Genomic DNA, 72,089 nt, shown 5'->3' with positions numbered 1-72,089 from the left:
CACTAAATCATGGTACCTTTCACTGTACATTTGCAATAAAAAAAAATAAGAGGAAAAAATACTGTATTTTTAGCACATAAGCTTTAGTCAAATAATAAATGTTCTTGTTTATCTTGAATTTTGGTACTTGAAAAAGGAAATTAAAGATGAGTGAATAGGTAGATGGAGCTACTGTGAAAATTCCAAAATATCTCTAGGCATTTTTTAAAAAGTGTTTTATTTATGCTTTTTTCCCTTAACCTTGAGACCACTTCCCAATTAGTTTGTTCCCAGAAGTAATCTGGATAATAGTTGATTTGTTTCTATCAATATGAATCTCCTCTTAATGTATGAAGTTTATCGTTTAATAGTTTTACTCCCATATGTAAGAGAATTTTTTGAAAGTTCTAGAGACTGAGACAAATTTGAGGTCTTCTCAAACATGCCATATCTTGCTGTACTCTATCATCCTCAGATACTTCTAATTTTTTTTGGTAGGTTCATTGGAGGAACTATCTCCATCAACATCTCTATGCCTTTTCTTCCACAGCTTTTTGTAAGAGAAATCCCTTCTAAATGAGAGGAACAAACTTCTATTCCTTACACATTCTTAGCTTGCATATTAAACCTGACATCTTGTTGATAACAGAAAATTGATGAACAGCTTCTAGAACCAGTTCTCCAGGAGACCAAAAGGTTCAGCACAGGAGGAAAGAAGTTAAAGAGAGGAAGTATAATAGTGCAACAGGATTTAAGGTGAGATGGAAAGGGGAGCTGGAAGGAAGTACTGAAATTGAATAAAGTCAGTGGTGTTTGCTTCTCTGAACCTCCTCATGTCTGGTAAGAGAGAGAATAGCCTGGAGGAGCTGGCAAGAACTCCAAAGTCCAGCAGTCCATCTCCCATTTCCATGCCTTTGCACAGGTTTCCTGGAATGCATTCTCTTCTCACATCTGTCTTAGAATCCCTAGTACACTTCGAGGTTCAGCTCAAGAAGCACCTTTCTTGACAAATTCCAGTTCCAAAAAACCAACCAAACAAAAACAAACAAACAAACAAAAAAAAACGTTGCATTTACTTGTATCACGAGATTTTTTTTTAAAATAGCTCCTTGAGAACAAGACTTGTTTTCTTTTTTTTTTAGTATCCCCAGTAGTAGGCACTTTAGTAAATATCTGTTGGTTGACTTGAAGTCCTTTTTTGGTTTATAAATGGAAAAAAAAAAAACCATTGTTTTCACTTAAAAGCTCCAAACATGTGCTAAGATAAATTTTTACATACCCAACCTGAAAATGATATGCCCATTTTCCAATAGCTTATTGGCATGTACAAATATAACAAAATCACATTATGATTTACTTCATTAGTGCACATTATACTAGACTACATAAAATCTTGCCCTCTAAAATTTAGCTTCATATAGGGAGATGAATGGACATTGGACTTGTGATTTCATTAATCTAGGGAACACTCAGATAAAGAAACTCCCCCTACCAATGCAGGTTGGCCCCTTCTCTCCACCTTATAATCTTAAAATAGCTATCTAGAGCACATAAAGACTCTAAGTGTCTGCCCAGGCTCATAAAGGGCCAAGACATACCACAAAACTCCCTACAGACCTCTGGTGAGCATACAACACTGAACCATTTATGACTATTTTTTGAGTCTGGTCATTTAACCAGTTCTGAATCTAATTTTGTGATCACCTAGTCCATATCTTGTCATCTTTTCCAAAGGAAAAGCATAAGACTATAAAAATGATTTTGCTGAAAATCAAATGCTTTATAAACTATACCTACAGCATTCTCTTCATATTTCAATTTTATGTAATGTATAAAATTGAAATATGAAGAGAATTATATATGTACATATATAATTGAAATATGAAGAGAATGCTGTAGAAATGTGTATATATAAGGGTCAAGCTCTGTCTTTCTTCTCCCTCAAATGATCTTTGGCCAGAAAAGACAGAGCCATGTGTCCATGCTATTGTCAATTTCTACAGCTGCTTCACCATTTCCCTTCTAGGGTATCTTTGCTCCAATACCCTCTTTCCAGTACTCCTTTATACCTTTATATGTTGCCTTCCCCTTTCAGAATGTAAGCTCCTTAGCATTAGAGACTATGTTGTTTACTTTTATGTGTATTCTCAGTACTTAGCACATAGACAGGCTTCAATCCCTTTATCTATCTTTGTGGCCTCAGGCAAATCATTTAACCTCTCTGGGCTTCAATTTCCTCATTTGTAAAATAGAGTAGATAGCATTTAAAGCCTCTTCTCAACCTAGAACTAGCCAAGGTTGTCTTTGTACCCTATCATGAACTACTGAGACATGTTTATTCCTACATGACATCCTCCCATACTATTTTTTGAACTATTTGCTTTTTCACAGTATTGACTTGCCTTTTCATTTGATGCTCTAGTTCTCACTTCTTCCTGATAGCAAAATGTGCCTTCCTATACCAGGCCTTCTCACAACTTCTAATCTGCTGAGGACTTAGAAACTAGATAACCTAGCTTGTTACTATGGTGTATGCAAATTGTCTCTAAATAATAGTTGAGGGGATTTCCAGAACATAAAGTGAACAGGCTTTAGTGAAAAGCCTTTGTGACAGTTATTCTGACTAGTCAGAATCCCCTAGGATAACAACCCCTGTGGAGAAGGGACCCATCATCTCCACCTCAACCATCAACAGCCAACTGTCACAAGTGCCCCATCAAATCAAAGTACCCTAGGCATAGCACCACCCTGCTTCAAGACTGGCCAATGCTGCCATTTTCCATGAAAGCAATCATAATACAAATTCTACCTGGCAATCACCTCTACAGCAAGGTTTTTGAAGGTCTAGAAAAAAAGAAAGTTCTTGTCACTGTCAAATGGTTCAATATCAGAAAAAAGTATGTTTTATCAATGAAAATGACATTAAAGAGATGGATTATTACCTGCTTTGCTGCTAGACCCCAAGAACCACTTTTTCATTTGACTTGAAAATTCCTATATACTAGGCAGCTGTTTCTTGGTGGATAGAGATCCAGACCTGGAGAGGGGAGGTCCTGGGTTCAAATCTGAATTCAGACACTTCCTAGCTCTGTGACCCTAAGCAAGTCACTTAACCTCCACTGCCTAACCCTTACCATTTTTCTGCCTTGGAACCCATACCAATTCTAAGACAGAAGATATGGGTTTTAAAAAAGGAAAAAGAAAACTATATGTGTCATCTCCATATTTTAAATTGTGAACTTATTAAAAGCAAGGACTTACTTGCTTTTCTATTTGTATGCTCAGATCTTTGTATGCACATAGTACCCATTTAATAAATGTTCCCTTCATTCACTGGTTTTTTTGGCTTGCCAGCTGGATATCAACTATATTTTGGAAAGGTAAGATGGGTAGCAATTCTTTAAAAGTGGTATATACTTCTCTTAAAAGGATAGAGAACTGGACCTATGGTTTCACTAGCAAAGGAAATGAGGAAAACTTCCTCTGGTCAGCACCTTCTCTGAAACTTAGTCTTTGAGAGATGCCAACAGTAAAGAGAGGTTAAGCGGTTTACTCATATTCATAAAGCCATTATATGTGAGAGATGGTACCTGAACCTATATCTTCTTGACTCTGAAACCAGGTTTCTATTCTACATTGGGCTGCCTCTTTTAAAAGACAAAACTTTATGCTATAATCTTCCAATTGCCATCCTTCCTCAAATTTTACAGTTAAAAGTGTGACTTACTGCATTTCAAATAATCATTTGTATCTCTTTAAATTTCAAACTATTCTGGAGACCCCAAAAGTGAATCACGATTTTCCAATTTTAGGATTAACTACTCATTTAGGTTTTGCCAGAGCTGTTGGAAAAAGTCAGGCGGAAAATGAGGTTAAGAAAGTCATACACAAGGTTATTTGTGGACTACAATTATCAAATTTTCCCTGAACACAGATAAGAATACGAGCAGGAAAAGTTTTTCTCCTTTTAAATATATTGCCACAGGCTCACTTCAAAAAAAGTCATTTATTTTCTAATACAAAAAAGAATCATTGAAATCCGTAAAGACCTCACAATGTTCTCCCAGTAATAAATCCTAACTCCAGCAAATCTGAATGACATCTGCCAAGCTAATTGTTGTTCCAGATAAATGACTAGATTTGGGGACACACACACGAAACTTCCATACACCGGAAACTGACAGAGAAAGAGCAAGAATTCAGGATAAGCAACACTGATATGTGGATAGGGGGGGAAAAACCTACATTACTGATGTTCCAATTTCCTATTAAAAAAAAAAAAATGACAGCTGCCCTATTCTAACTCTCCAGTATCAAAAAGAAACAAGAGCCACCAGTCATTCAGAAGGCTTCATTCATGGGGCTTGTACAAGGGTCTGCTCCCCCTGCCTCCGAGCCCGGGAAGGAAGCCCTCCGCCCCGCCTGCGCTCGCCCTCTCCTGGGGAGCCTTTGAGGTCAGCTCTACCCAGCGGCTTCTCCGCTCCGCCGGTCCCGGGCCGGAGCTCGGGCGCTGTCACACTACGGGGCCCCAGAGAGGGCGCCGATCCCAGGGGAAGCTCGAGGAGGGCGGTGCAGAGCCCGCCGGACCAGAAGAAAAGATTGCCAGGGGAGGCAGGCGGGAAGGAGCTCCCGGAGTCCGGGGGAAGTCAAGGAGAGGAACCGGGAAAGGAGCCGGGAAAAGAAGGACGTCCTGGGGACACTGGCGGCCACCCCTCGAGGTATGACTCCCCTCCCCCGCCGCTGTTCCTCCTCGCCCCCCCCAATCAATAAACCCAACCCCAAGACAGACAGGGACAGTAGGGGTTGGGGGTGGGGGTACAGGTGGCACTCACCGAAGTCTTCTTCCTCCATGTTGACGCTTTGGCAGAACTGGATCCAATGACGAGCCGGCTCGGCCCCGGCGACAGCTCCTGTCCCGCCGGCAGTGGCGGTCCCGGCTCGGGTTTGTGAACCCCGCCCCTCCTTCGAGGTGCCCGCCTGCCAGCCTGCCTGCTCGCTGGCTCACTCGCTCCCGGAGACGGCTGGCATGCGCGCACGCGCGCCCACTGCCTTCACGTCCCCTCCCTCTGGCCCCCGCCCCTCCCCTTCTCCCCAGCCGGGCCTTCCTCTCTTTGGGCCGTCCTGCTTACTAGCGCCAGAACGAAAGGAGGTGCGCGCGATAGTCAGCGAGGGCGCGCGCGCGGACCTACAAACGGGAGGGGGAGCGCGCCTCCCGAGAGGCCCCGCCTCTCTGGTTCATGGGGGCTTCCCCCCTCATTCCTTGACGCTATAAAAAGAATAATTTTGTGGGGGGGGGGGGTGGAAATTCCCTGCCGGCAGCAGTGTTTCGCAAAACGAATACAAGGTTGCGGAGGGCTGCCTGCCTGGATCCACCGTGTCCAGGGCTGCTGTGAGTAGGTGGTGATGCGGCCAGGCCTAGTGATGCTTCCTGACGTCAGGCTAAAAGGTTAGGTTTATCCCTGCTACACTGAAGAGCGAATTCTGACACGCGATGTCGCCTGGAGCCGAAGAATGAATGGCACCTTAGAGTGCTAGACTCACTGGCACTGCCTCGCCCCGCCCCCATTTGACACGAATCTCGGAAGAGACTTCATAATTTAAGTCCCTGTGTGGGAATCCCCTCCACCGTTGCAAATGGCAACCCATCTCTGACTCAGTCATAAGTCCTAAGGAGTTAACTGAGAGAGCTTCAGGTACTTACCCAAGTTCACATAGCTAGTAGGAACACAGGTAGAATTTGAATTCACATCTTTCTTACTCCAACCCCATCGATATACCCATTATGGCATGTTGACCCATTTGTAAATGAGAAAAGAGACTGTGAAAAAAAAAATAAATGATTTGCCCAAAGACACAGAGCTAGTAGTCCATAAAAATGTATTAATCACCTACTGTGCTAAACCCTGAGCATACAAAAAAGGGACAAAAGACAGCCCCTGCTCTCAAAGAGCTCACAATTTAATGAAGACAATCAGCAAACAAATATTACGTACAAACAAGCTATGCACAGAATAAAAAATAATAATAATTAACTGTGGGAAGGTAGAAGTAAGGAGGATTGGGAAAGGCTTCCTATAGAAGATAGAATTTTAGTTGGGACTTAAAGGAAGCTAGGGAAACCAGTAGGTAGAGATGAGGAAAGAGAGGTATACAAGACAAACAGAGAAAATACCTGGAGCTAAGAAATGGAATGTCTTGTTCCTGGAACAGGTGGGAGGCCAGTGTCACTGAATCAAAGTAAGGTATAAGAAGACTGGGAAGGTTAGAAGGGACTGAGTTATGAAAACCCCAAACAGAGGCAATAGGAAGCCACTTAATTTCCAGTAAGAGAGGAGCATGGTCAGACCTGTGCTTTAGCAAAATTATTATGGTAGCTTAATGGAGGATAGATTAGAGTGGGAAGAGATGAGGGTGGCAGACCTACCAGCAGCAGATTTGCAATAATCAAGGCCTGGGGTGATAAGGACCTATACTAGAGTAGTGGCAGTGTCAGAGGAAAGAAGGGGATATACTTGATGTTGCAATGGTAGGCCTTAACAACAGCTTGGGGGGGGTGGGGTGTCAGGGTGAGAGATAGTGAGGAATCAGGGATAACTCCTAGGTTGTGGATCTGAGTTTTTGACTTATGTTTAAGATATCTACTGGACATCCAGTTCAAGAAATCTGAAAGGAAATTGAAGATATGAGATTGAAAGTTAGCAGAAAGGTTAGGGCAGATTAGGGAGGTTTGAGAATCCTCAACAAAAGAGATGATAATTAAATCTATATGAATTTATATCACCAAGTGAAGTACTTATTATTGAGGAAGAAGAGAGCCAAGGACAGAACCCCCGAGTATACTTATGGCTAGAGACTGAAGTGGTCAGATAGATAGGAGGAGAACTAGAAGAAAGCAGTCTTGAAAACCTAGAGACAAGAATATATCAAGGACGAGTGAGTGATCACAGTGTCAAAGGCTGCCTAGAGGTCAAGAAAGATTAGGATTGAGAAAACTATTAGATTTGACAGTGAAAAGAGGTCATTGGTCATTTTGGAGAAAGTATGAATAATTTAGAACCTGGATTTTAAGGGGTTAAGAAGAGAGAAAGTATAGGAACCAATTTTAGGCAGCCTTTTCAAGAGTTTAGCCCCTTGATGGCAAACCTATGATACATGTGTCAGCACTGACACGGATAGCCATTTTCCATGACACATGGCCACATGCCAAGTTATGCTATTTTTTTTCTCGAAGTGACACACCACCCAAGCTATGCTCGTTTTTTTGGCAAATTTTGACACACCAAGCTCAAAAGGTTGCTCATCACTGGTTTAGCCACACATACCAGATATTTATTGGAGATGGAAGGATCAAGTAAATATTAAGAACGGAGGATACATGTGCATGTTTGTAAGCATTAGATAGGATCCAGTTGAGAGAGAGTAAAAATAAGTGAAAAAGTTTGGATGTCAGAGGGGGCAATCTGTTAGAGACAGAATGGAATGGGAATGCTTGAACAGGTAGAAAAGATAGTCTTTCTAAGTAGTGAAGCCACGTCATCATGTGAGACAGGAATAAAGGAGAAGAAAGTGGCAGAAGGTATGAGTGCATAAGAGGGAGAGAGGAGTAAAGGGAGCCCCCCAATAAATATCCTCAATTTTTTCTGTAAAATAGGAGGCAAGGTTCTCAGTTGTTAGGGAGGGACCATAGGAGGCTTGAATAGGGATGAATAGGTTTGAAAGGATCTCTGTGGAGAGTAAGATAGTGAGTTGATGACAGAAGTATAATAGGATTGCCTAACAAGCCAGGGCCCAGGTGAGTTTGTGTAAGAAATTTGTAGTGGACTCAATCAAAATGTATTTCATGATTTTCTCCACTGGAGAAAGCTGGACCTCTAACCTAGGACTTAGTGATTCCTCTAGATTGGGATGCTTGGTTTAGTCTACCAGTGGTGACATAGAAAATCACATATTAATATTATCTGTGTTGTATTACATTTCTCTTTATTTTGTTAAATATTTTCCAATTGCATTTTAATCTGGTTTGCAAGGCACTGGAAAGAAAGTAATGGAGCAGCAGTACAAGCAGTTTGATACCTCTGCACTATATCAGTGACCACTGGTATACCAAACCTTTTGAAATCCATGTTTCCCACCTTTTTAACGTCTTCAGTATATCAACAAGCCATTTATTAAGTGCTTATAGTGTGACTGCCTAGTCCAAGGAACTGTGAATATAATAAATACAAGTAGAAAGATAGCCCTTGCCTCCAAAGAGATTACATTTTAAGGGAGTAGGGGAAGGGGGTCAGGTCCAGTAGGGGAGGGAGATGGTAGAAGAAACTCAAGTGAAGCCTTGGAGAAGAATGAGATAAACCTGACCCAAATGCCCTAATTAAATAATTGGAAGTGGAAGGGAAAGGATTAAGCATTTATATAGCTGTTACTCTGTGTCAGACACTATGCCAAATAGTCTACAAATATTATCTCATTTGATTCTCACAATCCATCAGGATAGGGGGTATTATTATCTCCATTTCACAGATAAGGAAACTGAAGCTGACAGTGGGTGAGTGAATTGCCCTGGGTCACATAGCTAGTAAGTGTTCTGTGTCTAGATTTGAATTTAGATCTTTTTTACTCCAAGTCCCACACTCTATCAACTGCACTATCTATTGGCAGGTGTTTCCAATGGGTTAATTCCGGGGTTTCTGTGAGGCTTCTGGATGAAAAGCTGAGGCATGGTAGGAAAAAAAAATCTTAAGGGTCATGAATTGTTTACTTAAGTGTCCTGCCCTATGGCAGTTTCTGTACTTTAGCAATTCAACAACAAACATTTTTTTAAGCAACAGCATTTATTATTCAATTTGCTGGGCATTGGACCCAGTCGAAAGGAAGAGACTTGAAGAGATATATTAATACTTCTCCAACCAGAGATTTATTCCTCTCCTTCCAATCATTAGTTTCCTGCCTCTGAAGCAGTTCCTTATCCATGATAGTTTCCTTCAATCAATTAAACATTTTTAAGCTCCTACTACGATCCCTACACTATAGCTATCATCAAGTAGATATCAACTGGGCAGGTAGGTGGCTTAATGAAGAAAAAGCCAGGCTTGGAAATGGGAGGTCCTAGGTTCAAACTTCCTTTCTCTGTGATCCTGGGCAAGTCACTTAACCCTAGTTGCCTAGCCCTTACCATTCTTTTGCCCTGGAACCAATACTTTGAATTCATTCAAAAACAGAAGGTAAAGGTTTTAAAAAAATTACAACTTAAACATAAATATTACATACAAAATTAGCATATACCAAAGTACATGTAAAGTTTATACAAGGTAATTTGAGGAGGGAGACAGGAATAGTTGAAGGGAATCAGGAAAGGCCTCATGTAGGAGGTGATGTTAAGAGTTGGGCTGGGAAGGAAACTAAGGATTCCAAAAGGTAGAGATGAGGAGAGAATGCATTCCAGTTGGAGAGGACAGTCTGTGTAAAGGTGATGGAATACTGCATATAAAGAATAATAAACCAGTTTGTCTGAACCAAAGAGATCATCAAGGATAGTAATGTTTTAATGTGGCTGGAAAGATGAGTTTGACCTAGGTTTTGGAAGATTTTCAATACCAAAAAAAAATAAAAGTTTTCTGATCCTTGAAGTAATAGGAAGCCATTGGTCTTTACTGAGCATGGGACTGACATGGTCAAACCTATGCCTTAGGAATATTATTTTGGCATCTATGTAGCAGATTGCAGAGGGAAGAGATATAAGGCAGGGAGATCAATTAAAAGGCCTTTATGGTAAGTATAAGCAAGAGTTAATGAGGTCTTGAACTAAGGTGGGTGCCTTGTGAGAGGTAACAATTTTTGTTTTTCAGTAGCTTTTGGTCTAAAACCTTAGCCAACACTTTTTGAAAGTCTAAATAGATTATATCTACTGTTTCTCCTTTACCTACATCCCTATTTACACCAACTCATATAATTCCAACAAATTAGTCAGGCACAATTTTCTCTTTCAAAAATCAATATGGCTTGTATTTTAAATCAAAAGAAGCCTCAATTCAAATCCTGCCTCTGACATTTATTATTTGTGTAGGGGAGACAATTCCAGAAAGGATTTGAGTATGGGCTTGTGTCCCTTTCAATGAATTCTATATGCTCTAGTCCCTTTTAAAGGATTTTCTTAATCAGTGACTCTTAGCTGTTCCTTTGCCCCCTTTAAGTGGAATGAGAGGAAAAGAGAAGCCTGTATCAAAAAGGATTAACTAGGAAGCTTCTAAGGTAGGTGCCAAAGCTGGAACCATCCATCTCTCAGAATTGCTGAGATCCCAGTGATCTTTTCCCAGGTTTCTTCTTAAGCATTTCATTTAAATGGAATTCTGGCCCATTTACTAGAATTTTCCCTGACTTCTTTGGTGTGAATCCTTTCTCTGCGTCTCCTTGCTGCCTTTTTTGTGCTGCTTTGGACTGAAGGAGCTAACTTCTATTTCTTTTTAATATTCTTCATTGTTGTAGTCTCATGGCCCTAATTCAGATATTTGGGGATGAAGAGGTTATATGGGAGAGCTGGGCTTCTTTATGATTTTTCATATAGCCATCTTAATGGGAAATCCAACCAATGAGTGGCCATTTCTAAGGAATTTATTTCGTTAGAGTTCTTTGATTTTCATCCTAAGTCCTCAAAAGGATGCCATCTAGTTTCAGTGATTTAAAATTTATATCTCTATGTGTACATAAAACAAACATGTATGCATATAAAAATGTGTTTATATATGATCATCCATGTATATGTCTAAGGCAGTTGCATATAGACATTTACATATTTATATGTGTATGTGTGTGTGTGTAAATATATATATGTGGGCATATATAACTCTATCAATTCTAAGTGTTGTCTACTACTACTCTTAACCCAGGACCTTCAGCCTATCCATTATAGAGGAAAGCCTGTGAAAAGGAACTCTTCTATTATCTTCCTCAGTAAAGAAGTTAAGAATTGTGGAATTTAGGGGGCAGCTGGGTAGCTCAGTGGAGTGAGAGTCAGGCCTAGAGTCAAGGAGGTCCTAGGTTCAAACCCGGCCTCAGCCACTTCCCAGCTGTGTGACCCTGGGCAAGTCACTTGACCCCCATTGCCCACCCTTACCAATCTTCCACCTATGAGACAATACACCGAAGTACAAGGGTTTAAAAAAAAAAAAAAGAATTGTGGAATTTGAACATTCTTTTCTTCATAACCATCAAGGGAAGCCAAGCTCTTTACTACATCATACCAGATTGTTGTACAGGGAAAATCCACCTGGATCTCCTAGTCTCCTTTATTTTATGATCACCCATGCACCCTATGTGTGAATGTACTCCAAGGTGTTATCCTAGGCCCTTTCTTCTCCTCTCTCATCTTACCACCTCCCAAGGATTCAATATTCAATATTTAGATCTCAAATCCTTGTATCTAAGTATAATCTATACTTATTCATTACCAGTTGCCTGTGGGCAATTCAAGCTATGTATCCCAGGTCTTCCTGTTTTGGCTTCCCAAGCTGACATGAGCATAAAATTCTAATCCAAGAATAGAGATTGAAAAACTTAGTAAGAATAGAAGAAAATACTTAATGCAATTAAGAAAAAACTATAGAATAAGAGAAGCCCCAAAATTATATATACATAAGAGTCATATCACAACTCAAAGGGGGGGGAAATGGCTTGGCCAAAAAAATGACTAGAACAAATGAAGCAAGCGATAAAAAATGAAAATAATTTGGAAGGGAAAAATTGAAAGGAGAATTAACAGAAAAGATAGTGGAAAATTTACTCAAGCAATGAACTCCCTAAAAATAGAATGGAAAAAGAAGTTAATGACTCAATTAGAAGACAAGAAATTTTTGAAAAATGAGATATTTGTAAAGCACTTAGTACAGTGCCTGGCATATAGTGGGTGCCTAATAAATGCATGTTCCCTACCCTCTCCCTCAATAGACCAGACACATGATCACTTTTCAGGAATCAGATCATAGATCTAGATCACTGGATCCAGATCATATATGACCCATCTCTCAAGGTTTTTTTACATGCCAGTCATTCAGTCCACACCTCAGTCCACTGGAAGATAAGGGCTTGATAAGACCTGGTTACGTGATAAATGAGCAATGATGTACAGTTTCAGGAGAAAGTAACTTTTTTGAGAAGTAGGAGAGGTAGTGATAATATAAATAAAAGAAAGAAAAGAGAATCAATGAAATAATAAAAAGAGAAGTTCAGAAGGGCACACAGACGAGCAGAGCAGTGCAAAAACTAATCCGTTAAATATAATATAAACTTTTTAAAATTCTGAATTTAAACACCAAAAAAGAACATTCCCATATATGCCAGTGATTCCCAAAGTGGGTACCACTGCCCCCTTGTGGGTGCTGCAGCGATCCAGGAGAGTGGCGATGGCCACAGGTGCATTTATCTTTCCTATTAATTGCTATTAAAATTTTTTTAAATTTAATTTCCAGGGGGCTAAGTAATATTTTTTTCTGGAAAGGGGGCGGTAGGCCAAAAAAGTTTGGGAATCACTGACATATGCTATAATGCCAAAAGATCCTATATGAACTCATGACTTTCCATTTCATACTGCTTGTGTCAAGTATATAAGAAATTCTACATATTAGCTTTCAAAACTGTCCTACTATCTACTTCCTGAGTAAAGCACCCTGAAGGAAAGACTGAAGCAACTTGTACCAGGCAGGTCAAACCACCACCTTCACCATGACCACCATCTCCCCTCAGATCCTGAGGGAGACAGCCTAGGACCCTTACTTAGCTCAAGAAATTTTGGAATAGCAGTGTCATACAAACCAGCCCAGCTTCAATAGTTATTATTGAAGAGAGAAATTATTGTGGAGTGGTCCCACCTCATTACCACCAGCAACAACTGTTGACTACTATCAAAATAGGCAAATATGCAGAGGAAACAAGAGTGGCAGTACCTCCTCCGGATCTACAATCTACCCTTTCCTAGCTCCAGTCCTGCTTTTGTCTTAGCCCTCACAACTGTCGACCAATACAAGGCAGACAAATCATATTAAACGAAGCATCAGGGCACCAAGGAGAGACAGGAAGTAGCATGTACCAGGCAAGTCTTATCACTGCCACCACCACTTCAGACTCTGATGGAGACAGCCCAGAACTCTGAGCCCAAGAAACTTGGGAGTAATTGGCTTCCAGCCCAATATCCTCAGCCATCATCCTAGAAAGTCATACTTGTAGAGATGTGCCTTGGTAAATGTTCCTGCAGGTACTACAACCACAGCTACTGAAGACTCAAAAAAGAAAGGTCTATCCACCAAAGTCTTTTGCACTATAAATCTTATCAGTGGGAATATTTAGAATTAAGGTATTAAATCTGCTTTGCTGCTATTCCAAAAAGGCCATCTGACTTCTGAAAGTTTCCATATGAGTTGTCTTTATTAGAATATGAGCTCCTTGAGAGCCAGGACAATCTTGCTTTTCTATTTGTATCCCCAGTACTGAGTATATGGCAAGTGCCTAATAAATACTTCATTTATTTATTCCTTCTGAATTTCATTGTTCTTTTCTGTGCATTTTTAAAAAGCTGCAATCTCTCTGCATTACTATTGCTAACTCTCATTGTCTTCTTTCCAATTAAAAAGCAGGAGGGAAAAAAACACCTTTGTACTAAAAAAGAAAAGTCAAGGAAAATTAATCAAACACCATTGCCACATCCAGAAATGTATATTTCTGCAAGTCATGTCTATCACCTGTCTGTTAGGAAAGGGTAAAACACCCTTCATCATGGGTCCTCCGGAGACATAGGTTGTTCCAATTCCATTGATCAATGTTCTTAAGTCTTTTAAAATTGCTTTTCTTTACAGTATTGTTGTCCTCAATGTTCTCCTGGCTCTGCTAACTGCATTCTATATCAGTTCATTCTACCCCCAAATTCTCTGAAATGGTCTCTCTTGAATTTCTTACAGCACAATAATATTCCAATATTCATATACCACAAATTGTTCAGCCAATTTACGAAATGTCTTTGAGGCAATCCAAATTGGCCCCTTAGATTCCAGATTTTTTTTTCTCCCTTTTAATCCTCCATTCAAGATCAGGAATTTTGTTTTGTTTGGAATTATTTCCATCTCTTTATTATCCTTCTTAGTCTATCCTCCTAACCCATGCCCACTTGTTTCTAAGTTTGATATATTTTTACCTCAAAAATATCCTTGGTCCATTTGAGAATAGTGAAATTATCTGATACCATCTTCTATAGCAGGGGTCGGCAACATATGGCTCTGGAGCCATATCTGGCTCTTTTGAGGGCCAGATATGGCTCTTTCTGCAGGAGCCATAAAGTCAATTTTTTTTCAGGCGCTGTTACAGGAGCATGTACTGTAAGCACTGTACGGCTCTCATGGAATTACATTTTTAAAAATGTGGCATTTATGGCTCTCACGGCCAAAAAGGTTGCCAACCCGTTCTATAGTCTCCATTATTTGCATACTCTTCTTCTCATATATACAATTTATGAAAAATCATATAGCCCTCTACAATTGATCAAATAAATTTACCTTTCTAAATTTCTCTGAACTCGTGTTTGTATTTCAAGGTTCCTAATCTTCTTTGGTCTTTTAATCAGAAATGTTTGTTCCTTTTCTTTTCTCAAAAGCTTTTTTTTTTAATTTCTTGATTTCTTCTGGGTATTTATTCATATAGTCCTTGTAGAAAATCCATTTTTTCCCTGTGAGTTCTCTTCTTGCAGTTATTATGGAGTTATTCCCAACTTTATCAAACATTTTTCTTTTTCAGTCACTTTTGATACTAGTCAGTGTTTTCTCTGATTTGTGCCAGAGCCAGAGCACCTGGGCCTAGGTTGTCCTGGTCTAAACACTGGAGAACAAAGCTATTGGCATTCCACTAGTACCCGATTTATTGCCCATAGATGCTCTTCAAGACTTCCAAGATCCCTGATGTAGAGCTTTCTCAGGGAATGGAGGAACCCCTCCACTCCTTCTGCCACTGTATACAGGGCCTTGCAGAATTAACTTATCCCATCACTTGGATCTTGTTTGGCAGAAGGAATATCTTTTTCCCTAATGCCTGTGGGCTTCTGCTAACTTTTTGTGAATCCTAGGACAGAAGTCACTTAGCATAGTTTCTCACTGGACTTCTTAATCTTCATTTGGTCTCGTGATAACTTCAGAATTTTTGTTAGAATATGTATGTGGGGGGCAGCTGGGTGGCTCAGTAGATGGAGAGCTGGGCCTAGGAGATGAGAAGTCCTAGATTCAAATCTGGCCTTAGACAATTCCTAGCTGTGTGACCCTGGGCAAGTCACTTAATCCCCATTGCCTAAGCCCTAACTACTCTTTGATTCTAAGACAGAAGGTAAGGGTTTAAAAAAAAAAATAGGTATGTGGATGCTGGATAGTCTGCCTCTCAGTCAGCCATCTTGTCAGGAAGTTAATATATCCTTTAAAAAAAACATACTATACAGAATGGAAGTTTGGGTTATGTCTAATCATCTTTTTCTGCTCTACACAGATGGAAATATTCATTTGTCATTCATAAAAAAGAATAATTTAGAAACACAAAGATAGTTATATGGGCCAGATTAGAATTCCAAGTCATCAAGTGCAGTTAGGTACTTTCTTATCTTGGGAATCCATTCCCATATTAGCCATGATAAACATTTTCAGGAATGTGCCGGAGTCAGTTTTGGAGAGCTCATAGTTAAATTTTCAGTGTAAGCATTCACACCTCAGAAATCCCAGATTCAAATCAGGGCTTTATTTATGGTTTTGTTGATAGTCTAGACTTTAGAAAGTGTCAGTGATTCAAATAACACTTAAAAGTATGTATTCATACACTCTCACCTTCACCCCTAGTCTTATTGTTAAACATTTACCAGCAGATCTCTGTATTGCTCTATAAACTTGAGCCCAACAGGAGTATGATACAAGGTTCAAGGAATAAAGTCATTATCAGACTGGAGGCCAGATGAATATAGGATAATTATTATTACTGGCATTTGTATAGTCCTTTACAGTTTGTTAAATGCTTTCTGTCCATTTGAGCTTCATAATGCTACAGTTACTCCTTAGGAAAGCAAGCAAAGTAACAATTAAGCAACTTTGCCTTCTGTTATTTATTATTGTCCTGAATGCTCTGAGCACAAGTACTGTACCTGCTTTGATCCTCTTCTTTCCTCTTCTAATTTGTTTAAAGCCCCTTTCTTAACCTCTGAAATTTAGTATTCCTAACACGGTTCTTACAGTACCGTGACACTTTTGTATTCATCTTCTTTGACCTGCTCTTACTTCATCTTATATATCTTTAAAAAATCCAAGTTGGATAATAATTAAAACTTAATGTCACCAGGGGCTGCTCAGCGGATTGAGTCAGGCCAAAAGATGGGGGGGTCCTTGGTTCAAATCTGGCCTCAGACACTTCCCAGCTGTGTGACCCTGGGCAAGTCACTTGACCCCCATTGCCTAGCCCTTACCACTCTTCTGCCTTGAAGCTAATACACAGTATTGGCTCCAAGACAGAAGGTAAGGGTTTTAAAAAAACAACAAAAAAAACTTAACGTCACCAAATAACGATGACCAAGCTAAAAAAGAGATGTAAGATGGCACCCTTCCCCTGGTTTCAGATTGAATCTGCCCAGAATTGTAAATCACAGCCCAATAAGAGTATCACAAATAAAGCCATGCCATTTCCTGTTGAATGGGTCAGAGGTAAAGACAGTCCAAAGAACTGGGAAATGGTTTAGACTTATCTGTATGTGAAATAAGACAAAACAAAAAACTGGTACTATAGTAGGTTTAGCCAAAACCCCCAAATACTTTTTTTTTAAAATCCTTACCTTCTTAGTATCAGTTCTAAGACAGAAGAGTGGCAAGGGCTATACAATTCTGGTGACTTACCCATACAGCTAAGAAGTATCTAAGGTAACATTTGAACTCTCGTCCTCCCAACTCCAGGCCTGAAGCTCTACAGACTATCTATCCCTATGCCTAATTTCTTGAGAGGAATTTGAAAATGGGCAGGGAAGAGAATGCTTTCAAGACAATAGGAAGAAACTGTTCTATGTTGAAAATAGAATGAAGGTAACACTAGAGTAGTATTACTGCATCCATTGGGTCCTAAAATAGAAATGGCAGCCAGCAGCTCAGCCTAAAAGCAATACATGCATGGATGGGCAATAAGTAAATCTGAAACAGATTTATGTCAAGGCTTGGGCATCATCACCTTGCTTTGAAAGTCATCAATTCTCACTGGATTCAAGTAAAGGGAGTTGAACTAGATCAGTGGTTCCCAAACTTTTTTGGCCTACCACCCCCTTTCCAGAAAAAAATATTACTTAGTGCCCCATCACATACTATCACCACCCCGCCCTGGATCGCTGCAGCACCCACCAGGGGGCAGTGGCACCCACTTTGGTAATCACTGAACTAGACGATTTCCAAGTTTCTTTTAGAAGATTTTTAACTTTCCTCTTTTAATATCTCACTTATGGTAGTATACAAATTATTTGGGACAAGCAATAATTTTGACCCGATTTCATTATGTGATAGTAATTGTTGTATGTGCATATGCTACAGCTGACATCAGACAAAGATAAAACCAGATTTCTCTATCCTAAGATAGTTTTCGGTCAGTTGGGCGTCAGATTTTTAATCCTGTGGTTAAATCTTCAAGAGCTATAGTTCTTCAGGGCACACTTCAGTGCCTCTTAGAGAAATGGCAATGGCTATTTTATAATCAGGTATAGGAAGGTTCAAGAAGTGAAAGGGAAAGCTTAGTTGAAAATGAAAAACTAAAAATATTGCTGAAAACAGCCCAAGTAATCTTTATAAAACAAGAAAAGTCCTTCAGATAGACCTAGCATGTAGAAAAATTGTTACTGACTCCTCTACAGAGGATAAGCTTCTTGAAGTTGGAAGACGGCAAGATGACAGAGAAAAAAATAAAACACTGGCTGTTGATATGAAGAAAAATATGCTTGTCGTGGGCAAGATAACACAAAGACTGAAGTAATGAAGATTGATAAAAGGTAATGTTTGCTGATGAAACTCATTGTTTCATACAATGCTATGCCAAAACCATCAGAAGTTGTCCAGGTGAGCCTGTAAGATTTGGGCATCTTCATCAAACTGCAAAATATACCCCCCCAAAAGAAAACAAAACAAAAAAAAAAGTTGAGGATTTTTAATTCCAATGTTCCTCAATAGGAATTTTGATTTCTGATAAATGGAAATTGAATACTGCACATGCTCTTATAAAATGCCACAAATAAAAGGTTAAGAAATTTATCTATGAGAGAGAAACTGCTTCAGTGGTCTTAGAACTGAATGGATTTAAATCCCTTGGAAAATCTGCAGTCTATTTTCAAAATTAAACATGTAAAAATGGACAGTATGTCAAATTACACTTAATGTCCAAAATGATAAAAGTGTGGTTTCATAATGAATAATGTATCAAAATCTTGTGAGTTCAAAACAAAATTGCATAAACCAAGTGATTATAGCAAAAAGACATTCTGATTATTAAATGTTTGTTAAAGGATATAGAGCTTTAAGGTTTATTGTATGAATCAATAAATTATTTTACTTTGTTCCACTTAAATTTGAATACCATTGCAAGACTAGAATGGAACCTGATTATATCCAGCTGTCACCAACTGTTCTTCTGCCAACCAGCTGGTCTCTTGCCATGGTTCAAGTTCTTATTTCAAATAGGGTAGTTATTGTGTTAGCTTATGCTCCAATTCTCTCAAATGGCTTCCTTTGGTGAAAAAAAAAAATCATTCTGGCTTAGAGAAGGTAGTAAGGAGAGCAACTGGTATATATAATGAAGGTCCTCCATTTTCAAGGCATGCTGATCTCTTTGAGAAAATAGTTAAGATACATTAAATTGGTTACAGACCAGAAACTTCATGTAGATTTTCAAGATTTACCGAAAAGTGCTATCTTAGTGGAAGCATCAAGCCATAGCCATATGCCAGAGGAAATGTACACACACACAAATATAATAGAAAATGAAAAGGGCAACTTTGTACATTATCAATTTCTAAAAATTTCAATCTTGAAAAATAGTTATGGGGGCCCCTAGATGGACAGAGTGCCAAGACTGAAGTTAGGAGGACCTGAACTCAAATCTTTTCTCAGAAACTTCCTAGCGTGATCCTGGGCAAGTCACTTAACCCCAATTGCCTAGCCTTTGCCCTTTTAAGAATTGTTACCAAGTCAGAAAGATTTTTAAAAAGTTGTGAGATTAATTTTATGAGTTTCAGCATCCAGGATATGGTAACCAAAGCTGAAATGTTAAATAGAGCTAAACAATTAAATATTAACTAAATTAAAAGTATAATCAGACTTTGGACTTACTCTTTCCTAGTCCATACATATTATAGAAGAGCCTATATTCATAGATGTGGATGTCTCTAACATAAAACTGTCCTGAGTGTGGCAAAGACATGCTCTTGACTTGACCTACTCTTTCTCTAAGAAAGACTATAATTTCTGCCTCTGTGGACTATTCTCAAGAAGGGTGTTATATCTACCACATGTTAAATCCTGGTAAAAATAAAAGCCACTTTCCATAATCACTCTCAAAGAAAGGGTAACAGTTTGTTCTCACCAGGTTGGCTGATCTCAACAAACACTTGGCACATAAAAAATAATCATAAATGGCTAGAAAACTTCTTTATCATAGTAAGCAGCAAGTGGAAAACTAGGAAATTATCCAGATTAGAGTAGGTGAAAGAATATGTTAAGTAGATGAGCTCTTCACTGGGAGATAAAAATCTTCGCTCAATTAGAGAATGATCTCACCTGGGAGGTATACCCTTGGTAATCTCTAGGGTTGCAGGCACTGGGAATCCAGGGACATGTTGCCGTTTCTCTATATGCTTGTGGCTCCAGGAAGATCTTTTGCTTACCATTCCAAAAGTACTCAGTATTACAGGCTCACCAGTCCTTCATATCTCCTTCCCTACACCCTCACTGCAGTGCCATACATTGTGGTCCCTCAGGAAACTGCCCCAAGCTTAGGTAGAAGAGGGGTTACATCAGTATCCTGGGTTTGAGAAAAAAGAATATGGCTTTTCTATTCCGTCTTGGCAAGTATTTATTATGAACCAAGATCTATCCTTTAGATCTAAAAAAAAAAAAAAAGAATTAGATCTAAATTGAGTTTACAAATATATTCTCCTAATTGCCAGGAGCACCTCAAAAGAAAGGCAGTACTATGACAACGTTAATACAATGTATAATTGAGGAAAATATTAAAGGGAAAAGAAATCCTACATTCAATGCATACTAGGTTACAGGTCTTTTTTTTTTCTCTTTCTCTGAGAAACCATGACAATTGAGATGGTAAATCACAGGAGAAAAAAATCATCCAAGTACTTAATTCAACTCCCTTAAGCTCAAGAAAGGCAGAACTAGAACACAGGTCTCCTAATTTCTGTCTATTCAGTCATGATTAAAAAAACAAAACACCACTACCCTTAAATAAAACATTATACAAGAGTTCAAGCCAACAAAGGACCCTAGTTTGTTTGCCACTTACTGTGTTACATAATTCTACAACTATGCTAGCAACTCAGTAGATGGGAAAAATTGGATTGAATGGAAGAATAACCTAAAACTCAAGAGACCTGAGAGAATCCCATTTCCCAATCTGATAAAGACATTAGATAAGGCAAAAGTGAGTAAAATTGCAGATTTGAAAGTTGGAAGAAAACTTGGGATGCTGTTTATGATTCAACTTAACATATAATACAAAACTCTTTCCTTAAAGTATTCCTGAAAAATGGTCATCTATCCTTTTCACTTTACCACTTGTCATTCATTTTTGTTATTTTATAAAGTTGCATTGGTATTTAATTTTCTACATATATGTGCTATCTCTCCAAATTTTAAGCTCCTTCTAAATCCTACAAAAAAATCAAGCCATTCCCCAATTAAGAAATGGGCAATGGACATGAATAGGCAGTTTTCAGATAAATAAAAACAATCAGCACATGAAAGTGTTCTAAATCTCTCATAATTAGAGAAATGTAAATCAAAACAACTCTTGAGGTACCACCTCACACCTAGCAGATTGGCCAATATGACAGCAAAGGAAAGTGATAAAAAATGTTGGAGGGGATGTTGCAAAATTGGGACACTAATACACTGCTGGAGTTGTGAATTGATCCAACCATTCTGGATGGCAATTTGGAACTATGCCCAAGGGGCTTTAAAAGACAGCCTGCCCTTTGATCTAGCCATACCACTGCTGGGTTTATACTCCAAAGAGATAAGGAAAAACACATGCACAAAAATATTTATAGCCATGCTCTTTGTGGTGGCAAAAAAGTAGAAAATGAGGGGGTGTCCATTGATTGGGGAATGACTGAACAAATTGTGGCATCTTATGGATATGGAATACTACTGTGCTGAAAGGCATGATGAACTGGAAGAATTCTGTGTAAACTGGAATTTTAGTCCAGGAATTGATGCAGAGTGAAAGGAGCAGAACCAGAGGAACATTGTACACAGAGACTGATATACTGTGGCACAATCGAACATAATGGACTTCTCTACTAGCAGCAATGCAATGATCCAGGACAATTCTGAGGGACTTATGAGAAAGAACGCTATTCACATCCAAAGAAAGTACTGTGGGAGTAGAAATGCAGAAGAAAAACATATGATTGATCACATGGTTCGATGGGGATATGATTGGGAATACTGACTTTAAATTTGTTGCAAATATTAATATGGAAATAGGTTTTGAGCAATGATATATGTAAAATGCAGTGGAATTGCTCATCAGCTCTAGGAGGGGGAAGGGAGAGAGGAAGGAAAGAACATGAATCATGTAACCATGGAAAAATATTATAAATTATTAAATAAATAAAAGTTTAAGCTCCTTGAAGAAATATCTTAAACTGTATCACAGGGTCAAGGGTCCATAATAGGAGCTCAATAGTTATAGAGTGGTCTTGATTCACATTCATCAACACACAAGGAAATGCCAAGTGACTATAAGAACAAAAGCCATGTCAAATTTAGGTTTATATACTTACAAAGATGGACAAGAAATTTTAATCTTAGTAAAAAAAAATCATTATGAGAAAAAGGTTAAGTCTATCTGTGAGCACCTCTACCCCTGACTCCATTCAGGTAGTTTACCAACAGTCCACTAACTTCCCTCTGGATACAATGAACACCTGTAGGCTCAGAGCCATCTAGGCTAAGGAAGTGCTATTCCTTTGCCCAACTTTTATCTCTGACAGTGATAATGTGCACTATTAACATAGTTGGTAGTAAAAATACTGTTTATGTAACATAGTCTAAGTACTCTTCAAAGATGGGGATGTGACCTGACCCCAAAGTCTTTGCAAATAACTCTTTCCACAGTAACATGAGGCTTGTCTTCAGTATCACCAATACCTATCCTTTGCTCCAAACATTATGCCCAAATTCTGTCCTTCCAACCTCCCCTTCTGAGTCCAGCATCCTAGAAGCAACTTTCCAAGTACCATTGGGAAAATCTTCCTCTTTCCCCCAGCATATCTGACCTCCCAAGATCCCATGGTTATAGCAGGCAAACCCAGGGGAAAGCTCTGGACTCCTAACCAGAAAAAGCCTCACCTCTGACTGGTAATTTTGAGTGGGGCAAAGAAAAGCAAACAAGATGAGTAGGCATGGATGAGTTGTGAGACTACATATCTCCTCTCTTACCCTCCAAATCCATCTTTACTAAATTTCCCTCATTTACCCCTTTCAGATTAAACTCTTGATTCCTTAACCTTAATTCACATATCCAGATTTTTTTTCATGTCTGTCCCCTTCTCTACACTCACATAGCTACCTGTCATAACTTCATTACTTCTTACCTGGTCTTCTGAAATAGCCTAATTGGTCTCTCCTCTCTTCAATACCATCACAAAGGTGTCAGTTTTTTCCTAATGCATAGCTCTGACCATGTCATTCCCTTATTCAATAAGTCCAGTGCTTCATCAAGGATTAAATATTTTAAATCTTTATCTCATAATTTAAACATTTCTATTTTTTTGTTTCATAATGTATTAGTGTTAGTATAGAAATTATTTTAGAAATAAGTAAATAAAAACAATGAGCTCAAATATTTTTTTACTGATAAGGGTATGTGGTCAAAAATGTTTGGAAACCAGTAGCTTAGTGGACAGAGAGATAACCTCAAGTTAGTTAGACCCAAACTCAAGTCTGATTTCTAGGACATAACTGGTTGTGTAACCCAGGACAAGCACTTAAAATCTGATTGCCTCAGACAGCTCTAATCTGAACTGATTAATCGAGTCTTCTGGAAAACCATTTATCAATAAAATCTCAGACTTGGTTAAAAAAAAAAATGCCCCTTTACTCCTTACCTTGGTGAATTTATTCTGATAGCTTCAATCATCACCTCTAGATGGATAACTGCCAAATCTGTCAGCTCCAACTCCTCTAGAAACTCTAGTCTACATGTCTGACTACTTACTGATTTCAATCTGGAAGTCCTAGCAAAGTCTAAAACTAATAATATAATTTCACCTTACCCCTGACAATTTTTGCTTTCCTGTAACTTCTCCATTTCAGTTCATGGTACCACTGTTCTCTCAAATACTAAGATGTTAAATTGTAAGCCTCTATGACTTTTTCTTCTCCATTATCTGATCATTTATTTTTTCAACAGTTTTAAATGGTGTCTTGCCTCAAATTTCTAGGACTTTGATTTTTCTCTTAACATTTTACAAGTGATTTAGATTATATATTATGTATTTCTCCTGCCCCATGGAATTACCTCTTTTGTAGTTCATCTTGAAATGGAGGTGACTATATGCCAACACAGTTTAAGATCTGACAGATCTTACACTAGGCTAGAATAGACCCAAGAACCTACCTTGTAAATCAGGTTGGACACTAAAGGATAATAATTATTGTTATAAGACACTATGGCACAGAGGGGATTACAACCTGTTTTGGTGACACAAAGATGAAATCATGAATATTTTCTAACTTTTTTTTATGTCATTATCTCCCCCCCATTATATATTGTTTTAATGCCATATTCCTTCTTTATTTTACCAGCATATTGTACTCAATTTCTGTTGAATACTGTTAACTTTTTGAGTACATATGTACTAATTTTGAAATTTGAAAAAGTCTAGTTAATTCAGTCTATAAAAAAAGTGATGATTTCTCATTTGTTGTCAATATACTAATTCTAATTTGATACATACTTTTATTTTCAAATTCTTTAGTGTAGCACTCATTAAATCTACCACTATAAGAAGTTTGTCTTCCCCAAGCTATCAAGAGTTTCTATTTAGTGGGCAGCTGGGTAGCTCAGTGGATTGAGAGCCAGACCTAGAGACAGGAAGTCCTAGGTTCAAATCTGGCCTCAGACACTTCCAGATTGTGTGACCCTGGGCAAGTCACTTTGACCCCCATTGTAAGGGTTTAAAAAAAAAAAATCCTAAAAAAAAAAAAAAAGTTTCTATTTACCACTCTTTTAAAAAAAAACAACTTTACCTTTCCTCTTAGAATCCATACTCTGTTATTGGTTCCAAGGCAAAAGAGGTAGGGGGTAGGCAATGACAGTCAAGTGACTTGCCGAGGGTCACATTGCTAGGAAGTGTCAAGAGACCAAATTTGAACCCAGGACCTCCTGATTTTAGGTCTGGCTTTCAATCTACTAAGCTACCTACCTGCCCCCATACCTCTCATTTTTAAAGAGGTAGATCACCTTGAGGCCTGTTCTAAATTATTCAAGAAAATATAAAACCATATCAATGGCCACTAAATGAATTACTACACTAGTGTTTTTTTTTTAATTACCATGACACTGACAAAACTCAAAAAAATTCATTTTTTTATTGCACCATGATCTTGGCAATATTTGAGGCTACCGAGCACCCTTCAGCAGGAAGTGCATAATATAAGATGTCATCTCTATCCACACACATACATTAGAGAGATTATACAACTGTTAAACATGAGACTTTAAAAACTGTCAAAATGAAGTCCAGGTTAATACGCTGATCAATGCTGATTCATTTGTGAGTGATATTGTACCTTATCACTCAAAGGGGTAGTCTTTATGGTACAGATCACACTCTACCTCAAGTTACCTCCTAAATGCAAAGTTAAATAAAATTCATATTCTAAGTCAGCTGAATGACTGCTATTATAAAAGCTTTATTTATATACATATAAATATATATACACATGTATATATCTGCATGTATAGATATTTTTATGTGTGTATATGTGTATATGTGTGTATATATATGTATATGTGTGTGTATATATATGTCACCCTGGAGTTCATATGAAATTATTTCTGGGCACTATCCCTTCCTTCCCTCTCCCAGTTTGGTTAATCATCTTTTAGAAAAGGAAATGGCTAGTCTATATTTGGACAATGATAAAATAATTTGGAAAGTTATATATATATATCTTCAAACACTGTATGGGGAAAAGATGACATAATTGTAGTATGGAAAGGTTATATATGAAGGGTCTGGAGATAAAAAGAATAGAGGTGAGAGAGAAAAAATAGAAGAGGCTATATTATGCCAATAAAACACATTTTTTTCAACTATAGGACATTACAAAAAATGGCTTGGAAGATATTCTATAGAGGGGTAAACTTCAGCATAAGGAAGAAGTAGACACTGAAAAAAAGCAGCTGCTTCTCCTCCAACATGGCAATAGATGAACACTAATGACTGCTTCTTCTTTTCATGAGAACGGTATATTCTGGTATAAATTGACAATTCAGAAACCTACACTCTAAGAGGAAAGAAAAAAAAAACCCAACTGGCATTAATAAATCCTACAATTGTGTTTTCCCTAGACTTGAATTAATGAGGACAGACCACATGCATTATTATTCTCAAAATAGTGCTCTGCAAATAGTAGCCACTTAATAAATGATTGTTGAATGAATAAGTCCATTTAAAAATAAAGGTCTAGACAATGCTGTTAATTACCCCAAAGCAGATTCTGCCTACACAGTCAAAATTAAAATCCCAACTAAGATGAAGGCAGAATAGAAAACAAAATTAAAAAAAAAGCACAAATGACAGTAGGTTCTGTGCTTGTTGGAATGACTCTAAGTCACATATAGATCCTCTGTTTGATACCCAAATGTGAAATTTCTATCACCTTTCTTCTTTCTACCTGTTTTGTTTTCTTAAAATATCAAATGAACTGAGTTTTCCATACTTCTCAAATTGCTAATGCTGAAGGCACAGTAAATGATATTGGGTATCATCTAAAACAAGGACTTCTATGAACAGAAACAGAATGGATATGCACTACAGAAAAGGGGCACATAGAACATACATTACCAATGGCCTGGTAATAAGCACAGTTTTTATACTAAATATCAAAATAAAAGAGAAGAGTTTTACCCCCCAAGACCTCCATCATTGCAGCTATAAGGTGAATTACATCACAGTCATACTGGAGAACAAGAAAAATTACATACTTAGAAGCAAAGAACAGATAATTCCAGCTCATTACAATCTCAGGCTGTAGAAAATCAGCTTTTTATACTCTATAAAGATATCAATAGCAGCAATTTTCATGGAAAAAGAGAAACATTAACTAAAGTCCCCATTCCAGAGGAGAAATGCTACAGTACTCCTGCTTACTGCAGCAAGATGGATAGAAAAAGCAAAGAAAAATCACTTAGGTTCAGAGAAATGCCAGCTCCATACCCCAAAAGAAAAGAAAGTGAGCAGAAGCATATTAAAATGCCAGCAGTGTTAGTGCAGATGATTTTTCACCATTGAGGTTACTAAATTTTAGGTTTGTCCTCCTTTAAGTTCCTGACTTTAGGACACATTGGGAGGAACTGCTAGTTTTCAATAAACTATCTAATCCTTCCCTCCACATTGCATTTTTTATATACCCCATACCTAGATCTCCTTTGGCTGGATATCTTTGCTGTGGAAGAATCTCTAATCACTCAGTAAACTAAACTCAATCCATACCTTGAGCCCACTAAACTGCTATCTCTCCAGTACCATCAGATTCTGGTTTTTCCTATAGTCCATTTTTGAAGTCACCAAGACTCTCAATCTTTAAAACTTTCCTTTTTGTAATATAATGGTCCATAAGACTCTATTTCAGGATGATCTGTAACAGTAGTGAAGGGAGACTTCTCCTGCCAAGATAGGTTCACAGTGTAAACACCCTTGAAGCAGCAGGGTTATTTAAGGTCCACAACATCTGTTCTTTAGATCCAACGACAAGCAGCTACAGCTCACAGAGTGATACTTTTTTCTCCTGGAAGCTGTGAAAGAAAGGATTAGTTGACAGTTGATAAATCAACAAGCATTTATTAAGCTCCTACAATTAGGCACTATGCTAGGTATAAAAAGACAAAAGTGAGATAGTCACGGAGTTTACAGTCTATACTGGGTGGATACAACATGTTCACTGAGAAGTGAATATTGCTGTCGATTTAAGATGTATAGAAAAATATATAGTGATCTGGAATAAGTGGAGGTGGAGAAATTAAGGGAAAGCATTGATATCAGAATTAGAAAGACTTCTTGAAGGGGTTCCAAAAGAGAAGTGTTCCAGGGATGGTACTCAATCTGAAAATTAGACATGAAAAGAGGGAACAGAATGCCATACAGAGGTTGTAGTAAGAAAACCTCTTTGGTTTGAGTGCAATTATTCTGGAAAGAGAATAAAGCTATATTGTGAAAAGCTTTAAAAGCCAAAGGAAAAGGTAAAATGGACAATTCTGATTACATAAAATTGAAGTTTTTGCACCAACAAAACCAATGTAGATAAAATTACAAGAGAAGAAATGGGGAGAAAATCTTTGCAATAAGATCCTATGATAAAACTCTTCTTTCTAAGGTATACACAGGGAACTGATTCAAATTTATAAAATTGATAAGTGGTCAAGAGATACAAATAGGCAGTTTTCAGAGGGGAAAAAAGCCAAATGACCAGAGCTGTCAAACATGCAGTCCAGGGTTGCAAGGTAAATATGTGGTTTTCTAAATCAAGATGTAGTCTGCAAGGGTCCTTATATATAGTTTAGAGTGGTTTCTGATTCTATTCAAGTTTTATGCCACTGCTCTAATTCATAAAAAAATAGAAAAATGCAAATTAAAACAACTCTAGGATTTCAACTCACATTCATCAGATGGCAAAGCTGACAAAAAAGGCAAATAACATACTGGAGGGGCTATGGGAAAATACACATATTAATGAATGGTTAGTAGAGCTGTGAAATGGTCCAGTAATTTTGGAAAGCAATTTGGCACTATATTCAAAAAGCTATTAAACCGTACATACCTTTTCACCTACTTAATAGACCTAGTTATCTACACCCCAAAGAGATTAAACAAAAAGGAAAAGGCTGGGGGCAGCTGGGTAGCTCAGTGGATTGAGAGCTAAGCCTAGAGACGGGAGGTCCTAGGTTCAAATCCGGCCTCAGACACTTCCCAGCTGTGTGACCCTGGGCAAGTCACTTGACCCCCATTGCCCACCCTTACCACTCTTCCACCAAGGAACCAATATACAGAAGTTAAGGGTTTAAAAAAAAAAAAAGGAAAAGGAAAAGGCTGTATATGTACAAAAATATTTATAATAGCTTTTTTTGAGATAGCAAAGAATCCAAAACTGATACAGTGCCTGTCAACTTGTAATGACTGAACATGCCATAATACAAGTATGTGAAGGAATTCAATTATCCTGTAAGAAATTATGAAGAGGTTGGTTTCAGAGAAACCTGAGAAGACTTATATAAACTGATGCAGGGTGAGGGTAAGTAAAACCAGAACAATATTTATAATAGCAATCTTATCAGCTTAATGACCAACCACAATTTCAGAAAACTTAAGAGGAAATATACTACCTACCTCTTGATAGAGTTAATGGATTCATAGTAAAGATTGTGACATATTTTATGTACATGGAAAATGCAGGAATTTGTTTTGTTTCATTATACATGTACATAACAGGGGTTCCATTTTCCTTGGGAGAGGAGGGGAATGTGGGATGTAGAAAATGTGGATCTGAAAACAAGTAAAACTGAATTTTTTAAAAAGCCAGAGGGAAGTTAAATTATTTTATCTCCATCTGAAGTTTTTGAAGAGCTTCTTGTTCAGGGGAAGTAACATGGTCAGATGTGCACTTCAGGCATACCAATTTGGTAGCTATTTGGATAAAGACTAGATGATGCAGGAAGCCCTGTTAGAATTTTACTCTAGCAGCTCTGGTCGATGATGGCTTGAATCAAGGTGACTGTAGATAGATCAGAAAAGAGATGAATTTGAGAGATGCTGAGGACAAGAAAAATTTAAAAAACTTAGCAAACAACTAGATAGTGGAAAGGGAGGATAAAACAGAGTAGGTGTGACTTGCCCCTTTTCAGGCCCATGGAATAGGCAAAGATGACAAAGGTAATTGTTAAAGGTGCTGAAGAACAGGAAATACTAGTGCCATGTAGGTAGTACATGTAAGGTCCACCATTTTGAAGTGCAATTTGGAACTATGGACCCAAAATAACTAAACTATGAATACCCTGTGACTCAATGATATCATAATGCAGATACTCCAAAGAGATCAAAGACAGAGGAAAAGAACTCATAAAGTTTTTTGTTTTTTTTTAAACTCTTACCTTCTGCCTCAAAACCAATACTGTGTACAGTTCTAAGGCAGAAGAGTTGTAGGGGCTAGGCAATGGGGGTAGTGGTGTTAAGTGACTTGACCACGGTCACACATCTAGGATGTGTCTGACCCCAGATTTGAACCCAGGACCTCCTGTTTCTAGGCCTGCCTCCTCAATCTTTATCGTATGTACAAAAATATTTAAGGCAGCACTTTCTGCTGTAGCAAAGAACTAAAAGCAAAGAGTATTCCACTATTTTAAAGTATGTCATTATGACAAAATATCAAATCACGAAAAATAAAAAATCAAGTAATTCTGAAAAACTTGGTAAAACATATATGAACTGATTCAGAAGGAAATATACAGAACCAAAAGACCAGTTTATATGATGGTCACAGCAATATAGGTCGGAGGCAGCTAGGTGGCTCAGTGAATGGACTGAGAGTCAAGCCTATAAGACTTAACACCGGGGCAGCTGGGTAGCTCAGTGGAGTGAGAGTCAGGCCTAGAGACAGGAGGTCCTAGGTTCAAACCCGGCCTCAGCCACTTCCCAGCTGTGTGACCCTGGGCAAGTCACTTGACCCCCATTGCCCACCCTTACCAATCTTCCACCTTGTACACCGAAGTACAAGGGTTTAAAAAAAAAAAATTTAAAAAAAGACTTAATACCCACTGCCTAGTTCTTACTACTCTTCTTCCTTGGAACCAATATGCAGTATTGATTCCAAGATGGAAACTAAGAATTTTTTTTTTTAATGTAGGTGAAAAATTTTTGGAATACTGGGACCAATCATGACTTCAGAAGACTAACTTCACCTCTAATAAATAGTGAAGCATTACACCAATCTCTTGGCAATGATGGCCCAGGGGTTCAGTATGAAACACATCTTCAGACATGGGCAGTGTGTTGATTTGTATACAATCCCTGACTGTATCACCAATTTGTCTGGCTAATTTATTAAAAGAAAGAACTTCTATGTATGTGGTTTGAGGAATATGACTTAGTGAGTAGTGATAGGGATACAAAAGAGAAAAAAGCATTAGATAAAACACTTAAGGATATACAGAACAAAAAATTCAACCATAAAACAGGTTAATATTGCTACTACCCTGTTTAATTTAACAAAGATTTTTTTAAAATAAACAACAAACTGTTCAACAGAAGTGAATAGTTTCATATATTGTTCTACAAATAGAGATCAACTGAAATGTTAATGTTTATAACAAGAAAAAAACAAGTCTGTAACGAGAAAAAAAATTTTTTTAGCATGACATTAACTTGACAGAAACAGTAAGCTGAGAATGGGTCCTACTTTGGACCTATGGAACATCCACGCAGAAATGTCTGGCAAGGAGTTAAGGTATATGGGACTGAAATTCAGGAGAGAAATGAAGGCTACATATGTAGATTTGGGAGTTATTTCAGAGATGATAACCTATAGAAAATGACGAGTTCTCTGAGAAAAAGGACTAGAATAGAGCCCTGAGATGGGACACACTTACATGGATGGGATATGAATGAATACCTTGCAATGTAAGTAAACATGTAAGTAAAAAAAGTCAGAATGATCAGCCCCAAGGAAGAGAACCATGACAGAATAACATCATGAAAACTTGGGAAGTATGAGCTACTTAAAGGGGAATGGTTAGTGTCAAATATTGCAGAGAAGTCAAGAAAGATAAAAATTGATAAAAAGACTTAATAGATTTAGCAATACAGGGATCATGAGCAACCTTGTAGAATGTAGTTTCAGTCATACAGATCGATAGTCTGAGAGGATACTCCAGAATAGGTTTTATAAGGATGGGAGATCTTGGAAAGTTTGAAATTGGCAGGGAAGGAGCCACTGGATTAGGAAAGATCAAGAATTAGGTAGAGATAGGAGAGGTCAGGTGCCAAAGAAAATGAGAAAAAAAAAAAAAAAGTCTCCCCTGGGACTAGATGTACTGAAGTGTTTTGAAGTATGGAACTGGGAAAGAGAAGGAGCTTAAGAAGATTGGCTAAATGCTTTCAATGAAGTATGAGAAGAGGTCCCATAGTCAGTAGCAGCACACATTAAAGCTATTTTACTCTGAAAGTAAATTTGGACATTTCACTTCTACTACCGTCTTTGCATCACACTCTACCAATAAATGGAACAAATACACATTTCAACAGGAATGAAATGCCATACAATCTTTTCTTCAAGTTACAAGTACTAACATTTTAAAACAATTTCCTAGAATATTTCAAACTAACCTTTCTTAGTAGCAGCAAGCTTCAGCGGCGGTAACTAAGGCTTGTAATCTTAGCTGGATGGGTCACAGACCAAAAGTTCCGCCTACTCTGAAGTTTCTGGAAGGCATTAAAGTTTCTCCTCTTCTCTCGCTTGAACTTCTTAGTTTTCTTTTCCTGAAAGAGAAAAACACGAAATCAAAACCTTCAAAAAACACTCACCAACTTCCATCATGCTCTTCCATTAAGTTAATTCAAATTCTCTCAACTTACAGGTCTTAACTTAGCCTTACTGTACTCACCCAAAACATTAAACATTTGTTTTTCTATAACACTACATCATCAGACCCACATTCCTATCCACATCTTACCTTCCCAAAGTCAAATTCTTTGTCCCAGTCATCAATCACTGTCTCATTCTGGGCCAGTCTACTATACTGAATGGCATCTTGACTGATGGCTGACATCTCACCATCCCATGTCAAAACTACAAAACAGAACAATTGTTAATACTTAGGTAGGCTTAGCTCACTCAGAAACCTAAGTTTCTAATTTACCAAGTGGTATAATGCACTTTTCATATCACTTGCTACTGTTAAAAAAGTGATTCTTGGGGGCAGCTGGATGGCTCAGTGGATTGAGTCAGACACAGAGATGGGAGGTCCTGGGTTCAAATCTGATCTCAGCTACTTCTTAGCTGTGTGACCCTGGGCAAGTCACTTAACCCCCATTGCCTAGCTCTTACCACTCCTCTGCCTTAGAACCAATAGCCAGTATTGATTCTAAGATGGAAGGTAAGGGTTTAAAAAAAAAAGTGATTCTTTCAGCATTAATTGCTTCATCTAATTCTTTTGGAAAAGTCCTTTAGAGTAATAACAGCAATAGAATCTGGCAGAAGAGTTGACAGAAGTCAGATTCTGCTTCTACCTTGTTTTCCTGATTATTGTTTTCACACCTTTTTTGCTGGGTGGATGGGAGGTGTGATACTGAATAGAGAAGCTCTTTTACACAGTTACCTGGGGAAAGAACCAAATGTTGACTTTGGAATGTTTTTTGAAACATGCTAGAGTAGCACAAAAGAAAGTTTTCAGGATAGAAGAAATTAGGCTCCTGCAGTTTGGTGAAACAGAAAAGTAATGCCTTAGGCCAGAGCTCTAGCAGGTTGTACATCTGATGCCCCAGCTGGCTAAATTGTCTGAGATAAATAATGCTGCTATGAAAGCTTCTGCTGTATCAAGGTCAAGTATTTATTACTGTTCCTTTTTTTCCCCCCACTCCCTTTCTTGGAGACCTTTTTAAAAGAGGATGAGTCTCTGGGTACTGTTAATTAATAATAATGGCAGGACATTTATTATGATCCTGCATTGATCTTGATCTCTTACACTGATATTCTAAAACCAAATTGGTATTAAGGATTACTGATATAGAGGTGTTAATTAGTACTCACCACCCCCTCAAAAAAAACCAAACTATATAAGCAGTGCTATAGTTGAGTACTGAACTGGTCCCAGGCAAAATTAATGTCATTTAGCCTCTCAATGTTTTAGGCAATTTTCTAAGATTTTTAAGCTATAGAAAAGGTGCTGATCTGAACAGGCAGAATTTCTTCATCTGGGAGTTCCCTATACCAATGAAACCATAGGTCCAGTCACTATCCTTATTCACAGGTAAATTATATTGGAGTTGTAGAATTAGATAAATAATTCTATAAATAGAAGTAACGGTCCTTTTATAGCCCCAAACACTAGTGCAGATATGCAGGAAAGGAATGGAGAACTGGAAGTGAGAGAGATATAGAACAGTTAGTCAGCCAATAAACATTATAAACATCTACACTATGTTAGGTACTGTACTAAGTGTCAAGGATAGGAAAAAAAAAAGCAAAGACAAAACTAACCAAAACTTTTCAAGAGGTTCAATCTGATACACACACACACACACACACACACACACACACACACACACACCCCAACAAGATACATGCAGGAAAAATTGAAGATAATCAACATAGGGATGGCACTAGCATTAAGGTAGACCAGGAAAAGCCTTCTTATAGAAGGAAGAATCTAAGCTGAGATTTGAAAGAAAGTAGAGAAGGCAAGAAGTAGAAAGGTTGTAGAGCATTACAAGCATAGGGGATAGTCAGTGAAAAGGTATAGGAGATGGAAGACTGAATTCAAGGAATAATAAAAAGGCCACTGTTTTTTAATTATGGGATATGTGGAGGGGGAAATATATCATTCAATGGGCCTTGAAATGTAGGAAAAAGCCAAGTTTTGAAGAACTTTAAATACCACAAAAGACTTTATCCCTGATCCTGGAGGTAATAGGGAGCCACTAGAATTTATTTTATTTTTTTAAAAACTGTTACCTTCTTAAAATCAATACTGAACATTGGTTCCAAAGCAGAAGAATGGTAGGAGCTAGACAACTGGAGTGAATGACTTGCTCAAGGTCACATAGGTAGGAAATGTCTGAGGCTACATTTGAACCCAGGACTTCCCAATTCCAAGCAGGGTGCTGACCATCAGTCCTGCACTTAGTGGAAGAATGAAAAATAAACTGAAGTCAGGCATTGTGCTAATACCTGAAAATACAAAGCAAAAACACCAGTCTCTGCTCTCGAGGAGCTCAAATCTAATAGGGAAAGACAACATATAATCAATCTCAATCTCAATCTCAATCTCCCCCCCCCCAACCCCCATCTCTTTCTGTGTGTGTGTGTGTGTGTGTGTCTCCTCCCCCCCCCCCCATATATAAAATGGGGATAGTCACAGAGAAAGGAATTAGACTTATGGAATGAGACTTGGAAAGCCAAAGGATGGAGATGAACTGGAGAATTCTAAGAATGGATTTTTCTTTCACCCCTTCCCTCTGCCTCAGGCAACCAATTAGGGAAAATAGGTAATAATAGCTTTAGCCCCTATCCCAGAAGCAATGATTAAATGAAAAGAACTTTCTGATTTGCTTTAGTTAAATTTAACCTTGCAAGGTCTGTATACCTAGTTTTGTACCTCTTATCTTTGCCTTCTTGGTAAGGAGTACCTGCATAGGCTATGTATTACGCTATCCCTCCTATCCCTTCTCCAGAATGTCCCACATATAGAATCTTCCAAACTAGAAACATTCTGTTTCTTGTTATCTTTCTACATGTGAATATAGAGGTTATAAACCAATCTGATTCACTTAAAGAGAATTCAATCCTTTCAGGATTTAGATCTTGCAAAAGTTTGGTGTAAAGAAGTGGTAAACTGTGAGCAGGCTCTCTTTCTTTTGCCATGGATGGAATAGGGGAGAGAGTTCTGGGTTTACAGTCGGGAAGCCCTGAGTTCAAATCCTGCTTAGACACTTATTAGCTATATAACTCTGGGCAAGTCATTTAACCATTATCTGCCTGATTTCTCAACTGTAAAATAGGAATGAGTTATCTCAGAGTTGTTGTGAGGATCAAAAGATATCTGTAAAACACTTAACACACTGTCTGACACATAGTAAGTACTTATTAAATATCTGTTTTCTCACTTCCCCAAGATTCCCTGGCAAAATACTCACTTGTATCCCATCTTCCTCCTTTCTTATTCTACCTCGTCCTGGTGACTGCATTCATTTCTCCACTAGGGAACTCCCTAAAATCTTTTTCTTTTCATCCCTATCCCTGCTGGTGTTCCCTTTGGTGACTTTAGTAACTCATGCCATATTAAATAAAAGGCATATTGCTTGAAAAAAAGTCAATTTTCCTCAAGAGGCAAAAAAAGGGTAAAAGATCATTTGCTTAAGTATTCCATATACTTAAATTTACCTTTAGAAAAATAAAAATCCAACAAGTAAAGCACTCTTTGAACACTAAAAAAAAATCAATTTTTAAATTATATAGTTACACTTATAACTCGGTCTTATTCTTCAGTGAAAAACAGTATAAGATATTTGCTGCTACTAAGGATGACAATTTAACATACTTTTAATTTTTATAACTAAGTTTTCTCTAATTACATAACATTTCACAGTAGTATTCTAGGACTCCTTCACCCATTTTTACATCTATATATCAAGTACTTTTGAGAATTTGGGTTATCTTAGCCAAAGGAACAAAAAAATCAACTTAACCTCCAAAGGTAGTACCTTTTTTCCCATAAGCTTTATCAGATGAATACTTCAGCAATTCCTGGACTACATTAGATTCTTTCTCTCTATTCCAGAGCTGAAGAGGAGCCTGTTTCTTCTCTGCAAACAGAATAACAGTTACATTTACAGATATCTTCAATTTAATTAAACCATTAAGGGCATGGTTGATATCATTTTAAAAATACATTTCACTGACATATTTTGCCTTGACATCACAATCATTGATGGAAAAATATCCCTTCTACCCATAATGGAATCCTCTCTTGTAACAAACACAGTTAAGTAAAAACATTCAATAAGATAAGATAATGTATGCAAAATTCTGTCTTTAATAATCCTTCTCTCCTTTCTGCTCTGAGGATTAAGGTATGTCAGTTACCCAGGACTACCACTGGCTTTTTAGTTCCATAGTTCGGCTTTCCCTTAGTGATCTTTTTATTTACACTGTTGTTATTAACTGTATATATTGTTCTTTTGCTTCTGCTTCTTTTTCATTGACTCAGTTGATAAAAATTTTCCCATGTTCCTCCAAATTCCTTATCTGGGAGGCTGGCATTTCAAAATGAATAGAACATACTATGTAATAGATGCAAATATGTGGCTCAGTGGATTGAGAGCCAGGTCTTATGATGAGAGGCCTGGTTTCAAATCCAATCTTAGACATTTCCTAGCTGCGTCATCTTGTGCAAGTCACTTAACCTCCAATGCCTAGCCCATACCATATAGTATTGATTCTAAGATGGAAGATAAAGGTTAAAAAAAAAAAGAATAGAGCATTAGCCTTTGGAGTTAAGAAAATCTATATTCGAATTCTACCTCAAGATACTTACTAGCTATATGACAAGTCACTAGCTATATGACAAATCACTGAATCTGTTTCTTCATCTGTAAAATGGGAATAACAAGGTTGTCATAAGGATCGAGTGTGTAAAGAACTTTTGAAATATTAAAATGCTATGTAAACATGAAATATCCTCCATTTTTTAATTGCATAATTCTACTGAATTACATTCCCATAGCAAAGTTTTTTTCAGCCAGTCCCTCAAAACTGAGTACTCAGTTCATTACATCTTTTTACTTTTGAGAGAACAACATTTTAAAACAAAGATGATACTGATTCTTCCAGTCCTGGGCAAAAATGATGAGGAAAACTAACTGCTTAAAGCAGAACCAGGAGAACAGTTTTCTGATGACCACAACAGTGGAAACAGAAAAAAACCACTGGGGAGCTCAGAATTTTGGTCAATTTGGTCACTAGACCATGTATATATGACTTCAGAGAATAAGTAGTGAAGCATGCTTCAAGTAGTGCGAGAATGAGGCACTGAGTGGCAGATATGGTCCATGTAAATGATTTGTTTTGCTTAACTATACTTATTGTAACAAGGGAATGAAGAGGGGAAGGGGTTGTCAAAGGGAAATAACAATAAAAAAAGAACTTGTATTGATAAAAAAATTTAAGAAGAAAACATAAAAAAAGAAGGCTAACAGGCCTTTATCTGAAATTCATTCTTGAGACAGAAAGTAAGTCATTCCATGGTTACATGATCCACATAGCTGATGTGAAAATAAACAGAATAAGCATCAAATCTTAACATATACCTTCAAAACAGTCAGAGAATATAAGGGATATATTTCTCAAAAAGGTTATGCTTACAGAGTCTGGAATTAAAAGTTAAAAAAAAAAATCCAAATTTTCCAAACTGTTAACAACCATAAGAAAAATGAAACAAATCACTAATAAAATAAATGCAAATCAAAATAATCCTGAGGTTTTCCCTTGAACCTAGCAAGTTGGCAAAGATGAGAAAAGATGGAATAGTCAAAACTGGTGGTTAAGGCCGACAGAGCTCTGAACTGATCCACCCATTCTGGAAAGCAATATGGAATTACAAAAATAAAGGCACTAAAATGTCCTTATCCTTTAACACAGAGAAGTTAGGCCTATATAGAGAGGTTATTAACAAAAAAGATAATATCCAAAAATATCAATATATTTAGACTAGTATTTTTTTGTGGTAGTAAAAAAAAAAAAAAAAAAAGAAACAAAGTAGATGCCCATTGACTGGGGAATAGTTAAATAAAATGTGGTACAAAAATGTAATGGATAGGGGCAGCTGGGTAGCTCAGTGGATTGAGAGCCAGGCCTAGAGATGGGAGGTCCTAGGTTCAAATCCGGCCTCAGACACTTCCCAGCTGTGTGACCCTGGGCAAGTCAACATCCATTGCCTACCCTTTCCACTCTTCCACCTATAAGTCAATACACAGAAGTTAAGGGTTTAAAATTAAAAAAAAAAAAAAAAAATGCAATGGATAGGAAGCTAGGGAGCACAATGGATAGCTTACTAGACTTGGAATCAGGAAGACACATCATCATGAGTTCAAAACCAACCTCGGATATTAGCTGTGTGACCCCGGATCTGCCTTGGAACCAATACACAGGATTGATTTTAAGATGGAAATTAAGAGTTTTAAAAAAATGTAACGGACTCACTGTACTATTTGGAAAGATACAAATTGATGTAAAGTAATAAAAGCCAAGAAATAATATATATAAATGAATATAACAATGTAAATGAATAAACAGCCATAAAACAATCAAAATTAAATGTTGTGAAATTATAAAAAAGATTGGCTTCACAGAAGAAATATGAGAATTTTCCCCAACTTCTTTGCAGAAGTTCTAATCTATTGGTGTATATACTGTCAGATTTTCTTTGGGATGGTGATTGGTTCTGAGGGAGGAGGAAAGAAAAAGGGGGAAGGGATTTAGATGATGAAAAATTTATTTTACTGACAATATTATAGTATCACCAATTCTCATCAAGGATACTAAAATTTAAGATAAACTATACAATTTAATTAATTGCAACATATTCAGGGAATGTTATCTTAACATTTAGATAACAATTAGCAATATCAAACATGTGGTCCCAGAATACTCCATAATATGGCTTGAATCAGATTAAAATGTAATTACTATGTTTTTAATGTGTTATATATCATATATACACACACAGAGATGTGCATGGTTTTTTAATATTAATATTTGGCCCACAAGGATCCTTATGTATAGTTTAGCTGCCTGTTTCTTTTTTGACACTGTATATCTTGAACCCTTGAACTACATTACCCAGAATCCTTTCCTTTTCGTCCCCAAGTTGCATGCTTACATTGTATTTATGTGTAACTCCACCTCTCGCTCTCTCTTCCTTCCCTCCCTCCCTCCCCCCCCATATCCGGCTGGGCAAGTTCTTTTTTTTTCCCTTTGCTTCAAGTTAGTATTAATAAACTTTATAAATATAACATGGAGTATTTGCATATTAATTTTAATTCTCACAACACTATACTATATGAAATGTAGAAGGAATGTCAGAGTAATAAAAATCTTGTACTGCCTAGCTAATATGAAGAGTTTGTTTTGCATGGCAAAGACATTATAATAGTAGAGATGAGGTGATTAAGATTTGATAACAGTAACTATTAAAATACCTAATCCCTTAACTGTGACATTCTACTTACCAAACATCTTCTGATATTGATTTCTCCAAACAGATTGAGAAAAGAATTAACTGATCAGTTGGCATGATTATTTTTGGAATCTTGGCAATTATATTTCTAAGTGCAAATTAATAAAATGGCACAATGTTGGTGCCGTATTATCAATTTGGTTAGTATGAATCAGTCCTCCAGATTCTGATCATCTCTAGGTGAACTGACTATATTTTATATTTGAGGTGTCCTGAGGCCCTACTGGAATGCTAGATAGTCTCTTATCAACTTTTAAACCTCGGATAATCTGAAAATAGTAAATCTATCATGACTGCTACTCAATCTACATTTCCAGTAGTGAAGCATGCATGACAGGTTAATATGTTGGGAGGGAGAATGAACTATTTATTATTAACTATATATACTATTTTGTATGATTCACTTCTGAGCCTCAGTATCCTCCTCTTGAATAAAATGTGGAATTCTCTAAAATACCTTGTCTCCCTGTTTCTTATCTCATGTACAAGTGTAATTTGGATAAATAAGCTAGAAAGCCACAAATCACAGTAAAACAGAAGTTTCAGGATTCAAATAACAGTTTCTCTGGAAATCAGAATGTCTGAAAACTAGAAATGAAAGACAAAGTAGAACAAGAAATGGGTCATAAAAGACATTATTCTTTCAAACTCCCCACCTCCTAATCACCCCTATCTCACCCAAAAACATATATGGAGCAATATTTCCAGGATGCTGGCCATTCATATCTTGAGACTGATTGCTGTCCTTGCAAAGAGTGTTTTCTTTAGGGATGATCTTGGAGTCATTTTGGCAGTCCTTTCTCTGGTGTTTTTGGTGCTCGTTTTCTTCTCCTTCCTGTTCTGAACCTTGTTTTCTTTTCTTTTTTTTCTTTTTTCTTGGGGACTCTGTAATGGACTCTGGTTCTTCCTTGTCCCAAATAGAGCAACTGCTGTAGAATTATGGGAAATAATTGAGTCTTATTCAAAACAAAGAATGAAAAGAAACCTCAGTTCAAATAAAAAGACAAAATGTAGTTTTCTTTCAGTCCCCACAAATTATCACCCAAATTCTTATAGTCTACTAGGGACCTTAAGGAAAGACAAAAAATAAATCAAGTATGCTACCTAAATAAGCTCAAACTATTTAACACTCAATTAAAATAAGTAATAAATGTATGGAGAGAGTTGCCATCAATTACATTATCACAGGCCAGATTGAGACACCAGAAGAGGATGTATTAAATCCAATTAACCCAACCACAGCTTAAAGCTATGTGAGGAATATTCTACTCCCACTTTCCATAAAGAACAGTATCATACCTAGAATATAAGTTTAAATCTGATAAAAGAAGTACTGTCTGATGACTTTTTACCCCCTTCCCTTACCTGTCCAAAGATGATTTCTGATAGTGACAATGCTCTTCATTACATTCCTCCATTCTCTTTCTATTTTTCTCCTTCTTCTTGCTAAGGTAGTAGGCATCAGTCACATCTCCTTTGTGACTGTCATTCGTCTCTTGGTTTTTGCTTTCTTCCTCCAGCCCATCAACAGCCACATCTAAACATAACTTTGTTCCTACCTCACTATTCCAACTCTGTGTTTGTTCTTCCTGAATAAGAGATGCAGCAACTTCTGTCCAGGATCTATGCCCTTCTTCTATACGCTTCCTCTTTTTCTTTTTCTTTACATGAGAAAGGTCAGCTGCCTCCCCATTTCTTTGTGAGATTTCTTCTTCCAAACTTCTGATTGGCTTGTCTTCTATATGCTTTTTCCTTCTCTTTTTGGAGAAGCTGTGAGGGGCATTGCTGGCCCCCTGCTGTTGGTATGAAGGGGACACAAAGTCCCCATTTACCTGAGGCAGGAGATTGGAAGCAAAGGAGCAGCTATGTGGTTCAGTCATTCCTGAAGGCCTGAAGCTGGAGGGAAGTGGTGAAGCTTTGACTGAGTAGGAGTTGAAGGCAGACTTCAAAGGATTTGATGATTTGAGAGGTGAAATAGCCCTAATGACAGAAAGGTAGGCATACATAGAAAAAATTAGTTCCAAAAGACGGAAGATGAGATCATTTTTCCTGAAATTCAATTTCAAATGACTTAGCTGTGAATCTTAAACATTGTTTTCCACTTTAAGTATCTTAAAGCAGAGTGCTTTGAGATGAATAAATTAAAGGAAACAAAACATGTCAACATGGCACCTGGGATAAATTTGTTTTTATAAAATCAAATTTAACATCAACTATTATTTTTCCTTACACAGTTTGCCTTCAAAAAGCTCAAAAGTACTTCTGAAAATTCTGAAATGTTTTTAAAATTAAATGCTACCAGAATCTGAAAGTTAATAGAGAACATCCTTAATCAGGAAATCTTGGAAACAATTGAGTGCCTAAATACTCCATTTCCCAGCCCCCAAAAGTATCAAGTAAAGAAACTGTATAAGAAATCCAAGTAAAAGATCCACGAATCTACTATTATCATTCTTTACTGAAAACGGAAATGTCAATACAAAACAGAATTATATAGACATGATAAAATTGCCAAAAGAAACCAAATTAAAAAAACAACATAAAAGTTTCTAGTCATATTTCTAAAGAATTTTCCTTTCATGGAAACTAAACTGGGAAGAAAAAGTTTAAAGTAAATACCCACTCAACATCCCAAATCTCATCCAAATGAATAAAGCAGTAAGCACTAGGTCTTAGTCAGAGTATTAATGTTACTATGCACTTAAAGCACTGAAACAGAGAGAAAAGAAAGGAAACAACAATGTTTAACAGAAATGTTTGTTGAATTAGATACCCAAACCTTATCCTTTCTTTCTCCCTAAGTCAAAAAAGGTCAAATATTTCCAGAGGTCTCTATTCAATCTTCAGGGACTCTTCTCTTCCTTTATCTTTATTGATCCTTTAAATTATAATTCTAGGGTTTGCTGTTTTTTCCTCTCCTTAATGTATAAACATCCTAAGTCCTACACTTAATAAAAAGAACTAATGAAACAGAAAATACAAAAGAAGTAGAATAATATCAGAATTCACAGCATCAAATGGAAAAAGCAAATTGCATAGAGCTCAAACTCCCAGGTTTTCTGGTTTGGGCTGACATCCATAAATCAACATACCTTTCCAATTAGTGATGAATGGACAGCACCACATTTCAATATTTTTCTTGATATGCTCTGGAGCTACATTGTTTAGCTAGGAAGGGTGGAAACAGTTTTTTTAAATGAGGGCCTCATTCTTACTGCTATCTTTAGTTTTTTACATCACCTTTATTCCCGATCTTCTCTTCCTTTTTCAAGGTATAACAAGATTACTCGGGGAAGTCTTAGTATATAGTACATAAAACATATATTTATGTCTAACATTATATCTGCATATGGAACACAATCTCAGAAAAATAAGAATGATGAAAACAAGCTACTGGAAACAGTTTTCTTTTACCAAGAAAGGATCCTCTCTCAAATTTCTAATAAGTAAAAAGAAGAAACAATGAGAACTATGTATTACTGTCACTTTTACCATCCCTTGTTTGGTCATCAATTATTTACACTTCAATATCTAATAATACAATTTCCTTCATGGGACCAAGTTTGGTTGCTTCCTTTTTGTCCCAGATTAGAACAGATGAGAATCCTTTTGATTAGAGTTCTATGGGTACAACTCACCTGATTTTACTGGCAGGCCAAGAAGAAGAGAAGACAGGGTGGGTGATTTTCGTGGGGTAGGTGTGGTCAGCAAATGGTGAATGGGGAGGTGAATGGAAGTCATTGGCGGTCGCCCTCCGTAGGGTGCTGGCCTGTAGTTATCGACATAAATAAAAACTTGGTGGTCTAAAAAAGGTTTCCGTGAGTGAAGAGGAAAAAATAAAAATAAAAATGAGGGGAAAAAAGAGCCCAGAAAGAGGGAAGGTCGGTATGGGCAGGGAAAGAAAACAAAAAACAAACAGAGAAGGTAAGGGGTGAGAAATGATAGAAGAAGAATCAGAAGTGTTTTTGGTTAGAAACAAAAAGGAAAAAAAGAAGGAAATTTCAACAGAAATCTTAGCATAACATTTACTATCTTCTTGTTACTTCCTCATGCTCCATGAAGGAGATGGCTGCCATTTTCCATGCTGATGGTTCCCCGCCAAACTCCACCACACCCAGGCCTCCTGTGGATTCAGAGGCAAGGAGATCTATCTGAGCAAAAGACCCCAACTTATTTCTACAGATGTTCACCCTAAGTTCTGAGAGTAGGAAATCGGGATTTAGCTTATGCATCCATCTATCATCCAATAAACAATGAACTAGAGCTTTAGACAACTCTTTCTTTTCATTTTCCTAGAATCCTCAAGATGAATTTTGCCTCCATTAATAAGTATTAATGAGTTAAGTACAAGAAAGCCCAAGGCTTTCTTAAAATCTCTGATCTCTACCTTTCCCATCCCCTGCTACCACTATCATAACCCAAGAGGATGCCATAAATAAGTTTAATTTTTTTAAATTGAGGTCCTAATCCTTATAGTTTCTCTTCTTATACTCAATCATTCTATAATTCTAAAATTGGAATGCAAATCAAACCTGCCTCTCTAGCCCCATGGATCACATGCAGGGGATGAGACCTCACATACCCACCTTCTTGGAAGAAAGGGCCAGTTTTTTGGCTGGTGGGGGGGACATGATGCTTGTAGGCTCAGTGGTAGTATTGGTCAGGACAGGGGACTTTAACTTCACCATCTTAGAATCCTCTCCACCAGGTGGCTCTTTGGTACGCTCACCAGCAGAATAGTCTGTTTCCTGAGAAGTATAGAAACAGCCAACTCCACTCTTCGGGGTCTCGGGCCCCCTGGCTGTCTCACTACTGGAAGAGTATTCAGGGCTGGAGCTGATGGAATCCTTCCTCTTGGGATCTGAACACTCACCATTACTCTTTGGCCCATGGTCATTGACAGTCACTTCAGGCAGGAGCTTAGGTGAGGTAGCTAATATAGCATTCTTGCTCTCCCATGAGCTTTGCCTACGGCTCTCAAGTTTAGTGTTGCTTAAGCTGCTGATGCCATTTAACCCCTGAGACACTTTTAGTGAGGGAGAAAGGTGTTGTAGGGAGAGAGGCTTCTTAACCTTTTTTCCCAATTTATCCAGTATGATGGGTCCATGGATAGGCTTTGCACAAAGTTTTGGGGACAGGGACCCCAAGGGCAGCTTTAGTTGAACACTTCCATTCTGTGATTTAGGGCCTACCGCAAAGCTATTTCTGGAAACTGGGACACCATTCTCTTCTGATGTTTGCAATTTTTTCACTGATACTAAGTCCAGTTTCTAAAGGAAGTCCAAAAGGAAAGTACAGTATAAGGATTTTGAGGTAAACAAAAGGATAAACTGCTAGACAAAACTAACTCTCAACTACAAAGCAAATTTTGATTATAGAAAAACCTAAAGCAGTGATTCCCAAAGTGGGCGCTACCACCCCCTGGTGGGTGCTGCAGCGATCCAGAAGAGCAGTGATGGCCACAGATGCATTTATCTTTCCGATTAATTGCTATTAAAATTTTTAAAAAATTAATTTCCAGGGGGAAAAGTAATATTTTTTCTGGAAAGGGGGTGGTAGGCCAAAAAAATTTGGGAACCACTGGCTTAAAGGAAAAAATATTTCCATACACAACTAAATACAGTAAAGAAGATTGATTCCATTCATTTTACTACCATTATACCTTCTAAGGAGATGGTCTGATACATTTTCCAAACTTATGTTTGGCAGATCTTCTCTAGAGACAGAAGAAATAAAGCCTACCATGTAGTTTTGTTTTTTTAAACCCTTACCTTCCATGTCTTGGAGTTGCAGAAGAGTGGTAAGGGCTAGGCAATTGGGGGGGGGGGGGGAGGTGTTAAGTGACTTGCGCAGGGTCACACAGCTAGGAAGTGTCTGAGGCCAGATTTGAACCTAGGACCTCCCATCTCTAGGCCTGGCTCTCAATCCACTGAACCAGCCAGCTGCCCCCTACCATGCAGTTTTTAATTAAGCCTCCTTACTCAACTTCTGCTTCCATCCAATGCAAGAAGGGAGTAAAATCACACAAATTGCTTGAAAGTGATTTCAATCTCTGCTAAGCTACCAACAGCACAGAAATGGTCTAGTGAGAATCACCTGTACTAGGTTTCTTTTTCCCTAATGATAATGATTTGACAGCTGCATAAGCACTGCTATAGACTACTCTTGTTCCTGGCAAGGAGAGGTTTTGATCCTCTAAAAATTACTTACCTTGCCAATTAATGGTGAGGGGTCAACACCATTACTAATATTTTTCTTGATGTGTTCTGGAACTATATTGTTTGTTCGAGCAGGAAGGGCAGAGGCAGTTTTTGCAATGGGGCCCTCAGGACTCTTCTTAGAGCCTGGAATTCTGGGAAGAGAAGGAAGTCAGTCAGTAACAAAAGACAACAAAATGAGACAACTAAGCAAAAACTAAGCAAAATAACCATGGCAAAATCACAGAACGGAAGTATTCTACTAAAGCTGCCCCTGGGGTTCCTGTCCCCAAAATATATGGCCAGAGCAAAGGGGACCTTAAGGTTGCTAAATGCCCCTTATAGAGAGAATCACCAGATAAATCTTACCTTCCCCTATAAAACAATATGACTTTGTACAGATTCAAACATCTAAGTCAAAGTCAGCACAAAGCATACCAAACCTTAGTTAAAGGCTCTTTTCCAAGTGATAACTTCCTGATTGGTTGAGTTTCAAGACAGTTAATCCAATTCTCAAAAGCCTCATTTTAATTCAGTAGCAAATGATTGACTGCTGAGCCATGAACAAAGTATCATTTTAAGAAAACCTATAATGATAGCTATTTCTGCTGCATTCTAAATTTTGATACCAAAGATTTCAATTCACTATCATTTTGTTAACCATGTCCTTTTCTGGGAAAGTACAAGAAAGATGGCTACTATCTTCTATTTTCAAATAACAATTTGAGTATCGAATAAAAACCTTAAAGACATGGAAGTACAAAGGAAGCTGGGTAATTTCAGAATTCAAAGCCTTAAATGCCATAGGGCAGATTTTCTCACATATTCCCTAGATGATGTTTAGGTTTTAGTTTAGCAACAAGTTAGCTTATTTTTAAAAGGGTCAATTCTGGCATAGCTTTGCCCTCAGTAGATATTCCTAGAATATAGAGAAGTTCTATGGTGAATACATTTGGAAATGTCCCTTAAAGTTCTAGGCCAAACTAAAACTAACAACCAACTAAGTTGGCATCCTGGACGCTCTCCACATTAGGAATCTTTGCCAGAACTTCCAAAGCCAATTTGAAATTACATGAGTTTTTGGAGATTACAAATGAAATTGTCAAAGTATCTGTCCCCCCTGGGATTTCCAATTAATTTCTATCGAAAGGACCTAAAAGGAAACCTAAAGGAAAGACCTAAAGAGAGGCATCAAAGGACTCACCTGAGATAGAACAGAACATAAGCTTGCTGATTCAGGACCACTTTGATATTACTTGAATGGACCAAAGAATCGTTCATCTGATACCACTGCCCATTGCTAGCCTAAAATCATGAATAAAAATGTTGATAAAGATGTTACGGCTCCCTTCTCTATTTTGATTATTAATTTTTTAAAATTAAAAACCACAATATGTAGTTTCTAATACAATGCCCTATATAACTAAGAACACAGGAAACACTGGGTTTGATAATAATTTCTAATTCTTTCATATCTCATCATTCCTCAGCTTCTTTTTCCCAAAAGAGATATGAAAGGCTGATCTCCATATTTCCTATCGCATGCAAATATATTCCCTTAGCTAATATTCTTCTGAATATTTATCAGGCAAAGCCTTTTATAACCCAAGCAATTAGTTTCCAATTTTTTCTCTACATTGTTTGATAATACTAGAGATTCTAATAGGTTTTTTTTTTTCCTGAAAAGGTTTATTTTTTAAATTTTTTTGTTTTTTTTTATTTAAAACTTGCTTCCTCTACATTTTAAGAGGACGGAACTACATATTGCTAGAAAGATTTTCTATTTTCCCTAAAACAAACGTTTTGAAAAGGTTAAGCAGGGTTCTTCTAAAGACTGGTGTCCGCGCACCAAAATACAACACTTATTTGTCAAGAATCTATTACCAAATACACTGGTTGTACCTAAAAAAGGCACTTACCTTCACATAACAGTAATAATGTCCAGCATGGCAGCTATAACCTGAATGGACAAGTACAGCATATAATCCATACATAACAGGGTCACCATTACTTTGGGACATATATGGACGTATATTAAGGAATTCTGGATATCCCACATCCTGTTACAAAAAAAAAAATCAGAAATTAGAATTCCTTTCAAGATAAAATGTCAATTTCTTTTTCATCCATATCATGAAAAAGCAAATGTGATTATATGAATAACTCAGTATTTCAAAGTATTTGGCTATGCTGCAATTTATGGTTGAAGCTTAAAGAACAAATAATTCTTCCTTAGTTTAAGATGTGATTTTGTAGACACATCAGGAAACTTCTGCTTTATTCTTACAGTTCCTTTTCTCACCACCCCTTTTCCTAAAAGTAAATAAAATGGAAGTAAACTCTGTTCTTCACTATTATCTCCATAGACAGCACTGCCAAGATAAATGAGATAACACCTAATTGTTAGGGATTGAGGTCTCAGGGTCTGAAAAGGGAAAGGTCTGTTGACCCCTGATGTCAGGTGAGGTTCAGGGTCTGACTAAGGTCTAAGATCCCTCAGCTTCCACATTTCCCACCATCAAAATAGCCGATTCCCTCAGTTTCCACATTTCTTAAGTTGCTGATTTGAGGCAATAATCTTTTCCCAGACCCTATTTCCCAGACAGATAAACATGTTTTATCAGCATCTGCTTCTCAGTTCCTGTTATCTTCCCATAGTTCCTTGCCCAACGGCCCCTCTCAAGGCTACCTTGTTTTGAGAAAGTTGCTTCAATTCTCATGAGAAAAATTCCTTGTGGTTTCTGTCTTTAAAAGCTCCTGTATTCAGTCAATAAACTGGTACTTGATTGTCACCAGCAATCGAGGCCTTCTGACCCCAAACTTTGTCTTGACTCTTTTTTCACCAGCCCTTACCTGGGATACTCTTGGGTCCGTTCAGCCCCAATTTGGGGCATTAACATTTTGGTGCCCAAAGGGACCTTGAGTTATCCACACATCAGAGGATCGATCGGCCATGGCGTTAAATGGAAGAGTTCTCTCCATCAGGGAGGACACACAACACAGGTAAGGGAGATTTCCCCAGCAGGGAGTACAGTCAGAAGTAAAACATGGGGATAAACATCTATATGCTTTAGGCTCTTGAAGCCAAAGTTTCTCTTTCTCTTAAACTCTTAATTTACAGTTAAGAGTTTAGGAAAGAATTTTTTCTTAAGGCTTGTGGAGCCAAAGTTTCTTTTTCCCTTATAATCATAATTCGTAGTTAGAGTATAGGATAGAATTTTTTCAATCAGACTAGATTTATTACAGGGTTCATTCCCTACTCCTTTCTTTTGACTAGAAATACAATCAGGTTGCAAGATTTTCTCACAGAGCAGAATGCTTCATTTTTCACAGTTTTTAAAGAGACAGTACCTTGAAAAAAGCGAGATGGATTTTTTCAATGAAGTTTTTAGACTGAGACTATGTATAGGAGAATTTTATTTAACATAATGTAAGAATGGATATATTTAGTTTTAGCAGGAGCCTGTGTATGTATTTATGTACTTAATTGTTTTGTCTTTATGTTTGTCCTCATTACTAGTCTTGTCTTGATGTTTTCCTAATTGGGCATTCACAAAATATGCATCAGATTCCTCTGAGGTAATTAATTCTGATCTCTAAACTTTATGGAGTCTTTCATAAATCTTTTTTATTATCTCAGAAAGGGCCCTCTGAGATAAGAAAAAAGATTAGTCTGGGACACACTAAGGGAAATTTTGTCCCATAATTTGGCCATTCACTTAAGATTTAATATTAAGATTGACATATGTAACTTTGAAAAATTGCAATGAGAAAAATTGCAAAGATAGTGTTATTTCATGGTGATAACTATGTATTCAGTTAAATATGAAATGTTGACTAAATTCAATTCTGCACAATATCTATAGCTAGAGAATTGTTTATGATGAGGGCAGTTATGTATAATGATTTCAGTGAATTTGAGAACAGTTTGAATGTAATTTATAGCCAGCTTGTCACCTAGAGGGAATTTTATTTTACAAAGGCAAAGAGCTACACTGGCTACTTAGTAAACTTAAGATGTATAAGTATAAATTCAATTAGGATAAGGTTGTAGTGTATTGTGGACAACTTTTTTTTAAGATTTAATTTTATATTTTAAAAAAAAGATATGTTATTTTATTTCATGTACTGACTAAAATAGTAACAACTGATTACTTGATATCATTGAGATTTTAGGAGTTTAAATTTTTTTTCTGTAAAGATGAATTTACACAGGTATTTAGAATTTGGTATTCTGACTATACAGTGCTGTACTTAATTAGGATTTCTAATTTTTTTTAAATATATGGTATGAATTGAAGGGATTTACAAATATTCAAATATAATTTGTTATAATATTGGGTACAAACAAATTGTATGAATGTGTACTGTGTAGAAAATTAATTTTTATGCAAATTGTATATAATTAATTGGCAAAGGAAATTTTACCAGTCCTGAAATCAAATAGGACTCAGTTGTAGGTTATTATATAGGTAAAGACTAGTTACCTCTCCTCTATTTATAGTAAAAGTAAAGAGAAGTCAGATGAGGTGAGAGATATAGTTAGTGGATATAAGTATAAAGAATGCCAATTCAGAATATGAAAGAAATATTTAATCAGGTATGTAGAATTGTCCTAAGGTATAAAGAGACAAGACTAGAGGTTTTATTCTGCTTTGAGTAGAAGTCTGAAAGGATAATTGGTATATGAAGGAAACATTGTTTAGGAACTTTAATCAAAGTCAATTTGGAAGTTGTGAAGTTTTTAATTAATATCCATTTGGGAGTGATTATCAGGGTTTTTAAATTATCATGCAAATTTTATAAGTATAGTAACTAAAGAGTTAAAAGGGCATGGAAAGATTTCAAGCCATACAGCCCTCAGAAAAACTGCTTTGGCCTTAGAACATAGTGCTTATAATTATTTCACATGGATATTTAGGGATTATTCAGCAAAACATTTTAAACAGGCAAAAGTTGTCAGCTGCCTTGTATAATTTTTAGAGGTAAAACTTGAAAGCCCCAAGATGTTAGCTGGCAGCTGGAATAAATTTGGATCTGGTATTAAGATATATTTTGCAACCAAAATTAATAGTAACGGGATTTTTAAGAAAATGGCATATAGGTTAGAAGGCCTAGAATTTTAGGAGTTTATTTGCTAGCATATTCAAACACTGTAATCTATATATATTGTCACTAAGTAAAAATATGAGCTTTATAAATTCATCAGTTAATTATTGGAGTTAAAACTAAATTAGTAATGCTATGATTTATGAAAGTAATTAGATTAGCTGCTTAGAGATGCTAATGTGAATATATCAGAATGAATCTCTTTTTCCTAAAAATGCTTCTGTGTGAACCATAATATGCTCATGATATAAATTTAGGATTACATTTTGAAAAGTATATTAACTCCTCAAATAAATTTGTTAGGCTAAGATTTGATAGAAAGCAAATTTTATGACTCCCTCACAGGCCCCTCTCCCTCTCCCTTTTTTTCGTCTCTCAACAGTTCAAGTTAAGTAAACAAACGCTGGCTTAAGATTTTTTTTTTTTTAAGAGTTAATCAGTCTCATTCACCCCTCCCTTCTCCTGCTGCTGTGAGGAACATTCTTAGAGAGTACTAATATGTACTATCATAAGTAGGATTATACTAACTTTTTATAGGCTTTTAGATAGGCTAGGATAATTTTTCACCACTACAGTGATGTGTATATAATTCAATCTTCTTTACAACAAGTTAGTTATATAAGCTTACATTCATGAGATAATTATTTTAGCTATTGCTAGCTTACGTGTATTACAAGCAGTTTGTTTTCTAATTATAAATATGATTGGTATTAGAGTATTATTGATTATTGGGCAGAATTTTTTGTCCTTTAAGAAGTAACCATAGGGGGCAGCTGGATGGCTCAGTGGATTGAGAGCCAGGCTTAGAGACAGGAGGTCCTAGGTTCAAATCCAGCCTCAGACACTTCCCAGCTGTGTGACCCTGGGCAAGTCACTTAACCCCCATTGCCCAGCCCTATAACAAATAAAAAAATTAATATAGAAGGATATATATAAAAAGATATTAGGGTTTAAAAAATTTTTAAAAATATTTTAAAAAAAAAGAAGTAACCACATCTTTTATGCTTTGCTTTTATTGGTATTTGATGCTTAGTCTGTACAGATATATTTTTTAAGAAGATCCCCTCCTTTTGGCTGATTTATCCTATTTTCAAGTTTCAATTGATATTTTCTCCAATTTGATATTTGTTTTAGCCCACACAGGAGAAGCTCATATTTAAAACAGGGATTCCATATACCCTCAAGGACAAGCAATAGTTGTACAAACTCACTTAATTTTAAAAAAATCAACTACATTGACTTCTAAATTCCTTTGTAACTACCCCAGCAATTCTTGCTCATGTTTGTCATAAATCACTTGAACTTGTTAGTCATTACTAACACTTGGCAGCCTCCCACCCCAAGGAGTCAAGGATCTGTTTGTATTTTTCCTATAGGCATTGACTCTCCTGTTTGGGTCAGGAGCAGCTTGTCCGACTCCACCATGATTCCTACCCCCAGCCGCTGCAATCACCTGCTTGATTTGATCCAAAGAATGCGACAGCTTCACCTCCAGTCCAGATTTACTAACATGGGGAAAGATCAAATGCCTTGTTGCCACAGTGGAGACTTGGGACTTCCCTGCTCCCCCTCCTTACTCTATCTCTCGTCTTATGTTAAAGCTTTAGTTCAGTTCATCATGGTGGGATTGTTTAATTTTTGTTAATGGTTCTTTCCATTATTTCATGGTCAAACTGTAATTTGACCAATTGTATCACACCGTGTCCAAGTATTATAAATCTTGACATCTCAGCTCTTATCATTATAAGGCAACCTGCTCATATTTTGGTACCTATCTATATATCTACCCCTTAGTACCACTCTAGGTAAGCATATATGATTCAACAGATCCAACATGAATTAGCACATACACAATGGGCCATAGGTCTCCTCATTATAATCACAGTCTCCCTTGTCATGATGCTTATCTCTACTACCACAGTAGCTGTAGCTATTACCCAAGAGATCCAAACTGCTTCTTACATTAATAACCTCACAACCAATATATCTAATACATGGCATATGCAAGAACAAATAGATATAGACATCGAAGCTAAAATTGATATCCTAGAAAGCAATCTTCTCTGGCTTGGAGATCGTTTACAATCACTTATCCTCAGACAAAAACTTGCTTGTCATGCTGATTACACTGCCATCTGTGTTTCTCCACTACTGTGGAATAAGTCCTTGGGATCATATGAAACACTATCTTCTTAACCAATAGACACAACTCAATGATACAAATTATTTGATACAACTACATGTAGACATACTGCAGATTTCTCAAAGCCACTTGGATAATTTACCCTCCCCTTTAACCCTTCAGACTTTGTACAAGCCTTTAAGCATATCACTTTGGGATTCCCACATCTCCTTATGATAGCTTTAAGCCTTTTAGCCCTCCTCATATCCTTTGCCCTCTCTTGCCTTTTCCAAAGTTTCACATCTTCTTATGGGCAGTTATAAGTTGCCATTCATAGCCTTAAGTTACAGCTAAAACAAATAAATGGGGGGAGATGACAGTGACCCAGTAGACTTGTATCACTTTTAGTAATAATTCTTTTTTGTATACTTGTGTTAACTGCAATTTGACCTATTGTATTTTCCCTTTCTTTGATTTACATACCTTAATGTTTTCTGTAGTCATTATTGTAGATAACCTGTTACTTGTGAAGCCTTTAAGCATATTCCTCTTATTTCCTTCCCTTATCTTTATTTTTTTCTGCAGCAACTGCTTATTGCCTCCATCAGGTCTTTCCATCATTTTTAATAAATAAAAAGGGAGGAGATATTAGGGACTGAGGTCTCAGGGTCTGAAAAGGGAAAGGTCTGTTGACCTCTGATGTCAGGTTAGGTCCAGGGTCTGACTAAGGTCTGAGATCCCTTCCACATTTCCCACCATCAAAATAGCCGATTCCCTCAGTTTCCACATTTCTCAACAAGTTGCTGATTTGAGGCAATAATCTTTTCCTAGGCTTCTTTCCCAGACCTTATTTCCCAGACAGATAAACATGTTTTATCAGCATCTACTTCTCCCCTTTCTCAGTTCCTGTTATCTTCCCACAGTTCCTTGCCCAAGGTCCCCTTCTCAAGGCTACCTTGTTTTGAGAAAGTTGCTTCAATTCTCATGAGAAAAATTCCTTGTGGTTTTTGTCTTTAAAAGCTCCTGTATTCTTTCAATAAACTGGTACTTGATTGTCACCAGCAATCAAGGCATTATGACCCCAAACTTTGTGTTGACTCTTTTCACCAGACCTTACCTGGGGTACTCTTGGGCCCATTCAGCCCCCCTCTTTGGGGCATTAACACCTAATCTGAGCTATTTAAAATAAAATTTACAGATTACTATACTTACTTTTTCTAGTAAATCTTATTTTTATAGAATGGGTCAAGACTAAGATTATTCCACAAACTTTTTTTTCCTGGAGAATAAGATGAAAAATGAAGACTTCAACAAAATTGGCAATTTATACCAGGGACATTACAGGAAAAACTATTCTCTCAACAATGATGGGAAATGAAACATGTTGACATTTTTCTTTTTGCCTCATTGAATTTTAATATACAAAAATAAAAAATAAATAATTATGTACAGATCAAATAAAAATAATCCAAAACTTCAATCCAAAATTTCATTTTGAAAACTGCTTTTTTGTTGTTGTTTTGTTATATGAGTAGTGTTCAACTCTTCATGACCTTATTTGGGGTTTTCTTGGCAAAGATCCTGGAGCTGTTTGCATTTCCTTTGCCAGATCATTTTACAGATGAAGAACTGAGGCAAACAGGGTTAAGTGACTTGCCACATTTGAACTCGGGAAAATTAATCTTCCTGACTCTTGACTCCAGACCTAGCACTTTATCCACTATGCCACTTGACTCCTCAACCAGGTATTTAAGAGTTATATGAGGGGGCAGCTGGGTAGCTCAGTGGATTGAGAGCCAGGCCTAGAGATGGCAGGTCCTAGGTTCAAATCTGGCCTCAGACACTTCCCAGCTGGGTGACCCTGGGCAAGTCACTTGACCCCCATTGCCTATCCTTACCACTCTTCTGCCTTGGAGCCAATATACAGTATTGACTCCAAGACGGAAGGTAAGGGTTTTATTTTTTTAAAAAAGGGGGAAAAAAAGAGTTATATGAAAATAATTTTAATGCATATTTGTCTAAAATCATATTATCTGTCATTAATATCTGCTTTTCCAATGGGAAGGCAGATGGTGGGTGTCTTGTACAGTTGCCAAAGCTCTGGTGCCTACAGAATGCTTCTTTTTTTTTTTTTTTTTTAATTTTAAACCCTTAACTTCTGTGTAATGACTTATAGGTGGAAGAGTGGTAAGGGTAGGCAATGGAGGTCAAGTGACTTGCCCAGGGTCACACAGCTGGGAAGTGTCTGAGGCCGCATTTGAACCTAGGACCTCCCATCTCTAGGCCTGGCTCTCAATCCACTGAGCTACCCAGCTGCCCCCAATGGAGTGATTCTTGATAAGAAACTCACCTTGGTAATTTTACCCCCACTGAAGTTTGCAAAGCGCTTCAGGGAGAGGGTTAAGACATTGGATGTCCTATGAATTGTGAAGCGCTTACTTGCTGGGACTTTTTTCTTGCATCTATAAGGAAAAATAAAAACCTGTATTAGCTTATACTTTAGAACTATTCACTTATATATATAATTTGGGAGTAATGCACAAAAACAGATAATCCCCACAAAGTTATTCTTTACTTTGGGACAGTTCAGCATCACGTAAGGAACTGGAAGCTATTTTTTAAAGATGGGGCAATGCATGAGGTTAAAATAAAATCCTTATGCATTGCACTTATAAAGTTTTATTGATTATCTATCACACAACACTGTCCTTTCCAGATGTATAGCTCCTCCCCCAAAAGCCCTACTTTGTTCTTAGTAACAAAGCTAAGCAAAACCAACCAACATGTGAAAGAAACAAATCAACATTTTGCATACACAGTCCCCTACTTTGCTACCAAAGAATTAAAGTAAGTTTGGTAAGGGTATAGAAAGGGAAATGATATATAACATGTAATAAGGCAGGAAAGATGGGTTCAGATCAGGTTAAAAATGGTTTTAAAAGCCAAAGAGAGGTTTATGTTTTATGCTAGGGGCAAAAGGGAGTCATTTAAGTTTGTTTTTGTTATTCAGTCATATTTGACTCTTTGTGACCCTACTTGGGGTTTTCTTGGCAATAATAATGGAGTGGTTTACCATTTCCTTCTTTAGCTCCTTTTGTAGATGAAAAAACTAAGGCAAAAAGGGTTAAGTTTAAGTGACATATCCAAGGTCACAGAGCTACTATGTACTTAAGGCCAGATTTGAACTCAGGAATTCCTGACTCCAAGACCAATACTCAATCCACTGGGCCACCTCCTTGCCCCTAATCCATTTAAATTTACTGAATAAGAAAGTACTAAGATACAATGTATGGTTTAGGAAAATCACTTCAGCAATGCAAAGGATGGAATAGAGAAAGACATATGGCAAAGAAACCAATTAGGATACCACTGCAAATGACTAGGCAAGAGAGAACAAATGCCTGATCTGAAGCTGTATGATTAGAGAGTTGGATATAAGGTGGCAAAGGTAGAAAATGTGAGAATTGATCGTTGATGGGGCATACAGTGTGAATAATAATGAAAAGTAGAGGACAACCCCAAATTTTTGAATCTGTGACATAAGAATAAGAGTAGGGAAATTTGGGAAAGGGGCAAGCTTGGCTGGATGAGGAGCTCAGTTTTAGACATGTTAAGTTTGAGATGTGTAGCATCCAGTTAAAATGTCCTCTAGACTAGTGATGCATTATTGAAGCTCAAGGGAGAAAAGAGGCCTTTATATATAAATCTGTGAGTCATCTACAGTGTAGTTGTTGTTCAGTCGTGTGCAACAATTTGTGACCCCATTTGGGGTTTTCTTGGCAAAGATACTAGTGGTTTGTCATTTCCTTCTCCAGCTACTTGTACAGATGAGAAACTAAAGTAAACAGGGTTAAGACTTGCCCACAGCTAGGAAGTGTCTGAGACCCAGAGCTCTAAAATGGTAGAATCCAAAGGATCTTTTCTCCCCCAGAATTTTGGAGATTTGAGTATGTTTTAAGTCAGTAGTCAGTAGATAGGGGAAATGATTTGAGGATGGGATGGGATTGGATCATGGACACGTGGAGATAGAATGGTCTTGGCAAGAAGACTAGGAGGAGGAAAGAGATGTTAAATGAATTGTAGATGAAAAGGAGAGCTTATGATCAATAAGCTCCTTCTTCAATAAGCACCTTCTTTAAGAAGGTGAAGCAAAGGTTGAGAGGAGCATGGTTCAGAGGAAGACTAAAGGAGAGGTCTGGAACTAGATAGGAATAAAAAAAATGCCCTGTTGTATTGAGGCCTTAGTTAATATAAAATTGTTTAACATAAATGTGTAATGTATTTAGCACAGGTGTAGGATTACTTTCGTCTTCAGAGAGAAGCCTATGAGAAGGAGCAGAATAATGCAGGATTGGAGTCTGTCAAAGGAAAAAAAATCTACTGAGCAAGAATTTTGAGTAGAGAATAATCTGAAGTACAACTGGTTAACAACGGAGTAGAGACTGGAAAAGTAGGACTAATAGCCTGAGAAAGTATTAAGGAGTAAAAAGGGCTCAGAGGGGTCCTAAGTTTAGAGGATAGATGGAATATGCTAGATTATGATCAGATAAAGGAAATAGCTTTTAATCAACAAAATTACCTACTACACTAAGTTATGAAATAAGGAAACTAAGGAATTAATTTAGGGAGTTTGAAAGTCTCCTCACATAAATAAGAGTTAAGGAGGAAAACAAGAAAATAAGTCTAATACTGAACTCAAGAAAAGAGGATAATGATCCAAAGGCTGAGATCCCATAGCTACCATGAGTTCCATAGGATTAGTTAGTCAAAAAATATTTATTAAGCACTTGCTATGTACATGTGCTGTGCTAAGCAATTTGTCACAAATTAGGGCAAAAACATGGTCCCTGATATCAACACACAATACAGTCTAAAGAGAAAAATAGTATGTAACAACCAGGAGAGCTACATAGCCAGGTCTATATTGATGCAAACATCATATCCCTGGATTGGCTACGTATGTATAAATTTTCAATATTCAAAATTATAATTGTGTAAAATAAGGTAATTATTTCTAGGCCAATGAAGAGATATGCAATACAAATTCAAATAATACGACCACTTCAGAAGGAATCATTATTTGCATTAATAGGGACACAGAGATAACTTCTCTTTTCCCATATGGTTTTGTTTATAACATATACAATTTAGTTCCTCCTCACATTTATAGCACAAACCCCTATGTTAAATTTATCTATGGTCTAAAAACCATTTTATTCTAAGTATCCTCTGTCTTCTTTGTCGTCATCATCACTTACTTGGATTCAACAAACAGAGTGGACAGGAGATAAGTGATCAAACTTTAGGAAGAACTATAGTAAAAGGGAGAAACGGAGGTCAGGAGCCAGGTCTGAAGATGGACACAATTGCAGAGGTGCATAATTCCCAATATATTCCTGGGTTCACATCTGGCTTTAGATACTTCCCCGCTATATGGCCCTGGGTAAGTCACTTAACCCCAACTGCCCAGCCCTAGACTGATAACTTAGATTCAATTTTAAGACAGAAGGTAAGAGTCTAAAAAAAAAAAAAGAGGGAGAAAAAAATGCTTTACAGGATAATAAGAAAGTGATTTTGGCGACTGGAAAACCATCTTGGCAAGTAGAATTAAAAAAGAATACCACAGCATTAGGAAATATCCAAGGGAGTTGACAAACTAGAAAAATGGCACAGAGAAAAAACCAAAAAGGCAACTTACTTAGCACACATGTAAGCATTCTCTCCACTCAAGACATCTGGTTTTACAAACAGCTCCAAGGCACGTACAATATTTGCAGCTTGCTGTAAGAGACAAGTACAAGGTAAACAAGTAAAAGAAAGAGAAGCTGAGATATACAAGAAATACCTAAATTAAAATGTTTTTGTTTGAGTTAAGAAAATATTCATGTTATATTATATAATTCTGAGTTTTGAGATTTCAGTCTAACAAGATCAAATGGCAAACATCAGAAGAGGCACTAATCTATGTTATTGTTTTGTGAACTGAAAGTTGTGAGAACTGAGTGAAAGATACTGACTCCATGTTGTGACTCAAACTGGATCTAGCTCAGTTCTCTATCCAATTATGAGTCTAGTCCAATTTTGGTCTTGTGAGAAAACTTTATTCAATTATGAAACTTATGAGAAAATTGTATTGCATTGTTTGAATTTAGCCCTTTGAGGATGGGAAGCTGGACACACAGAATTATCCAAGTATTTTTCCACTTAAAAGATTTCAGGTTTGCTCTAAGTTATAGATTATCCTATTGAAAATCAGATAACATCTCTACCACAACACAAAAGCAGTAATATAGCAAAGAATGTCCTTCTAAAAAGAACATGCCAAAAATATCTGTGAAAAAAAGCTTTCGATAAACCTTTCCACCAAAGCAACACATTTCTTACTTCCCATCTAGCTCTTTTTATTTTTTAATTTTTTTAAATTCATCTCTTTTTAAAAAGTTAAAATCCTCACTTTCTCAAATCAGCCATATATATATATGTAAATATATATATATAAGTGACAATGCTATAATTTTGTACCCTGATCTCCAGTGCAACATCCAAATAGGGGTCGTAGGTGTCAGAGACGCTTTTACATACTGAGCACTTAACTGTAATAAAACAGAGCAGAGAGCAATTAGTCAAGCATTAAAGAAGCTCAATTGAAACTGCTGCAGATATCTCTTTCTCATTTTTTTCCAAGGCTTACTAACCTTTAAGGTGGTTTTTTTCTCTCTCAAAACTCTATTACAATGTTAGCAAGAGATTGTGATAAAATTAGCTTTGCAAGCATCATTGTACTTGGCAAGAGATCTCAATTGGAATTTCTATCATTCAAGAACAAAAAGACATGAAACCAACCAAAAGCAGCCCAGAGCAGCTGCATGTATTAGTAGGGTAATGGAATCTTTTTTCTTCAATAATCAATAGGTTTGTCTGTACTGTTGATAAACAAGACATTCAAGAGGTCTACTGTGTTCTACCTAGTTTCATTATTTATGCTATTTTGAGAAATGATAAAAAATTATAGGGATTCTTTGATTCCTTTGGTTACTACTCTAACCTCCAGCAAAGAAAGAAAGGAATAAAAAGATCTGTACTTACCACGAGATCTCAGGTAACCTCCAAAAATTTGATGGACTAAAGTAGTTGCCTGTGTCTGGCGATCTAATCTGCAAAAGATATAACACAGATGAAAAACTTCAAGATCAGTACATACCCAGATAGCACTCATCTCCTACAAAACTGAGAATTTGCATTGTGGGTTAACTGTTGTAAATCTCTTAAAATGTTCTCAAAGCAAAGCAGAGAGAGCATGACAACCAGGGCATTTTATTCCACTAATGCAGAACACTAAACGCAGGGACACTTTCTTTCATGCAGGAGAGAACAATGTTAATTTGTTTCCATTGATATAAGCACACTTAAATCAGCCAATGCTCAGATTATCTTCATAAATAGCAATTAGATTTTATTGCCACGAATATTTAAGGTACTTATTGGCTTTTTTTAACCTTGTGATTTCTTTGGTATAGGGAACTTCCAACAAGGAAAATTCTATCAATGAAGATTTAGCAATTACTGTGCTAAATGCTAAAGAAATGAGAGTTGCCTAGGGCACTGAGAGGTTAAATGACTAGAACCACCAAGCTCATCCATATGAAAGAGAGGACCTGACTCCAGGTCTTTCTGACTCAAAAGTCAGCTCTCTATCCACTATGCAATATTGTTTCTCACCTATGAACATGAGTTTTTCAGCTTCCTTTTTATTTGTGGTTCCTCATTAAGATCTTAAGCCTGTAATTGCCTAGCCTTTATTGCTCTTCTGGCGTGGCACCAAAACAAAGTATTGATTCTATGACAAAAGGGAAGGGTTTTTAAAAACAAACCTAAATACAACCAACTCATTTGAATGTCAGATTTGCCCCAATTTTTTGTATGTATGAAGTTCTTTCACTTAAGTCTCTTCATAGATTCCCCTCCCCCCCAGACACACACACACACACACACACACACACACACACACACACACACACACACACACTCTATGTCTAACAGGAACTCAAGAGTTACCAAAAAAAAAAAAAAAAATTTAAAAAGGGCTCAAAACAATGAATAGCTGATAAGTGGCAGACAAGGTAGGAAAAATAATTGACAACAGATGTGGATTTCTTTTCTTTTTTAAACTCTTCCCTTCCATATTAGATACTTGGATACTTCCAAAGCAGAAGAATGGTTAAGGGTTAGGCAATGGGGATAAAGTGACCTGCCCAGAGTCACACAGCCTAGATTTAGATTTCAAAACAATATCATGTGCTAAAGCTTTCTCTCTCAATCAGGCTGCTGAGATAAATTTCCTTCAATCTGGAAAACTTCATAAAAACCATTCCTAATTTTTTTTGCATGAACTAAATGCTATTCCAAAAAAAGCTATACATGTGCCTTTCTTTGAAGTATATTCAGGCTTCAGTCTGAGAAATATAAAATAATCTACGTAGTTTATAAAGGTAATGAATGCAAAAATATCTTTTTGATTGCCATAAATGTATGTTCCCTTCAAAATAATCAATCAACAAGCATTTGTTTAGTGCCTACTCTGTGTCAGACACAAATACGATAAATGAAATCTCTATTCCCAAAGAACTTACATTCTAGTGGGGATGATAAAGACATATGAGTATATAAAAAATAAAGAGAATGAAATACAAATTGTAAAAAGTTAAATACAAGGTAGTTTCAGAATGAAGGCACTAGCAGTTGAGATCAGGAAAAGCTACATGTAGGTAGTGTTGCTTAAGCTATATTTGAAGGATCTATAACTGAAGGAAAAGAACTTTATGAGGCAGAAATTGGACTATGATGTATGAAGACTAGAAAGAAGGGCAGTATGACCAGATCACAGAGTGGAAGAGGGGGAGTGACATATAATGAACCAGGAAAGACAGGATGGGGCCAAGCTGTTGAAAAGTTTTAAAGCCAAACAGGAGTTTATATCTGATTCTAGAAGTAAATAGAAAGTCACCAGAATTTACTAAGGGAGTGACGTAGTCAAATCCCTAAGGAAAATCACTTTGGCACTACATAGAAGACAAATCAGAGTGCACAGAAACTTCAGGAAGAAAGACCAATTAGGAGGCTACTGTAACTACTGCAAACAATAATGCAGGGCCTGAATAAAGACAGCTGTGTGAGTAGAGGAGCTGAATGAGAAATGATGTAGAAATAGAAAACTTCTAGATTTGGCCATTGATAATTGGGGTGAGGAGTTAAAGATAACACCAAAGTTATGAATCTAGAATATTGGAAGATTTTGGTGCTTGTGCAGAGAAGTTTGGAAGAAAGGTGGGTTTAGGGGAAAAGATGAGTTCAGTTTTCAACATGTTAAATTTAAGATGTCTCTGGGACAGCCAATTTGAAATGTGACTGAAGCTCAGGAAAGACTGGAGCTAGATTCAGAGATCTGCATAAAGATAACATTTTACTGGAAGCTGATGAGTGATATGGATGAGACTAAGATAAAAGACATCAGCAATATTACAAAAACCTAGAGAGAAAAGATTATATAAAAGCCATTAGAATTAGTGATTAAAGAGACCACAGTAACTTTGCAGGGAGCAATTTCATATTAAGCAATATGGTTGATGAAGCTTAGGGAGAAATAGAATGATTAAAAATTATGGTTGGAGAGAGGAATGTCAGAGATCTTAATGTAAGAAATGAGTAAGAGTAAAATCCCAGGTACAGTGAAAAACCATCTCTACTTGTGGCTGAAGTAGAGAGAAATTAGCTTCCAATTCTCAACTCCAAAGTGAAGAAACCAAGTACATACTTTGTATAGCCATTCAAGCAGGCCTTTTGCATAGCATCAATAATGTACCGAAGAAATTCATGTGCATCTTCCTGGTTTCCAAAGCGGAAGTGCCTAGCAATTTCTGTGGATAGAAAAGGAAAAAAAATCAGTCTAGAAGGGAAGAGTTTGAAATTTTACTTCTTTAAACAATTAACTTTATTCCCTGTTTTCCTCAATATTCCTTAATAACTCAAAGTACAAAGTACATAGGGGCTAATTCTTAATATATCAGAGAAAAGCAGATAACCCATAAAACTAACCAGGAACTAAGAATATATATTTAGTTCACTAACTTAATCTTCACAAGTCAGTACAAAGTAAAAAAGCAATTATTCAATACCATTGCAATTTGTTCTAAAAACCAACCTGTCCATTGCTTCTGGCAAAGGTAGAGGGTTATTTAGTATGCAGCAATGATACAACATAGCTAAAGATTAAGTCGGTTGACACCTAATTCACATTGTCCCATGCTACTGTTCCTAATAAAAGAGAAGACAGCATCATAGTGTAATGGGAAGAACACTGGAAGAGAAAAGAGTCAAGAGATTTAAATCCTAGATTACAGTCCTGCTACTTAACTAGTTCTATGACCTTGAGGAAGTAATTTTACCCCTCTGGGTCTGAGTTCCCTCACCTGCAAAATAAAGGAACTTGACTAGATAATCTTTCAGGAACCTTTGAGTTCATACATTATGACTCATTAGGTCTTCTTCCGCAGTGACTCTAAGCTTTAATAGCCTCTTCCATCTGTGAATCATTTGCAATTTACTATGTCTCAAAATGTAGCACTTTATATATGGCCTTATATTTTTTCTTATTGTTTGATATGTATAAATCTTGTTTCCCCAACAAGAACTTGTTTCCTGAGGATAGTTCCTATTTTTAATATATCTTACACATTCCCTATACTACCCAGCAAAGTTCTAGGCAATTGGATCTAAATAAATGTTTGGTAATATCACTTGATTCTTACTTTTCAGGTCTCGGATAAAGGAGACTGGCTTGATAGCATTGCCACTATTGGCAAAGGCCTGGATCATGTGATTCTGCATAACACACAGCATACAAAAACCTCCTTGGTGACCTGCAGATAAAAAAGAGAGAAAAAGAGATTTCTGACTAGTCTCCAACTACAATGGTAATGGGACAAATGACAAAAGAGTGAACTGATAACAATTGGAACATCAAAAAGAACATGGATGACTAAGATTACTATAAGCATAGAATCAAAGATCATCATCGAAGAAACCTTTTTTGTGCTAAACAGCCTTTAGAGATCATGGAAAATCTTGATTCTAGAAAACACCGCATCATCTTTTTAAAGTTCATTGCTTGCTTTTTTGTTCTTTTAATTTAACAAGTTTCTAAAGGCATTTTCAAAATTAAGCTTAGAAAAATATTTGTTCTTACTAGAAGGGATGTGAAAAAATAAGTATACTAATGCACTGTTGAGAGAGTTGTGAATTGGTCCAACTGCTCTGGAGATCAATTCTAAACTATGTTCAAAGGGCTATAAAACTGTGCATATGTCCAGCAATACCATGGCTAATTCTGTATCCCAAAGAGATCAAAGAAAAAGGAAAAGGGCCTATATATTCAAAAATATTTATAGCAGTTCTTTTTGTGGTGGTAAAGAATTGGAAATTAAGGAGATAACCATCAACTGGAGAATGATGGAACAGATTATCATATATGATTATGATGGAAAACTATTGTTCTATAAGAAATGATGAGAGGGATGGTTGCAGAAAAAACCTGGGAAAATTCCTATGAACTGATACAAAATGAAGTAAGCAGAACCAGGAAAACACTATACAGTAACAGATTTAACTACTCTGATCAATGCATTTCCAAAAGACTCAGGATGAAAAATGCTCTCCATTTCTGGAGAGAGAACTGATGAACTCACTTGAGTATGAATTGAAGTATATTGTTTTTCACTTTCTATATTTTTCTTACTTTTTTGGGGGGGAGGGGGTTTGCAACACAGCTAATATAGAAATGTTTTTTATGACCTGACGGATATCACAAGTGTCATATTATTTGCCTTCTAAATTGGTGAGGGAGGGGCTATATAGGGAGGGAATTTGAGACTCAGTATCTCTTAATTTCACTTTATTTAACCAATGAATTATAACAGATCAGAACTCAGTGATTACCATTCACAATGAAAGAAACTTCATAGTTTTCAGTAAACCCCTTATTTTTGAGCAGCTACGTAGGTGCCATACGCTACCTACTGTTTATTCATCCTTTCTACTAACTCTGGACCATATGACATGGAACATAAGGTCTACAACAAAGACTGCCCTCAATATTTTTAACCTACTTAGACCAGCATCTCAAACTCCTATTAACAGAGCACAAACATAAACCAAAGAGGTCAACTTTAAAAAAAAAAAAAGCACAACTCTTTTTCTCAGTTACTGAACTTGAGGTGAAAAAAATTCAATTTACCCTAAAACATTGTATGAGTTAATCCTCTAAGCATATTCCTAATGTCATCGACTTATTTTCTTTCTTTCTTTCTTTCTTTTTTTTAACCCTTACCTTCTGTCTATTGGCTTATAGGTGGAAGAGCGGTAAGGGTGGGCAATGGGGGTCAAATGACTTGCCCAGGGTCACACAGCTGGGAAATGTCTGAGGCTGGATTTGAACCTAGGACCTCCCGTCTCTAGGCCTGACTCTCAATCCACTGAGCTACCCAGCTGCCCCCTCATCAACTTATTTTCAAATGAACAGTCATTCTCAGATAGAACAAGTATATGAGCAAAGAAAGTACAAACAAAAAGATTTAATTTGCTTTGCTAAAGATTTTCCAGACTTTACAAAATAAAAGTTACTTATCAATTGGAAAAATTGTGGCTTTTAGTATATTATTATTTGCTCTATTAATAGAATTAGTGTGATAATTCTGGGGAAGATATCTGGGGAAGTTGGGGTAAAGTTAGGGTGAATTTTATTTATTACTCTTTATATTGTTTTAGAGGTTGTTCGTGGGCATAGATTGAATATTAAAATAAGAATAATTGAAATTATAAAGGATAGAAATATATTTTGATTACATCTTTTTGAGTAGAAGTAACTAATGAGGATGACGTAGAATGTATGTTGGTTTGACCTTTAGGTCTTATTTTTTCATATCAGTTTAGATCAATTGGTATGGTAACAATTAGTTGGCCTATAAATAAATTTATTAAAGGTGAAGCTCGAAGTATAATATGAATGAAGTAACCTAATGCTTGAGAAGTTGATAGTATGGTTTATTGTGTTTGAGTTTATTAGTGAGTTGAGTTCTATGCTGACTAGAAAGCCTTAGTAGTGTGAGGTTAAGGGCTGATAGTTTGGTTTTGGTGGGTATTGTTATGGTGATTCGTGATGTTGGAGGAATGTTTATTGTTAGAAGGAATCCTGTGAAAATGCTTCCTAAGGCTAGTCCCAGAAGAGGGTTAATAAGGTTTGGATTATTTTCAATGATTGGAGATACTGATATAAAGCGAGGATATCCAAGTAGGGCAAAACAGACACAATAAATTCTGGTTAATCTAAATACTTATTCTGGCCAGATGAATCACTGCCACACTGCAAAAAATCAACACATAATCACAAACTTATGACCTCAATGTAGCTTCATTACCAAATTTTTTAAAAAGTCATTTTTTATGACTCAAAATTATACTTACAGTTCCGAGTATGTTCCTTAGAAAGCAAGTAATTAGCTAGAGGGGGTGTGTAGGTCAAACACTGTATGGTGGAGTTCAAGAAACAGGTGTTGCCTAAATTATGGAGACCTGCTCCAACTCGGTAAATGCGCTCCCACTTCAAAGATAGTCGATCCATAGGGAAGAGAACTTTCTGTGGGGCTGGAACACCATCACTACAGCTTTCAAACACATGATCACTGCCTGAAAAAGCAAAGGTAAGAAGAGGAAGTGATTGATATACATAAGTAACAAGAGAATTCTCTGAAACAAAGTATCTTATTCAGACTACAAAAAAAGCAACTCAAAAAACCCACCTACATATAAACATCTAAATCCATCACTCTTTGGCCTATACTCTGTTTCCAAATATATATTATTTACCCTGTCTCCTGATCTGTGCCTCATCACAACTCTTGTGGCGACCAATACTTTCTATTCTGGGGTTCAGCAGCACATATTTGCTCTTTAAGGACTCTAATTGGTAAGAGAAGCTCTTGCTTGCAGGCTCAAATTCTATCTTCTGTAGGAGGACTTTTTTGGCAGAAGAAGCCAAGAGCTTCCCCAGATCGCCATCATCTGTTGAATCCTTCCGACCAGGTTTCAGAGCTTCCTTTAGCTTATCAACAATTGGCATCGTGCATCACTGAAAGTAAAATGATTGAGACAGAGTAATAATAAAAGTAAACAAACAATGCCTGGAAGTCATTTCCTTTAAATTTTTCTCAATGATCTTTACAGATCTCTAAGGAACTATTTGAATAAGCTACCTAAGACCATAAATTATCATCCTCACAAAAGAAAGGCAAACTAGAGTAACAAATTAATTGGAGCCCAATAATTGTAGGAAAGAAAATTAACCAAATCAATGAAAACAGATTTCTAAGTGAATATTACACAATCCTCCAATAGTCTCAGAATATGGAAAAATTAAGCTATAAGGAACACAAAGAAGATGAGTGATCTCTGGAAAGAAAATGGTTAACCTGAAACAGAAAGGTATTTGTTTGTTCATAAAGTTATTTACCACTACCCTATAAAAAAAAAGTGGGGATAAGGGAAGAGCTTCAATAGAACTGGCACCTGGGGTACAACAAATTTAAAATTTATCCCCAAATCTTGTCAAATAGTAACTTACAAAATAAATTCAGATACAAATAAATTCTAGAGATGTTACATACATGGTACTACTTTTCTATCTCGTCTCTTTTCTTTACCCTGGCCAGGGGGAACTGATTAACAACTACTAACTTTGTCACTTGTAATGGAGTATACTAATTAGGATTCAAGAACTTCCTGAATTACACTCAGAAAAAATTGAATTAAATCCATTCGTGGAAATTCTTTTGAACTCTACTCAGGAATCTGCTTGATTATCACAAATACCCTCTGATTCAATTCCACTTCAAGGTCAAGCTAGGATATAGCCATATGGATGATCTATTTTTATACGGATTTCCTTTCCCACAATGTCTTAAAAGTATGTGGAATTTTAGTAAATTAAAACTGCATTAAAACTTTTAGAACACACCATATAAACATTATATCTATGTAGGTGTGTATGTGTGCACACATGTGCTATACACATGTTCAGACATATATTTAAAACTTATTATGCCTGAGTACTCTGTTTTTGCTGAAAATAAGATATCTGTTCTAGAGGGAAGTCTTCAAAAGCACTCACTCAGTGCAGGGTCACATGCAAAAAAGTTGAAACAATGACAGAACATGCAGAAACTTTTGCAGACTCACCTAGGATATCAGGATTTAGACCAGCTGCTGCAGCAGCATCTGATCAATTTATGAAGAGGACTATTCCAGCAAGCCAAATATTGTCCTCTGTCTTTTAATTAGAGAGCTCTTCTTCCTTTTCCTTTTAAGTCAGCAAAACTGCAAAGTGAACAGAACATTATCAACTATCAGAATCTACAGTGTGAAGAACCAAGACATAGTAAGAAAATTATCAACTTTCATTGTCCCTACTCTTTCTGGCAGTAACTTTCCACTACCAACCACAGTTACAGACCATTTGCTATGTATAATTAGTCATGAAAGCAAAAGAGTAATACAGAGAGCAACTGTTTAGATTAATTTGGGAAGATGAACTATGAACATTAAGGATACAAAAATACAAATTCTTGCCATGGTCATTACAATCTTTGTCCCAGAGAAGGCTGTCCCAAATGAAAATGATCTACAGAAAAGGCAATCCGTCCACCCATATCTTTGATCAATCTCACTTGAAAAAACTAAGAGTTAACTGATACATTAACAAACGTGTCCTTGCAATTAATGAGTACCTTGAAGATACAAGGGATATCAGAAGATAATAACTGCTGAGACTTACTGTGGTCTCTTAAAATTTGTTAATCCATTTTACATTATCTCATTTGATCCACACTACTTTGGAAAGTACTTGAGTTCTAGATTTAAAAATAAACCTATATGACCCTTTACTATAAGAATACAGAACTAGGTTTTCCCTTGGTTTGGAAACATAGGATATAAAAGCCTTAACTGAGAAAATGATCCAACTTCAATATTAATTTCACAAACTTGAGTAGAAGCTTTAGGAACTAACCAACAAATGACTACCCTCTGAAAACTACAAAGCCAAATCAGGGCTGTTTTAAAAAAGTATACATAATCCAAAGGCTTTGGCTTTGTGAGTTTTGAGAAGCATGAAGATGCCAATAAGGCAGTTAAAGAAATGATTGGAAAAGACATCAATGGAAAGATGGTATTTGTAGGCCGGGTACAGAAGAAAGTTGAATGCCAGGCTGAATTAAAACGGAAATTTGAGCAGCTAAAACAGGAGAGAATCAGCCGCTACCAGGGGGTGAATCTCTATATTAAGAACTTGGATGACACCACTGATGATGAAAAATTAAGGAAGGAATTTTCTCCTTTTGGATCAATTACCAGTGCCAAGGTGATGCTTGAGGATGGGAGAAGTAAAGGCTTTGGCTTTGTCTGCTTCTCTTCACCTGATGAGGCTACTAAAGCAGTAACAGAAATGAACGGGGGCATTGTGGGCTCAAAGCCCCTATATGTTGCACTTGCACAGAGGAAAGAAGAAAGGAAAGCCCACCTAACCAATCAGTATATGCAGCGTATTGCAGGAATGAGAGCCCTCCCTGCCAACACTATCATCAATCAGTTTCAGCCAACTCCTGTGGGATACTTCATGCCAGCAATGCCCCAGGCTCAGAATAGACCTCCTTATTATGCTCCCAATCAGATAGCCCAGATGAGACCCAATCCCAGATGGCAACAAGGTGGAAGACCTCAAGGCTTCCAAGGAGTACCAAACACCATTCGGCAGTCTGGGCCACGCCCTGCTCTTCAACACCTGACTCCAGCCAGTAATACCCAGGCTTCTGGAGGGCTCCCTACTACACCTCAGAGAGTGGGGGTGCCTACTGCTGTGCAAAATTTATCTCCTAGACCTTCTGTAGCTACCCCTGCACCTCGAGCCGTCCCTCCTTACAAATATGCTGCAAATGTCCGAAGTCCCCATCCAGCCATCCAGCCTTTGCAGACACCTCAACCAGCGGTCCATGTGCAAGGCCAGGAGCCCTTGACAGCTTCCATGCTAAGCTGCTGCTCCTCCCCAGGAACAGAAGCAGATGCTAGGAGAGCATTTGCTCCCATTGATTCAAACCATGCACAATAATTTAGCGGGGAAGATCACAGGTATGCTGCTAGAGATAGATAATTCAGAACTGCTGCACATGCTGGAGTCTCCAGAATCCCTCCGTTCAAAGGTGGAAGAAGCTGTAGCAGTATTACAAGCTCATCATGCCAAGAAGGAAGCTGCTGAGAAGGTGGCCGTGGTTGCTGCTACCTCTTAGACCAGAAAAACTGAATACTCTAAAGCTTCACAGCCCCTTCATAGATGTTCACTGAGCATGTGGAGACTTCTTCACTGTACTACAGACTGGACAATAGATGGCAGGAGAAACTGCTGCCATTCTGTATGTTTTTTCTTTGGGAAAAATCAATTTGAAAGGTCAATTCTTCAAAAACCTAAAAAGTTTTTCAGTGGTCAAATTTCACAGGTTTCTTGTGTGTAGCCTGGACCCTGTTATCCTTTAATTTAATTTAATTTTTCTCTTCTAAAAAAGCTTTTCTGACAGTATTTTGTTTTTGGTTTTATCGGGAATTGGTTTTATTTGAAATATCCTATTTACAGAGTCTGTAAAAGTGTTTCTCAATAAAGAAGTAAAACCTTCAAAAAAAAAGTATACATATAAGAATCCTGTTTTTAAATTATCCTTTATCCCAGGGGTCAGCAACCTTTTTGGCCGTTGAGATCCATAAACACCACATTTTTTAAAATGTAATTTTACATTTTAAAATGTACAGTGCTCACAGTGCGCGCTCCTGTAACAGCGCCTGGAAAAAAATTGACTTTATGGCTCCTGCAGAAAGAGCCATATCTGGCCCTCAAAAGAGCCAGATATGGCTGGAGAGCCTTACATTGCTGACCCCTGCTTTATCCTATACTAGATGTCACTTATCACTAAAGCATAAAATATCAAAAAGGAAAAACTCAATGATACTAAGTAACCAATGATAAACTCAAAATATTCACCACTTAAACACAAAATAATTCTCTATTCAAGACTACATTACTCTACAGGGTATTCAGAGAAGTGCACTAAATGCTCAAAGCTTGGTCTTTCCCAACTGTCCTGTATCAAATATTCCCACCTGCTACATGCAGTCAAGGGGGAGGAAGGATAAGAATATGGAAAAAGCACAAACCTCATCCAGGGCTAGCTTTAAAAAAATGTGGAACTCTGCCTTTTTTCCTAGTCTCTGAACAGGGACTAGGGTAAGTCAAGACTCCCTCTCTCTGAAGACATTCATCCATCAAGACTGCTTAGATCTTAATTTTATATTAGTCTGCTACCTGGCATGCTTTGGGAAACTACTCTGGCAAGTAAAAGCAATCTACCTCATTCTAAAAATAGCTGAATACTGCACTTATATACCAGGAAAAACACAAGAGATATAAATGTTTACTTTGAGGAGGTAGGTTACTTTCCCAGAGAAAATCATTTTCTTAAATCAAACGAGAAATATTAATGAAAGTACCTAGCACATAGTGCCCACCACTTAATACTTACCGATCCCTTCCCTCAAAATGCCTGTTTGGAAAGAGAGAATTCTCCTCACGGTTCCCCTGCAAAAGCACATTAACCTGGAAACTTTCTTCCCCTTTAACTGCCCAAAGTCATCTCCCAGAAACAAAGTCAAATAAATAAACAAAAAATCCCTGGACTTTGATCCCATAACTGTTGTTCCTATAGGCACAGATCTTGCTAAGTACCCAAAACAGGCTTTTTGTCTTGCTATCTTTACCAGACTACAAGGAAGGTAAGATCTCTATCATCTCAGCATCCCCAGAATCTCGATTTTAGCACTTTTCTTTAAGTATGGAGGGAATCTGGGCAACAAGAGTTTCTGGCCTGGGTCCCTATAGAACAGTACTAAGAGCAAACGAAGCAAGAACCGAGAAGGAAGGAGGAAATGTGACCATTAAGAACCCAGCATCTGACTTGTCAAAAACATGGGCACTCCATAAAACTCACTGGCGGACAGCAGCGGCACTCCACCAAGGCATCTAGTGGAGCCTTTTATGGAAC

The 72,089-nt window shown here is 37.1% G+C and overlaps 2 protein-coding genes across 2 annotated transcripts; one reads left to right on the top strand and one right to left on the bottom strand.

The window, feature by feature from the left end:
- Positions 1-26,648: 26,648 nt before the first annotated feature.
- USP36 (ubiquitin specific peptidase 36) lies at positions 26,649-67,081 on the bottom strand. Its single transcript, XM_044674471.1, has 19 exons — positions 66,820-67,081; positions 66,418-66,639; positions 63,708-63,818; positions 62,714-62,816; positions 59,989-60,056; positions 59,425-59,495; positions 58,601-58,683; positions 55,253-55,364; positions 47,591-47,731; positions 46,876-46,976; positions 45,685-45,826; positions 44,061-44,744; positions 43,113-43,243; positions 40,840-41,454; positions 40,153-40,403; positions 35,942-36,043; positions 32,194-32,309; positions 31,847-31,999; positions 26,649-27,267 (listed from the first exon to the last, which is right to left on the bottom strand). The coding sequence occupies exons 1-18, from the start codon at positions 67,070-67,072 to the stop codon at positions 31,868-31,870; spliced, it is 3,438 nt and encodes a 1,145-aa protein (XP_044530406.1). The 5' UTR covers positions 67,073-67,081; the 3' UTR covers positions 26,649-27,267; positions 31,847-31,867.
- A 2,049-nt stretch (positions 67,082-69,130) lies between these two features.
- Positions 69,131-70,289, top strand: LOC123245545 (polyadenylate-binding protein 4-like). Its single transcript, XM_044674472.1, is given in 2 exon segments — positions 69,131-70,033; positions 70,035-70,289. Coding segments are annotated over 2 exon segments (1,143 nt in total). The 5' UTR covers positions 69,131-69,145.
- The last annotated feature ends 1,800 nt before the right edge of the window (positions 70,290-72,089 follow it).

Source organism: Gracilinanus agilis, chromosome 4, assembly GCF_016433145.1.
Source record: "Gracilinanus agilis isolate LMUSP501 chromosome 4, AgileGrace, whole genome shotgun sequence".
Lineage (NCBI taxonomy): Eukaryota > Metazoa > Chordata > Mammalia > Didelphimorphia > Didelphidae > Gracilinanus > Gracilinanus agilis.
The sequence above is the reverse complement of the archived record's forward strand: the minus strand, read 5'-3'. Positions and strand labels throughout refer to the sequence as shown.

Coding starts and splice junctions, on each gene's coding strand:
- USP36 (XM_044674471.1), bottom strand. CDS start 67,072: ATGCCAATTGTTGATAAGCTAAAGGAAGCTCTGAAACCTGGTCGGAAG. Junction 66,640..66,819: donor GGCACAGATCAGGAGACAGG/GTAAATAATATA, acceptor TTGCTTTTTCAG/GCAGTGATCATGTGTTTGAA. Junction 55,365..58,600: donor AATGCTTACATGTGTGCTAA/GTAAGTTGCCTT, acceptor TTTTCCTTATAG/ATGCAAGAAAAAAGTCCCAG.